Source organism: Somniosus microcephalus, unplaced genomic scaffold (assembly GCF_052327205.1).
Source record: "Somniosus microcephalus isolate GS21.2 unplaced genomic scaffold, FLI_Smic_1.0 unresolved_chr9, whole genome shotgun sequence".
NCBI classification, from domain to species: domain Eukaryota; kingdom Metazoa; phylum Chordata; class Chondrichthyes; order Squaliformes; family Somniosidae; genus Somniosus; species Somniosus microcephalus.
The window spans coordinates 5,588,973-5,661,061 of record NW_028225187.1 but is presented as its reverse complement, the minus strand read 5'-3'; the positions used below and the strand labels follow the sequence as shown (position 1 = coordinate 5,661,061).

At 45.5% G+C, this 72,089-nt stretch overlaps 1 non-coding gene across 1 annotated transcript; it reads left to right on the top strand.

The window, feature by feature from the left end:
- The first annotated feature begins 56,496 nt into the window (after positions 1 to 56,496).
- trnan-guu (transfer RNA asparagine (anticodon GUU)) lies at positions 56,497 to 56,570 on the top strand. Its single transcript has one exon. It is a non-coding gene; the product is annotated as a tRNA-Asn (tRNA).
- The last annotated feature ends 15,519 nt before the right edge of the window (positions 56,571 to 72,089 follow it).

Sequence of the window (72,089 nt, the reverse complement as noted above, 5' to 3'; positions counted from 1 at the left end):
TCTGGCACATAATCACATGGGTTCATGTGGAATAATTCAAATTGCAAACTTTTGCGTGTATGTCACTGTGGTGCAATGGGCCAGTGCGTTCGGCTGTTAACTGAAAGGTTGGTGGTTCGAGCCCACCTAGCGACGTGAGTAGCTTTTAATTTTTGCAAACTTATCTATTGTTTAAAAATGGAGTCTTTGATTCCGTGAAATGAACAGTGGTGTGCATACTGCTGCTGCCTTCCTGCTTCCAATGGGAACAATCGCTTCATCGATCAGTCTTCTGCCAGGCAGCCTGGATTTTCTGCTTCCCTTATATACCAATATACCAAGTGCAGCGTTCTTGCATTAAAATCCAGCAGGAAAATCGGCCACAGTGGATAATCCATTCTGAAAACCCTTTTCTACACTTTCCTCAGGTTTACACATACATGGATTAGAATGGAAAGCTTGCAACTATTACAATTGCCAGAGAACTTCAGCTTCCTTGCATCGCTCCGCACCCTGATCACATGACAACAACCAACCAATCACATAGAGCGGTGCGAGAACACCCCCATTGAATGTGTCCAATCAGGGCCTGAGGATTGTATTGCTCTGTCACATGCAGTTCCAGTACATTGGAGGACTCAGCTGTGAGCAGATGACTTGTTGCTGTCGCTGGCGCCGCGGCCGAGAAGCGAGCAGCCCCTGCAATCTCTTGTTTTCAGCCAAATGCTAGAGGTATGAATTTCTAATGACAAAACCTTTGACGCTAACTGAATTGGTTGCTGTATTTGAATGCCGTTTAGTGCCTCGCATGGGCCTTGTGATTTTCTTTTTGCGTACGGTTTGCAGTGTGTGATCGCTTAACATTTTGCGACTGAAATTAAATGCAATATCTGATTCAAATTGTTGCTTCATATGGCGTTCGGTCATTTTGAGGAAATTCGACACTAAGAACGGGATTCAAATCGCCTTTTCTCTCGCCATAGAGTCATAGAGTTTTACAGCACAGAAAGAGGCCCTTCGGCCCATCGTGTCTGCGCCTTCCATCAATCCCTGTCCAGTCTAATCCCATTTTCCAGCATTTGGTCCATAGCCTTGTATGCAATGGCATTTCAATTGCTCATCCAAATGCTTCTTGAATGTTGTGAGGGTTCCTGCCTCCACCGCCCTTTCAGGCAGAGAGTTCCAGATTCCAACCAACCTCTGGGTGAAAAAGTTGCTCCTCAAATCCCCTATAAATATCCTGCCCCTTACCTTGAATCGATGTCCCCTTGTTATTGACCCCCCTATTAAGGGGAAAAGTTCCTCTTTATCTACCCTATCTATGCCCCTCATCATTTTGTACACCTCAATCAGGTCCCCCCTCAGCCTTCTTTGCTCCAATGAAAACAACCCCAGCCTGTTTAGTCTTTCTTCATAGCTGAGGCGCTCCATCCCAGGTAACATCCTGGTGAATCTTCTCTGCACCCTCTCTAAAGCAATCACATCCTTCCTATAGTGAGGCGACCAGAACTGCACACAGTACTCCAGCTGTGGCCTCACCAGCGTTTTGTACAGCTCCATCATAACCTCCCTGCACTTATATTCTATGCCTCGGCTAATGAAGGCAAGCATCCCATATGCCTTTTTAACCACCTTATCTACCTGTTCCGCTGCCTTCAGGGATCTATGTACATGCACACCAAGGCCCCTCTGACCCTCTGTACTTCCTAGGGTCCTACCACTCATTGTGTCCTCCCTTGCCTTATTTGTCCGTCCAAAATGCATCAACTCGCACTTTTCAGGGTTAAATTCCATTTGCCACTTATCCGCCCATCTGACCAACTCGTTTATATCTTCCTGTAGCCTGAGGCTTTCCTCCTCACAATTTACCACCCCACCAATTTTCGTGTCATCTGCGAACTTACTGATCATACCTTTTACATTATCATCCAAATCATTTATGTCGATCACAAACATCAAGGGACCCAGCACCGATCCCTGAGGTACCCCACTAGACACAGGCTTCCAGTCAAAAAAGCAACCTTCGACCATCACCCTCTGCCTTCTGCCACTCAGCCAGTTTAGGATCCAACGCGCCAAGGCACCCTGGATCCCATGGGCTCTTACCTTCTTGACCAGTCTCCTATGCGGGACTTTGTCAAAAGCTTTACTGAAGTCCATGTAAATCACATCCACAGCATTTCCCTCATCCACACACCGAGTCAACCCCTCGCAAAATTCAATCAGATTTGTCAGACATGACTTACCCTTGACAAAGCCATGCTGACTATTCCCGATTAATCCTCGCCTCTCCATGTGCAGACTAATTTTGTCCCTCAGAATTTTTTCCAATAATTTCCCTACCACAGGTGTTAGGCTCACTGGCCTGCAATTCCCTGGTTTATCCCTGCTACCCTTCTTGAATAATGGTACTACGTTAGCTGTTATCCAGTCCTCTGGTACATCCCCTGTGGCCAGAGAGGTTCTGAAAATTTGTGTCAGAGCCCCTGCAATCTCCTCCCTTGCCTCACACAACAGCCTGGGATACATCTCGTCTGGGCCTGGGGATTTATCCACTTTTTGGCCTGCTAAAATCGTTAGCACCTCCTCCATCTCGATGCTAATATGTTCAAGTATGTCACAGTCCCCTTGCCCGATTTCTATGTCTATATCATCTTTCTCCATAGTGAACACAGATGCAAAAAATTCATTTAAAACCCCGCCTACATCATCTGGCTCTACACACAGATTGCCACTTTAGTCCCTAATGGGCCCTACCCTTTCCCTGGTTATCCTCTTGCCCTTAATATACTTATAAAACATCTTAGGATTTTCCTTTATTTTGCTCGCCAGTGTTATTTCATGGCCCCTCCTCGCCCTCCTAATTTCTTTTTTAAGTATGCCCCTGCACTTTTTATACTCCTCTAGGGCTTCCTCCGTCTTTAGTCTTTTGTAACTGCCAAACGCCCCCCTTTTTTTCCTAATGCATTTTTGTATATCCCTTGTCATCCAAGGTGCCCTTTGCTTGTTGGTCCCACCCTTGACCTTTACAGGAACATGTTGGCGTGTACTCTCTCTATTTCCCCTCTGAAAGCCTCCCACTGCTTTGATGTGGATTTTCCTATAAGTAGCTGCTCCCAGTCCACTTTGGCCAGCTCCTGCCTTATCATATTAAAATCGGCCATCCCCCAATTTAGAACCCTTATTTCCGGGCCGTCAGTGTCTTTTTCCATGACCACCTTAAATCTCACCTAATTATGGTCACTGTCGCCAAAATGCTCTCCTACTGACACTTCCACCACTTGCCCGGCTACATTCCCTAGAATTAGGTCCAGTACCGCCCCCTCTCTTGTAGGACTTTCTGCAAGTTGGCTCAAAAAGCTCACCTGGATGCACTTTAAGAATTCTGCACCCTCTAAGCCTTTCACACTCTGACTATCCCAATTAATATTGGGGAAGTTGAAATCCTCCAATATTATTACCCTATTATTTTCGCACTTGTCTGAGATTTGCCTACAGATCTGTTCCTCTATCTCCCCCTGACTGTTTGGGGGCCTATAGTACACTCCCAGCAAGGTGCTTGCCCCCTTTTTGTTTTTAAGTTCTACCCATATGGCCTCATTCGAGGAACCCGCTAATATATCATCCCTCCTTACAGCCGTAATCGAATCCTTAATTAATATTGCAACACCCCCTCCCCTTCTACACCCCCCTCTGTCTCTCCTGAAGATTCTATACCCCGGAATATTGAGCTGCCAGTCCTGACCCTCTCTCAGCCATGTCTCCGTGATAGCAACAATATCGTACTCCCATGTGTTCAACAACAACTTCAGTTCATCCACCTTATTTGCAAGACTCCTTGCATTAAAATAAATGCCTTCCAGCCTTGCCATATTCCCTTTTGCCCTCACATATTTTCTCTGCCTTCCCAGCTGACTTGTTTTTTCCTCTGTATTTGGCTGCAAATCACCCCCTACTATAGCTCCACTCTCTATCCCATCCCCCTACCAAGTTAGTTTAAACCCCCCCCAGCAGTGCTAGCAAACCTCCCCGCAAGGATTTTGGTCCCCCTCTGGATCAGGTGTAGACCGTCCGACATGTACAAGTCCCACCTTCCCCAGAAGCAGTCCCAGTGATCCAGGAAACTAAAGCCATCCCCGCTGCACCATCCCTTTAGCCACGCATTCATCTGTTCTATCTTCCTATTCCTATACTCACTAGCACGTGGCACCGGGAGCAATTCAGAGATTACAACCTTTGAGGTCCTGCTCTTTAATCTTCCACCTAGCTCCCTAAATTCTTGCTGCAGGACCTCATCCCTCTTTTTACCTATGTCGTTGGTACCAATGTGGACCACGACCACTGCCTGTTCACCCTCCCCCTCCAGAATGCCCTGCAGCCGCTCAGTGACATCCTTGACCCTGGCACCAGGGAGGCAACAAACCATCCTGGATTCACGTCTACGGCCACAGAAACGCCTATCTGTTCCCCTTACTATAGAATCCCCTACCACTATTGCTCTCCCACTCTTTTTCCTCCCTTCCCGGGCAGCAGGAGCACCCCCAGTGCCAGGAAGTTGGCTGCTGCTGCCTTCCCCTCGTGAGTCATCCCCCTCAGCAGTATCCAAATCGTATACCTGTTTGTGAGGGGAATGGTCACAGGGGTCTCCTGCACTACCTGCCTGCTTCTATTGTTCTGCCTGGAGGTCACCCATTTCCTTTCTTCCTGTGCAACCCTTCCCTGCGGTGTGACCAACTCACTAAACGTGCTATCCACGACCCTCTGAGCGTGTGCTGCTTTTGTCCCTTTGTATGGCCACGTGCGTCAGGGAATGTGGTTGGAGAATAAATCTTTGGCTGCATTGTTTTTCCTGCTGGTTGTCCATCCAGCTAAACATAGTTTTCTGTGGTGAAATGAATTCAGCAGACTGTACGAAGGAAGAACATATAAATTCTTTCATGGCTTGACTGCGCAGAGTCTGAGAGGTTGTTGACCCTGGCTGTGGAGCCCGAACTAGGGGTCAAGGTTTCAGAATAAGGGATCGGCCATTTAAGATTGAGATGAGGAGAAATTGCTTCATTGTAAAGGTTGTGTACCTTTGGAGTTTTCTAACGCAGAGGGCTGTGGCGGTTCAATCGTTGAGTACATTCCTAACTGAGATGGATATGTACATTACGGAAATCAAGGTATATGGGGCAAGGTCGGTAATTTTCAGCTGAGGTAGAGGATCAGCCATGATCTTATTGAATTGCGGAGCATGATCGAGGGCCGCATGGCCAAATCCTGCTCCTATTTCTTATGATCAAATGTTCCGATTTAGGCCGGCGGTGTTGAGAACTGTGGCTCGTCTGGCTTAGTTCATTAAAAAAGCATCACAGTAGGAAGCAGCATCAACTGGAAGATGGCTGCGTGGAAGACGTGCATTTTCTTCAATGGGTGGCAAAATAAAATATTTTCGACGGTTAAAATTGCTTTGACGATTTCAAGAGCGTTAAATAACGTAGTATTCTCTTTTGGCTTAGGCCGCTCGTAATGTTGTAAAGTGCTTGTTATACTTTCCGCTTGAGACTTTAATTGTAGCTTTGAATCTCGACAGACGAACCGAAAGGCAGCAGTTCAAATTAAGTAAAGACAGATCGTTTGGGACGACGTCCTCTGTGCCGTAGTCGGCAGGATTCTAACCTGCGCGGGGAAACCCCACTGAATTTCTAGTTCATCGCCTTAACCACTCGGCCACGACTACCCTGACGGTGGTTTGGACCCACGCAGCTTCACATTTGCTTCGAAATCGGTGCCTCTGCAGTGAACGCTCTGGCACATAATCACATGGGTTCATGTGGAATAATTCCAATTGCAAACATGTCAGTGTCTGGCTCTGTTGCGCAATGGGCCAGCGCGTTCGGCTGTTAACTGAAAGGTTAGTAGTTCGAGCCCACCCAAAAACATGAGTAAATTTTAATTTTTGCAAACTCATCTATTGTTTAAAAATGGAGTCTTTGATTCCGTGAAATGAACAGTGGTGAGCATACTGCTGCTGCCTTCCTGTTTCCAATGGGAACAATCGCTTCATCGATCAGTCTTCTGCCAGGCAGCATGGATATTCTACATCCCTTATACCAATATTCCAAGTGCAGCGCTCTTGCATTAAAATCCAGCAGGAAAATCGGCCACAGTGGATAATCCATTCTGAAAACCCTTTTCTACACTTTCCTCAGGTTTACACATACATGGATTAGAATGGAAAGCTTGAAACTATTACAATTGCCAGAGATCTTCAGCTTCCTTGCATCGCTCCGCACCCTGATCACGTGACAACAACCAAACAATCACATCGAGCGGCGCGAGAACACCCCCATTGAATGTGTCCAATCAGGGCCTGAGGATTGTACTGCTCTGTCACAAGCAGTTCCAGTGCGTTGGAGGACTCAGCTGTGAGCGGATGACATGTTGCTGTCGCTGGCGCCGCGGCCGAGAAGCGAGCAGCCCCTGCAATCTCTTGTTTTGAGCCAAATGCTAGAGGTATGAATTTCTAACGACAAAATCTTTGACGCTAACTGATTTGGTTGCTGTATTTGAATGCGGTTTAGTGCCTCGCACAGACCTTGTGATTTTCTTTTTGTGTACGGTTTGCAGTGTGTGATCGCTTAACATTTTGCGACTGAAATTAAATGCAATATCTGATTCAAATTGTTGCTTCATATGGCGTTCGGTCAAATTGAGGAAGTTCGACACTACGAACGGGATTCAAATCGCCTTTTCTCTCGCGTGCTGCTTTTGTCACTTTGTACGGCCGCGTGCCTCAAGGAATGTGGTTGGAGAATAAATCTTTGGCTGCATTGTTTTTCCTGCTGGTTGTCAATCCAGCTAAACATAGTTTTTTGTGGTGAAATGAATTCAGCAGATGCTACGAAGGAAGAACATATAAATTCTTTCATGGCTTGACTGGGCGGATTCTGAGAGGTTGTTTACCCTGGCTGTGGAGCCCGAACTAGGGGTCAACGTTTCAGAATAAGGGGCCGGCCATTTAAGATTGAGATGAGGAGAAATTGCTTCATTGTAAGGGTTGTGTATCTTTGGAGTTTTCTAACGCAGAGGGCTCTGGTGGTTCAGTCGTTGAGTATATTCCTAACTGAGATGGATATGTACATTACGGAAATCAAGGTATATGGGGCTGGGTCGGTAATTTTCAGTTGAGGTAGAGGATCAGCCATGATCTTATTGAATGGCCGAGCATGATCGAGGGCCGCATGGCCAAATCCTGCTCCTATTTCTTATGATCTAATGTATCGATTTAGGCCGGCGGTGTTGAGAACTGTGGCTCGTCTGGCTTAGTTCATTAAATAAGCATCGCAGTAGGAAGCAGCATCAACTGGAAGATGGCTGTGCAGAAGACGTGCATTTTCTTCAATGGGTTGCAAAATAAAATATTTTGTATGGTTAAAATTGCTTTCATGGTTTCAAGAGCGTTAAATAACGGAGTATTCTCGTTTGGCTTAGGCCTCTCGTAATGTCGTGAAGTGCTTGTTATACTTTCTGCTTGAAACTTTGTTTGATTGTAGCTTTGAATCTCGGCAGAGGATCCGAAAGGCAGCAGTTCAAATTAAGTAAAAACCGATCATTTCAGACGACATCCTCAGTGCCGCAGTCAGCAGGATTCGAGCCTGCGTGGGGAAAACCCCAATGGATTTCCAGCATCATCGCTTTAACCCTTCGGTCACGACGACCCTGACAGTGGCTTAGACACACGCAGCTTCTCATTTGCTTCGAAATCGGTGCCTCGGCTGTGAACGCTCTGGCACATAATCACATGGGTTCATGTGGAATAATTCCAATTGCAAGCAGTTTCTTGTGTGTTTCTGTGGCACAATGGGCCAGCGCGTTCGGCTATGAACTGAGAAGTTGGTGGTTCGAGCCCACCCAGAAATGTGGGTAACTTTTAATTTTTGCAAAATCAACTATTGTTTAAACATGGAGTCTTTGATTCCGTGAAATGAACAGTGGTGAGCATACTGCTGCTGCCTTCCTGTTTCCAATGGGAACAATCGCTTCATCGATCAGTCTTCTGCCAGGCAGCATGGATATTCTACTTCCGTTATACCAATATTCCAAGTGCAGCGTTGTTGCATTAAAATCCAGGAGGAAAATCGGCCACAGTGGATAATCCATTATGAAAACCCTTTTCTACATTTCCTCAATTTTACACGTACATGGATTAGAATGGAAAGCTTGAAACTATAACAATTGTCAGAAAACTGCAGCTTCCTTGCATCGCTCCGCACCCTGATCACGTGAAACAACCAACCAATCACATAGAGCGGCGCGAGAACGCCCCCGTTGAATTTGTCCAATCAGGGCCTGAGGATTGAACTGCTCCATCACAAGCAGCTCCAGTACATTGGAGGACTCAGCTGTGAGCGGTTGACTAGTTCCTGTCGCTGGCACCGCAGCCGAGAAGCGAGCAGCCCCTGCAATCTCTTGTTTTCAGCCAAATGCTAGAGGTATGAAATTCTAATCACAAAATCTTTGACGCTAACTTATTTGGTTGCTGTATTTGATTGCAGTTAAGTGCCTCGCACGGGCCATGTGATTTTCTTTTTGTGTACGGTTTGCAGTATGTGGTCGCTAACATTTTGAGACTGAAATTAAAAGCAATATCTGATTCAAATTGTTGCATCATATGGCGTTCGGTCAAATTGAGGAAATTCGACTCTACCAACGGGATTCAAATCGTCTTTTCTCTCGTGTGCTGCTTTTGTCCCTTTGTACGGCCACGTGCGTTAGGGAATAAGAACATAAGAACATAAGAAATAGGAGCTTGACTAGGCCAATCGGCCCCTCGAGCCTGCTCCGCCATTCAATAAGATCATGGCTGATCTGATCCTAACCGTCAATCCACTATCACAGAACCAGCTCCTGAATCTAACAGAACTAGACACACAAAATAGGAGCACGATCAGGCTACATGGCCCCTGGGCCCGCTCCGCTACCCACAGGGCCATGACCGATCCGGACCTAGGCTCATGTTCAAATTCATGCCCGCTCCCCGTCAGCCTTAATTCCCTTTACTTCTAGGAAACTTTCTATTTCTGTTTTAAATTTATGTAATGATGGAGCTTCTACAGCTTTTTGGGGCAGCATATTCCATGGACCTATCACCCTCTGAGTTAAGTAGTTCCTCCTCATCTCAGTTTTGAAAGAGCAGCCCCTTATTTTAAGACTATGCCCCCTAGTTCTAGTTTCACCCATCATCGGGAACATCTTCCTTGCATCCACCCGATCCAACCCCTTCACAATCTTATATGTTTCAATAAGATCGCCTCTCATTCTTCTGAACTCCAATGAGTAGAGACCCAATCTACTCAACCTCTCCTCATATGTCCATCCCCTCATCCCCGGGATTAACCGAGTGAACTTTCTTTGTACTGACTCGAGAGCAAGTATGTCCTTTGTTAAATATGGACGCCAAAACTCTACGCAGTATTCCAGGTGCGGTCTCACCAATACCTTGTACAACTGAAGCAATACGTCACTATTTTTATATTCTATCCCCCTAGCAATGAAAGCCAACATTCCATTGACCTTCTTAATCACTTGCTGCACCTGCATACTAACCTTTTGAGTTTCGTGCACCACGACCCCCAGATCCCTTTGTACTTCGCTACTTTCCAGTTTCTTGCCATTAAGATAATAACTTGCTCTACGATTTTTCCTGCCAAAATGCATAACCTCACACTTTCCAGTATTGTATTCCATCTGCCAAATCTCTGCCCATTACTTAGCCTGTCTATGTCCCCTTGCAAGTTTTTTATGTCCTCCTCACTCAGTACTTTCCCTCCCATCTTAGTATCATCTGCAAACTTTGATATGTTACACTCGGTCCCCTCCTCCAAATCGTTAATATAGATTGTAACGAGTTGGGGACCCAGCACTGACACCTGCAGAACACCACTAGTTACTGATTGCCAGTCTGAGAATGAACCATTTAACCCACCTCTCTGCCTTCTGTTAGATAGCCAATCCTCTAACCATGCCAGAATATTAACCCCAATCCCGTGATTTTTTATCTTAAGCAATAATCTTTTGAGTGGCACCTTGTCAAATGCCTTTTGGAAGTCTAAATACACTACATCCACTGGTTCCCCTTTATCTACCCTATAAGTTACTTCCGCAAAGAACTCCAGCAAATTTGTCAAACATGACTTCCCCTTCATAAAACCATGCTGACTTTGTCCTATTAAATTATGATTATCCAAATGTCCTGTTACTGTCTCCTTACTAATGGACTCCAAAATTTTACCTACCACAGATATTAGGCTAACTGGTCTATAGTTTCCAGCCTTCTGTCTACTGCCCTTTTTAAATAAGGGTGTTACATTAGCAGTTTTCCAGTCTGCTGGGACCTTTGCCGAGTCCAGGGAGTTTTAGAAAATTATTACCAATGCATCCACAATCCCTACCGCCACTTCCCTCAAGACCATTGGATGTAAGCCATCAGGTCCAGGTGATTTATCCGCCTTGTGTCCCATTATTTTACCGAGTACCACTTCCTTAGTCATTTTGATCGTGTTTAGCTCCTCCCCCCCTTTAGCCCCCTGTTTGTCCAGTGTTGGGATATTCTTAGTGTCCTCTACTGTAAAGACTGATATAAAATGTTCATTCAGCGTTTTTGCCATCTCCATATTTCCCACCATTAATTTCCCAGTCTCATCCTCTAAGGGACCAACATTTACTTTAGCCACCCTTTTTCTTTTTATATAACTATAAAAACTCTTACTATCTGTTTTTATATTTTATGCTAATTTACTTTCATAATCTATCTTCCCTTTCTTAATCAACCTTTTTGTTATTTTTTGCTGTCTTTTAAAGTTTACCCAATCCTCTATCCTCCCACTAGATTTGGCTACCTTATATGCCCTTGTTTTTAGTCGAATACTATCCTTAATTTCTTTACTGAGCCACGGATGGCTCTCTTTTCCTTTACACCCTTTTCTTCTCAGTGGAATATATTTTTTTTGGAAGTTTTAAAATAACTCCTTAAATGTACACCACTGATCATGTATCATCTTACCCTTTAATCTATTTTCCCAATCCACTCTACTCAATTCCGCTCTCATACCTTCATAGTCTCCTTTATTCAAGCTTAGCACGCTTGTTTGAGATCCAACCTTCTCACCCTCTAATTGAATATGGAATTCAACCATGTTATGGTCACTCATTCCAAGGGGATCCTTTACTAGGACATTTTTAATTAATCCTGTCTCGTTACACAGGACCAGATCTAAGGTTGCTTGCCCCCTGGTCGGTTCAGTTACATACTGCTCAAGAAACCCATCCCTAATACACTCAATGAATGTGGTTGGAGAATAAATCTTTGGCTGCATTGTTTTTCCTGCTGGTTGTCCATCCAGCTAAACATAGTTTTCTGTGGTGAAATGAATTCAGCAGACTCTACGAAGGGAGAACATATTAATTATTTCAGGGCTTGACTGGGCGGATGCTGAGATGCTGTTTACCCTGGCTGTGGAGCCTGAACTAGGGGTCAAAGTTTCAGAATAAGGGGCCGGCCATTTAAGATTGAGATGAGGAGAAATTGCTTCATTGTAAGGGTTGTGTATCTTTGGAGTTTTCTAACGCAGAGGGCTGTGGTGGTTCAGCCATTGAGCACATTCCTAACGGAGATGGATATGTACATTACGGAAATCAAGGTATATGGGGGTAGGTCGGTAATTTTCAGTTGAGGTAGAGGATCAGCCATGATCTTATTGAATGGCGGAGCAGGATCGAGGGCCACAAGGCCAAATCCTGCTCCTATTTCTTATTATCTAATGTACCGATCTTGGCTGGCGGTGCTGAGAACTGTGGCTCCTCTGGCTCAGTTCATTAAATAAGCATCGCAGTAGGAAGCAGCATCAACTGGAAGATGGCTGCGCAGAAGACGTGCATTTTCTTCAATGGGTTGCAAAATAAAATATTTTCGACGGTTGAAATTGCTTTCACGGTTTCAATAGCGTTAAATAATGTAGTTTTCTCCTGTGGCCTCGGCCTCTCGTAATGTCGTGATTTAATAATGGGATGAAGTGCTTGTTATACTTTCTGCTTGAATTGTTGTTTGATTGCAGCTGAATCTCGGCACAGGAACCGAAAGGCAGCAGTTCAAATTAATAAAAACGGATCCTTTGGGACGATATTCTCGTTACCGGAGATCCGCCGGATTCAAACCTGCGCGTAGAAACTACAATAGGTTTTTAGTCCATCACCTTAACCACTCAGCCACGACTACCTGGATGGTGAATTGAACCCATGCAGCTTCTCATTTGCTGCGAAATCGGTGCCTCTGCTGTGAACGCTCTGGCACATAATCACATGGGTTCATGTGGAATAATTGCAATTGCAAGCATTGTCATGTCTGTCTTCGTGGCGCAATGGGCCAGCACGTTCGGCTGTCAACTGAACTGTTGAGTGGTTCGAACCCATCCAGGAACGTGAGTAGCTTTTAATTTTTGCAAACTTATCTATTGTTTAAAAATGGAGTCTTTGAATCCGTGAAATGAACAGTGGTGAGCATACTGCTGCTGCCTTCCTGCTTCCAATGGGAACAATCGCTTCATCGATCAGTCTTCTGCCAGGCAGCCTGGACTTTCTGCTTCCCTTATATACCAATATACCAAGTGCAGCGTTCTTGCATTAAAATCTAGCAGGAAAATCGGCCACAGTGGATAATCCATTCTGAATACCTTTTCTACACTTTCCTCAGTTTTACACATACATGGATTAGAATGGAAAGCTTGAAACTATAACAATAGCCAGAGAACTTCAGCTTCCTTGCATCGCTCTGCACCCTGATCACGTGACAACAACCAACCAATCACATAGAGCGGCGCGAGAACGCCCCCATTGAATGTGTCCAATTCGGGCCTGAGGATTGAACTGCTCCGTCACAAGCAGTTCCAGTACGTTGGAGGACTCAGCTGTGAGCGGATGACTTGTTCCTGTCGCTGGCGCCACGGCCGAGAAGCGAGCAGCCCCTGCAATCTCTTGTTTTCAGCCAAATGATAGAGCTATGAATTTCTAATCACAAAATCTTTGACACTAACTGATTTGTTTGCTGTATTTGAATGCGGTTTAGTGCCTCGCACGGGCCTTGTGATTTTCTTTTTGTGTACGGTTTGCAGTGTGTGATTGCTTAACATTTTGAGACTGAAATTAAATGCAATCTCTGATTCAAATTGTTGTTACATATGGCTTTCGGTCAAATTGAGGAAATTCGACACGACGAATGGGATTCAAATCGCCTTTTCCCTCTTGTGCTGCTTTTGTCCTTTTGTACGGCCCCGTGCTTGTCACAAAATCTTGGACGCGAGCTGGTTTGGTTACTGTGTTTGAACATTAATAATTAGATACAAAAGGAAAATACTGTGGATGATGGAAATCTGAAATAAAAATAGAAAATGCTGGAAATACTCAGCAGTTCAGGCAGAATCTGTGGAGAGAGAAACAGTGTTAACGTTTCAGGTTGAAGGCACTTCGTCAGAACTGCAATAAGCTGGAGACCGATGTTTCTTGGAACACACCGATTGTAAATTTAATTAATAATTTATCCCAAAATCAACAGCACGAATAAAACAGATCCTTGACACATTGTTGCTTGTGGGACATTTTATGCGCAACTAGGCTGCAGCCTTTCCAACATTACAACAATAACTTCGCTTCAAAATGCTTCATTGGTTGTAAAGCACTCTGGGACATCTTGAGGAGCTGAAAGGCACTAAGGCAATGCAAGTCTGATCAGAGCGTGCGAGCATGAGGGGAAACATTGCAAGTTGACAACAAATAATATCATGACAACCGTCGGCAGAATGTCAGTGAGAGGAAAGATATCGTGTTTGAGGGAAGAAATAAAAAATGGTAGAAAGAAAGATAATCATTTCCATAGGGACATATTGCAGAATGTTGCCAATTGTTTTAATAAAATTCAGAGCATAGCCGGCACATTTGATCTTCCTTCTACTGTTCTCACAACTGAACTATTCCTGCCGCATTGAGATTGAAATTTACCATTCGTATAAGAGGAGAGAATATTAGGGGATATTTGCGCTCCAATCAAAAGTTCCTCAGACTAATGGAATTTAAACAACATCTGACCCTCATCCTGATCATGGAGACCAGCTCACCACCTGTTTATAGAGAATGAATATTCCCTTAACCTTGTCTTAATGTAAAGTTCACTGTCTTGCTAGGTCAGGTTGAGAATATATTCTTGTAATATTGAACCGATTGGAGTGCAGGAGCAGATGGGATCCGCTGTTCAACCGGGAAGTTTGGTAGGGCGAAAGGGGAAGCGGCTGAGAGATGGTGGGTTTGAGAGTGGCAGCAAGCATGGCGCGGTCGATAGATTGTAAATAATGGAAGAAATGTTTAACCGAGGCCTGAGACGCTGGAACTCATAAAATAACGTTTTGCTGAAAATGACGGTGTTAAAAACAATATTTGGAAATGCGGGGGATTGAACCCAAGAATTCACACATGCATGCACTCTATCACTGAGTTACAGCCTCAGCAGATGTTTTGCTGTGATGTAGGACAGAAGGACCGGCAGTATTATTTTTCTAATCTCCCTTTGTGTTCCAAGTCTGTGCTGAAGTAGGTGAAGAGAAGAATTCTGGCCTCATCACTCCAGGAACAGAGAAAGGGGAAATGAAAAGGAAGACTTGCGGCATTAATGTGCATCTTCCCTCAAGGAAAAAGTAGACTGAGAGGAGACCTCATATGGGCCTTTAACATTATGGAGGGGTTAAAGTAATAGAATATTACATCACAACAGTGGCCATTCGGCCTGTCGTGCCTGTGCCAGCTCTTTGAAAGAGCTGTCCAATTTCATCCAATAACCCAGCGTTCTTCCCACCACCCTGCGAGTTATCTTCAAGTAAATGTCCAATTGCCTTTTGAAGTTTCTGTCGAATCTGACTACACTGCCATTTTAGGTAAAGTGGTCCTGCTCTTAAAAACCGCCTGTGCGCCAATATATATTACACCCATTACCTCTGGTTACCATTCCACTTGTCAGAGTATCCCCACATGCTCTATCATACCCCCTCATGTTATTGAATATCTCTATTAAGCCTCCACTTAAACGTCTCTGCTCCAGGAGAACAATCCGAGGTTCTCCAATCTCTCCACATAACTGAAATCCCTTAACCCTGGTACCATCCGAGTAAATCTTCTCTGCGCTCCCTTCAAGGCCTTGCAATTCTGGCCAAAGTGTCTGTCCATAATTGAAAACAATACTCCAGCTGAGACTAACTAGTGTTTTAAGAAGGTTTAGCATAACTTCTTTACTTTTCTTCTCTATTGCTCTACTGAAAAAGACAAGCATCCCATATGCTTTTCAACAGTCCTCTAATCGTATCCTGCCACCAGCAAAGATTTGTGCACATGCACATCCAGGTCGCTCTGTTCATGCACCCGTTTAAAATTGTACTATTTCTTTCATATTTCCTCTCCATATTCGTCCTTCCAAAATATATCACGTCACAGTTCTTTGCATTAACTTCCATCTGCCATGTGTTTTCCCATCCTTCTTGAAGGCGATCAGAGAGTCAGCACCCACAACACCGACTGGCAAAGCATTCCTGAGGCTCAACGCTCTCTGGGAAAAGTAACACCGCCTAAAATCCAGTCTATTCCTCCCTCTGTGTCACGCTGAGAATATATTCTTGTTATATTGATTGGATTCGAGTGCAGGCGCAAGTGGGAGGTGCTGTTCCACCGGTAAGTTTGGAAGGGTGAACGGGGAAGTGGCGGTGAGATGGTGGGCGTGAGAGTGGCAGCAAGGAGGGTGTGGTCGATGGGTTTTAAGAAATGTAAGCAACAAAATTGTACAAGTGGTGGAATCTCTGATGACGTGAGACACAGCGTGTGTGGAGATGTGTGAGTGAATTGAAATGTCAGCATTGAAAGTTAAAGAGTGGCATAAACACTGTCAAAGCTGGCCAGCCTGCACAGTTTAATGCTTTTAGCGACGAAATTTACAAAAGCCACAATATCTGGCAGCTGTAGGATTAACCACATAACATAAATCCAATAACCCTGGTACCATTCTAGTAGATCTCCTCTGCACCCACGCCAGGGCCTTGCCATCGTTCCCAAGGTGTACACCCATAATTGAACAGTCATACATTTCGTCGCTTCCCCAACAGCAGCAAACCGTGCAGGGTGAGCGGTTCCGCAAATTATCAGATCACTTCTTCACCATTTGCTCGTGGATGTCCATGCTATCCTTTCCATTCAGTTGTTACTGACAGGCTGAAAAGATCTGCAGAATTTCCTCTGGTCCATAATTGGCCTGAATCCAGCACCGGACACTACAAACACCGTCATCCAACCAACTAAATTCAGACCGTTCACTCACTCGTCTCCACAGCCGCAGTGGCTCACTTATTCAGATATCCAACACTTATACATTATCGTTTCTTCCATTTCTTACAACCACGACGTGCGTGGATTCTTTAGCGCAGTCAAGACCACTTATGGCCCAAGCACACAAGGTCCTATCCCACTGCGGGCCAAGAATAGAGAGGTACTCATCAAAGGCAGGGATGCAGTCAGTGCCCGCTGGAAGGAACACTTCGAAGATCTCCTTTACCGAGACACTTTTTGACGCGAGGGTGCTCAACTCCGCCCTGCAGCATGCTACCTGCCAACATTTCCGCTCAACCCCAGACCGGCATGTGATTGAAAAGGCCATCTGACAACTGAAGAACAGCAAGGCCTCAGGAGCAGATGGAATCCCTGCCGAGGCACTAACGCATGGCAGAGAAGCACTACTGGCTCGAATGCATGAACTAAATTCTCTTATCTGGAAGTGGCCCAAAGCGCTGTACAGCCAATGCAGTTCTTTAAAGTGTAGTTCCCGTTGTGATGTTGGAAATGCCGCAGTCATTTTGTGCTCAGCAAGCTCCCATTAGCAGCAATGTGATAATGACCAGATATCTCTCTTTTCCTTCATAATGTTACTTTAGGGATAAATAATGAATTAAATTTGCAATTGGTGTGTTCAAACATTCATCTATTTATTGACGCACACATCTCCATGTGCGCTGTATCTCACTAACTCTGATTCCACCACTTTTACAATTTTGTTGCTCCTTGCTGCCACCATCTCACCGCGGCCTCCCTGTTCGCCCTTCCAAACTTACCGGTTGAACAGCACCTCCCATCTGCTCCTGTGCTCCATTCCGAGTAATATATCAAGAATATATTCTCAAGCTGACACAGCGGGAGGAATAGACTGGATTTTAGGCGGTGATACTTTTCCAGAGAGCAGTAATGCGTTGCACTCCGGTTTTGTGGGTGCTGACTCTCTGATCGCCTTCAAGAAGGATGGGAAAACACATGGCAGATGGAAGTTAATGCAGAGAAGTGTGACGTGATATATTTTGTTAGGGTGAATGAGGAGCGGCAATATGAAGGAAATAGTAGAATTTCAAAGGGTGCATGAACAGAAAGACCTGGAGGTGTATGTGCACAAACCTTTGAAGGTGGCAGGACACGGCTGTTAAAAAGCACACAGGATGCTTGGCTTTATCAATAGAGAAATAGAGAAGAAAAGTAAAGAAGTTATGCTAAATCTTCCTAAAACACTGGTTAGCCTCAGCGGGAGTATTATGCTCAATTATGGGCATACACATTGGGAAGGATGGCAAGACCTTGGCGATGGTGCAGAGGAGATTTATTAGAATGGTACCAGGGTTAAGAGATTTAGTTTTGTGGAGAGTTTGGCGAACCTGGGATTGTTCTCCTTAAAGCAGAGACGGTAAAGGGGAGGCTGAATAGATATATTCAAAAACTTGAGGTGGTTTGATAGGTCAAGTAGGAAAACTATTTCCTGACAATTAGAATGGTAACCAGAGGTCAAAGATGTAATATATATTGGCGCACAGACGGTTGTTATTTGCAGGAATGCATTACCTCAAAAGGTATTCAGATTCGAAGCAACTTCAAAAGGCAATTGGACATGTTTTTGAAGAGAACTAGTCTGCAGGCTTGTGGGGAAAACGCTGGGGTGTGGGACGAAATGGGACAGCTCTTTCAAAGAGCCGGCACAGGCACGACAGGCCAAAGGGCCCCTGTTGTAATGTAACATTCTATGACTTTCACTTCTCCAAAATGTTAAAGGCCTACGTCAGCTCTCCTCTCAGTCTACTTTTTTCCTAGAGCGAAGAGGCCAAATAGTTCCCGAAGATTTCCTTCTCATTTCTCCTTCCTCTGTTCCTGGAGTGACGAGGCCAAAAAATTCTTCTCTTCACCCACAGTTGCATCAGGTGCTCCTTCTTCAGCACAGACTTAGAAAGCAAAGGGTGATTAGAAAGAAAAGGCTGCCAGGTCTTCTGTACTACATTACAGCAAAGCATCAGTTGTGGATGTAGCTCAGTGGTAGATGACATGCATCGTCCCTCTGATCGTCTGTCCTTCCTAGGGTCCTACCATTCTTTCTGTGTTACATTGCCTTCTTAGTCCTCCAAAAATGCATCGCCTCGCAATTTTCAGGCTTAAATTCAATTTGCCACTGTTCTGCCCACCTAAACATCCCGTTTATATCGTTCTGTAGCCAACGGCTTCCCTCCTCGCTATGTACCACTCCAACAAGTTTCGTCTCATCTGCAAACTTAATGAGCATACCTCCTACCTTCATATCTAAATCATTAATGTACACTACAACAGCAAAGCAACTTACACTGTTCCCTGCGGTATACCAATGGACACAGACTTCCATTCACAAAAGCAATTTTCGGCCATCATACTCTGCCTGCTGCCACTTAGCCAATTTTGGATCCAATGTGCCAAATTGCCCTGGATCATAGGGGCTCTTACCTTCTTGACCAGTCTCCCATGTGGGACTTTGTCAAAAGCCTTACTGAAGTCCATGTAGACAATGTCAACTACACTACACTCATCCACACACCTAGTCACCCCCTCCAAAAATTATATCAAATTGGTTAGATATGATCTCCCCCTGACAAAGCCATGCTGACTACCCTTGATTAATCGTTGCCTCTTCAAGTGGAGACTAATTCTGTCCCTCAGAATGTTTTCAAATATTTTCCCTACCACTGGTGTTAGACTCACTGGCCTCTAATTCCCTGGTTTAACCCTACTACCCTTCTTGAATAATGGTACAATGTTAGCTGTCCCGCAGTCCTCTGGCACCTGCCTTGTGGCCAGAGAGTTTCTGAAAATTGGTTTCCGAACCCATGCAATCTGCTCCCTAGCCTGAAACAGCAAACTGGAATACTACTCGTCTGGGACTGGGGATTAACCACATTTAAGCCGGATAAAACTGCGAGTATCTCCTCCTTCTCAATACTAATTTGTTCAAGTATATCAAAATACCTCTGCCTGATTTCTATGCCTATATCGTCCTTCTCCATATTTAACACAGATGCCAAATATTCATTTAAATCCTCAGCTGCATCTTCAGATAATCCATTGTGAAAACCCTTTCCTACACTCTCATTAGTTTTACACTTACATGGATAAGAACGGAAACATAGAAACATAGAAGATAGGAGCAGCAGTAGGCCATTCGGCCACTCGAGCCTGCTTTGTCATTCAATGCGATCATGGCTGGTCATCCAAATTCAGTACTCGATCCCTGCTTTCTCCGCATACCCCTTGATCACTTTAGCCTTAAGAAATATATCCAACTCCTTCTTGAATATTTTTAATGTATTGGCCTCTACTGCCTTCTGTGGTAGAGAATTCCACAGGTTCACCACTCTCTGGGTGAAGAAATTCCTCCTCATTTCTGTCCTAAATGGCTTACCCCTTATCCTTAGACTGTGACACCTGGTTCTGGACTCCCCGACCAGCTTGAAGCAATAACAATTGCCAGACAGTTTTAGCTTCCTGGCATCGCCAGCACCCTGATCACGTGGCAACAACCAACCAATCACATGCAGCGGCGCCAGAATGCCCCCATTGAATGTGTCCAATCAGGGCCTGAGGATTGAGCTGCTCCGTCACAAGCAGCTCCAGTACGTTGGAGGACTCGGCTGTGAACGGATGACTTGTTCCTGTCGCTGGCGCCACGGCCGAGAAGCGAGCAGCCCCTGCAATCTCATGTTTTCAGCCAAATGCAAGAGATATGAATTTCTAATCACAAAATCTTTGTCGCGAGATGATTTGGTTGCTGTATTTGAATGCGGTTTACTGACTCGCATGGGCCGTGTGCTTTTGTTTTTCCGTGCAGTTTTCAGTGAGTGATCGCTTAAAGTTTTGAGACTGAAACGAAGTGCAATGTCTGATTCAAGTTGCTGCTTCATATGGTGTTCGGCCAAATTGAGGCAATTCAACATTACGAAAGAGAGTGAAATCGCCTCTTCTCTCGTGTGCTGCTTTTTCGCTTTATACGGCCACCTGCGTGCCAGAAAAAGTGATTGGAGAATAAATCTGCAGCTGCATTCTATTTCCTGCTGCGTGTCCATCCAGTTAAACATTGTTTTCTGTGGTGAAATGAAATTAGCAGATTGTACGAAGGAAGAACATATAAATTCTTTCAGGGCTTGACTGGGCGGATAATGAGAGCCTTTTTGCCCTGGCTCTGGAGCCCAGAGCTAGCATTCAATGTTTCAGAATAAGGGGCCGGCCAATTTGGACAGAGATAATGAGAAATTTCTTCATTCTAAGGGTTGTGTATATTTGGAATTCTCTACTGCAGAGGGCAGTGGCTGTTTTTATCATTGAGCACATTCCTAACTGAGATGGATTTGGACATTACGGGTATCAAGGTATATGGGGCTAGGTCTGGAAGCTTCATTTGAGGTAGAGGATCAGCCGTGATCTTAATGAATGGTGGAGCAGGCTCGAGGGCCGAATGGCCAAATTCTGCTCCTATTTCTTATGTTCTCTGTGGTGTATTTGCCTTTAAGAGCCCCTGTGTACTGTAATGCCGGTAGTGGCCTCTTGGGCTATATAAGCCTGTGTAGTGTCTTGTATCTGTTCGTTCACCTGCAGAGTTTGTCCAGTAAACACCTGTAAACCAACTCCTGCATTCTGTGTCTCCATTAACACACAGATACAACAGTGGCGACGAATTGGAAATGCACTTACCTGCAATTCGGCAGCACCTCAAGGAGATCGATTCCTCAGACGAAGGAAGAAGAATAAAAGAAAAAAGAAGAAAAAACTTTGGTATCACCAGCTAGCCGGGCTGGTGGCAGGTACTGCAATAATCCTTCCTGCGCGGTGGGCTGGGGCTCGATCGGCTGGCTCTACAGCGGGGCCAAGCAGTCAAGGCGCAGGCAAACAGAGACGAAGGGTGGAGCACTCGGGAGAAGGCCAGCTCTGCAAAGCAGATCGGCGTTCGGACCATGCAGAGGGAGGGGAAAGTCCCAGAGGGTCCGGCGGGAACAAGTCTCCGACTATAAAAAATATTTGTATAAATAAAAACCGCGGAGAACAGCGTTGTCAGCAGCAACAGCGGCGGGAAAGCGTGGGAGGCGCCATTTTTCTTTTCTCAGCAAGGAAGAAAGGAAAGCGCGGGAGGCGCCATTTTTTTTCAGGATGCCTAACACTGGCAATATTAATATTTTCGATAGTGATGCAGAGGATTGGACCACATATGTGGAAAGAGTGGAGATATATTGCACAGCAAATGAAATAGAGGATGATAAAAAGGCATCGATACTCCTAAATCTAATGGGCGCAAAGGAATATGGGCTGTTCCGAAACTTAATCACTCCAGCCAAACCAATGGACAATAATTTTAAGGAAATTGTTGATACCCTACAGGAACACTTAAACCCAACACCGCTGCTGTTAGTGGAATGGTTCAAATTCTTCAGGAGGAATCAGCACAAGAATGAAAGTAACGCTGATTACCTCACCGTATTAAGGAAGCTATCAAAGCACTGCCAATTCGGAGCAGGACTGGCAGATTCTCTTCGAGACAAATTCGTCTGCGGTCTCCTAAGTGAAGGAACACAGAAAAAGCTACTTTCTGAGAAAGATTTAACACTGGACAAGGCTTTCAGTATGGCTGTATCATACGAAGCAGCAGCGAGATGAGCTGCAGAGATACAGCAAAAGCCACAGGATTTCGGCACCCATGAAATGACACAGGGTTTCGAGAGATGTTATAGGTGCGGCAGATCCACCCATGACCAGAGGGACTGCTGGTTCAAGGACAGAGCATGCAGGCAATGCGGAAAGATGGGACACATTGCACGTGTATGCCAATCTGGAAACAAAAAATCCACTGACAAAATAAAAATCAATAAAGAAAAGTACAAAAAGGTACAAATGATGATGGACAGTAGCTCCGAAGACCAGAAGAGCGATAGCGACTCCGAAAACAAGAGACTAAGCTGTCTCAAATTAAATAATGCAATTACCAAAGAAGATTACCAGACCATTTGGGTTACCCTCACGATAGCAGGGTCCCCAGTTAAAATGGAGCTAGATACAGGATCAGCTCTGACCGTCTTAAGTCGACAGGATTACGAGCGACTGTTTCCGCATATACCCTTGAAAGACACATCCATTATCTTAAAAACATATGTGGGGCAGAAAGTATACCCCAGAGGGAAAATAAGGGTGCCTGTTGTATACAACGGCAAGGAAATACAGAAGTTGTATTTATATGTTTGGCAAAATGGTGGTCCACCGCTGTTGGGACGTGAATGGATCAGAAAGATACGTTTAGACTGGCACTCCATTCAGACACTGACGGTGACCAGTAAGAAAAAAAATGATGATGACATCATACCTGAACGATTGAAAGACAACTTGGCCAACGCCAAAGAAGTGTTCCAACAGGAACTAGGAACCTTGAATGGCGTCACTGCCTCAATAAAGGTGGAAGATGCGGCAATTCCCAAGTTTTTTAAAGCAAGGCCGGTGCCATACGCAATTCGCCCAGCAGTCGAGGCAGAGCTGGAGAATTTGGAAAGGACAGGCGTGTTATCCAAGATAGATTGGAGCGAGTGGGCAACACCCATCGTCCCGGTCATGAAGAAAACTTTGAATAATGATAAATCTGAAGAACAAAGAAAAATTCGCATCTGTGGGGACTTCAAGGTGACTGTAAACCCGGTCCTTCACACGGTACATTAACCTCTACCGAGGATAGAAGATATTTTCATCTCACTATCCGGAGGGAAACTTTTCACAAAAATTGACTTGGCACAGGCATATCTACAGATGGAGGTTGAGGAGGCCTCTAAAAAGTATCTCACAATAAACACACACAAAGGCCTGTACCACTACAATCGACTGGTTTTCGGAGTAGCATCAGCTTCAGCTATCTGGCAAAGAGCTATGGAACAAGTCCTGCAAGGGAATCCTGGGACTCAATGCTACCTGGACGACATCCTTGTAACAGGAGAAAACGACAACGAGAACCTTGCCAATTTGGAGCAGGTGCTCACTAGGCTGAGAGAACGGGGCCTACGAGCAAACCGCCCGAAGTGCGAATTTTTCCAGAAACAAATATCATATTGTGGCCACATAATTAACGAAGAAGGGTTGCATAAGTCACCTGAAAAAATTGACGCGGTCATAAAAGCCCCAGCACCTGAAAATGTCTCACAATTAAGGTCGTTCCTGGGATTGATAAATTACTATCATAAATTATTACCGAACTTGTCAACTGTTCTGCACCCTCTTAACGAACTGCTACAAACGGGAGTAATTTGGGAATGGAACGAGGACTGTAAACGTGCCTTCCATAAATGTAAAGGATTGATCACGTCCAAGGAAGTTTTGGCTCATTAAAGCCCATCACTGCTAATCAGACTGGCGTGCGATGCATCCCCTTACAGCGTAGGAGTGGTATTATCGCATAGATTCCCTGATGGCTCAGAGCGGCCGATAGCTTTTGCATCACGCTCATTGAACTCAGCTGAGCGTAACTATGCCCAGATCGACAGGGAAGCACTCAGCCTGGTATGGGGAGTGAAGAAATTCAACCATTACCTACACGGACAAAAAGTTACCTTGTTGACAGACCATCAACCACTCGTCTCCATATTCAAGCCTAAAAAGGGTGTTCCCATTTTGACGGCACAAAGGCAACAGAGGTGGTCCCTTTTCCTAGGGGCACACCGATATGACATAGAATACAAAGGATCAAAACTGCATTGAAATGCAGACGGTTTATCGCGTCTACCGTTGCCAATGGTCGAAGAAGCACCTACAGTGGAACCAGTGGAAATGTTCCACTCTACCATAGTAGATTGTCTACCAGTAACAAATTCTGCCATTGAAAAGGAAACGAGAACTGACCCGACTCTCTCACGAGTCTACGATTTAACGGTAAAGGGATGGCCAGCACGTGGCGAACCACTGTTGCCAGCATTCTCACAAACAAGGGAACAGCTGTCAGTGTGCTGAGGAACCTTGATGTGTGGATCCAGATTGGTGATTCCACCCAAACTCCAGGATAAAGTGCTAAAGGAGCTTCACGAGGGGCATCTGTGTGGAGTGAAAATGAAGATCCTAGCCAGAGCGTTTGTGTGGTGGCCAGGTTTCGATGGAGACAATGACCAAGGGCTGTCTAGGATGCCAGAAGGTCCAAAACGCCCCACCACAAGCCCCTCTACATCCATGGGAGTGGTCCTCAACTCCATGGCAAAGGGTACACATCGACTTTGCTGGTCCATTTATGGACTCAATGTTCTTAATCGTGGTTGACGCACACTCCAAGTGGCCGGAGGTAATAAAGATGTCCTCCCCCACCACGGAATAAACCATCACAGTATTAAGGACCTTATTTGCCAGGAAAGGGCTGCCTGAACAGATCTGTTCTGATAATGGACCACAATTTGTGTCCGAAGAATTCAGAAAGTTCTTAAAAAACAATGGGATTAAGCACTATACATCCGCCCCATACCATCCCGCCACCAATGGATTGGCTGAAATTTTGTCCAGACCTTCAAGAAGGCCATAAAGGCTATGGGTAATGAAGGCATTAATCTACAGCATAAGTTAGATAACTTCTTGTTTGCCTACAGGAATGCAACACATATGGTTACAAACCAAACTCCCGCCATGATGTTTTTCAATAGTAGACTAAGATGCCGGCTGGATTTGATCAAGCCAAACATCAGAAGGGACGTAGGGAACTGGCAATTTCAAGGCATGAATGGAAGGCCAACTAGAACCTTCCAGATAGGTCAACACGTTTTGGCCCGGGACTACCGTACTGAGAAATGGCAGCCTGGAAATATTTGCACACGACTAGGATCACTGATGTATACCGTGGACATTGGAGTAAGCATAATAAGGCGCCATGCTGACCAGATCATGGAGTCATCCGAAAAGGGACAACCTACACCACAACTCTATACACCTAATGATGAAGCAGAGATAGCCATAGTATCTCCCTCCGATCCGGTGATACTGGAACCAGATGAACCCGACACTGGCATTCAAGCCGAATCGACCTTGCCAAAAGAACCTACAACACCACCGAAAACTATTACACCACCGAGGCGTTATCCGGACTGAGTCAGGAAGCCTCCAGAGAGACTGACTTATAATTGATTAACTGCAGCAAATGTTTAGATTATTGTTCTAGTACACATGTTAATAACAATTACTTAAAATGTTATGTACTGGTTGTCTGAAATGGGAGGAATTGTGGTGTATGTGCCTTTAAGTGCCCCTGTGCACTGTAATGCCGGTACTGGCCACTCGGGCTATATAAGCCTGTATAGTGTCTTGTATCTGTTAGTTCACCTCCAGACTTTGTCCAGTAAACACCTGTTAAACCAACTCCTGCATTCCATTTCTCCATTAACACACGGATACAACATTCTCATGTACCGATCTTGGCCGGCAGGGTTGAGAACTGTGGCTCGTCTGGCTTCGTTCATTAAATAAGCATCGCAGCAGGAAGCAGCATCAACTGCAAGGTGGCTGCACAGACGACGTGCATTTTCTTCAATGGGTTGCAAAATAAATATTTCCAATGGTTAAAATTGCTTTCACTGTTTCAAGAGCATTAAATAATGTAGTATTTCTCCAGTGGCCTAGGCCTCTCGTGATGCTGTGATGTAATAATGAGGTGAAGAGCTTGTTTTATTTTCTGCTTGAATCGCCATTATTTTGGCACCCGTCCATTAACACCCCCTTAAGGTTCCATTCTTCTGGTTATTATCTTCATCCCTTTTCCAAATTGCCTTGGTCGGGACATCATGATATTTAACCAAACTCTCCCTTTGAATCTCTCCTATGTTAATCACATCGCATAGGGGCTGTCCCTCTTCTGGGAGTTGTGGGATGGCTAGTACAAAGCCAATCACCTTAGTCCATTGGGTCAGACAATTGCCTACCCTGTATGCTTGTCCCATTTTACGCCCTTTGCATCGGCTTTTATTTGTGTCAATCCAAGTTTCCAGATCCTCATTAGTAATCCAGTCAGGGATTTGTCCATTATTTATTTGCTACATGTTATGCTGAGCATTCGACCATAGCCATCAGCCATACTTTGCACATATCAATTCCTTATGGGTTTTGCGTGATGTATTGCTGATCTGATCAATAAATCTATTAATTGTTTTTTCATAGTAGGCTACTATCCCTTCCACCCGAACAATTTTGTTGTCGTTTGTTTTCCTTCCAGTGCCTTTGCTGGCTATTTCCGGTGGCTTGGTTTAGTAACTTGTCTATTTTTGCTTCTGGTTCCTCTACTCCTTCGTTTACTCCTTCTAAGTCAAAACTATTAACTGTTGCTAACCTGGCCGCATACCCTGCTCCAGCCATTTCAAATATTCCCCATTTCTTACGTCTTTGTAAGATAGATTTTCCCTGTGGACCCCCTGATTGTTTTACCCACAGGGAGTTCCATAATTCTTTTGTATGCTTGTTACACATCACGGGCATCTCAAAAGTACACATATTAATGGCAAGCTAAATAACTCTATGTGTTACACTAAAATACACCTCATCTTGTGTTTTTCTTATGATGGAACCCCCTCATGCTACTTTTTCCATTGACGGGCACGGTAGTGGGGTTGTGGATGATGGCGGGATGTTTTTCACACAGAAAGTGCCATTTAAACATGTGCCCCATTGTCCGGTGCTCATCTTAACCAAACACTCCGGTGGTAGCCTGTAGCCTCCGTCACCATATCTGGTCCTCCTACCACTCTGATTTTATGTACAGATTTCGTTACTTCATACTGTAAATCCTGCTGGACAGCGCCTCTCTCCCTCTTTATTCCCAACAGACTCAGCGCTTATAATTAGCCATAAAACCCCGATGAGCGTGCAAATGATGTTCCACTTCATCTTTCTACGAGTTTATCGTTCCTGTAATGATAGACAAAGGGGCCAGGCATCATAAGCTGGTTAGAATTATTCTATTCTTAATTGCTTTGTCAGTTCGAGATGTTGTACATCTTGTTCATTTATTGGTCTGTGGCTCTGTTTCCAGATATACTTGAAGATGCAAACCACGCTGTATAATATTAACATCACGCACAGCCCTATCATTGATATATGATGTTAATCCCCTTCCATTCTTTATACATTCTAGCATATTCCTCACTCTCCTCAAAAGGCACCATCTCTGGCTTAATCATTGTCCTTGTTATATACCTGTAACTGAGTCCAGTGCTTCCAGTAGGTCACTTGCAGTCAGAATCAGGGGAATTTATAATGGGGAACAAAGAAATGGTAGACAAATTAAAAACATATTTTGGTTCTGTCTTCAAAAAGAAGGACAAAAATAACATCCCAGAGATGTCGGGAACATAGGGTCTGATGAAAGGGAGGAACTGAAAGAAATCAGTATTTGTAGGGAAATGGCGTAAGGGAAATTGACGGGATTGAATGCCGATAAATCCCCAGGGCCTGATAATCTACTTCCTAGGGTACTTAAGGAAGTGGCCCTAGAAATAGTCGATGCATTGCTGATCATCTTCCAACATTCGATAGATTCTGGAACAGAACACATGGATTGGAGGGTAGCTAATTTTACAATTATTCAAAAAAGTGGTAGGGAGTAAACGGGGAATTACAGACTGGTAAGCCTGACATCGGTAGTGGGGAAAATGCTAGAGTCCATTATAAAAGATGTGATAGAAGAGCACTTGGAAAACAGTGACAGGATGGGACAAAGTCAACATGGATTTACAAAAGGAAAATCGAGCTTGACTAATCTATTGGAATTTTTTGAGGATGCAACTGGTAAAACAGATAAGCGAGAACCAGTGGATGTTGTGTATTTGGACATTCAGAAGGCTTTGGATAAGGTCCCGCATAAGAGATTAGCGTGTAAAGATAAGGCACATGGGATTGGGGGCAAGGTATTGACTTGGATAGAGAACTGGTTGGCAGACAGAAAGCAAAGAGTTGGAAGAAACGGGTCTTTTTCTGAGTGGCAGGCAGTGACTAGTGGGGTACTGCAGGGATCGGTCCTTGGACCCCAGCTATTCACAATATATATTAATGATCTATACAAGGGCACTAGATGTAATATCTCGAAGTTTGCAGATGACACAAAGCTGGTTGGGCGTGTGTGCTGTGAGGAGGATGCAGAGAAGGTCCAGGATGATTTGGACAGGGTCGGTGATTGGGCAGAATCATGGCAGATGCAATATAACGTGGATAAATGTGAGGTTATCCACTTTGGGTTGCAAAAACAGGAAGGCAGATTATTATCTGAATGGCAATAGATTGGGAGAAGGGGAAGTGCAACGAGACCTAGGTGTCCTTGTGCACTAATCGCTGAAGGCAAGCATGCAGGTGCAGCAGGTGGTTAAGGAGGCAAATGGTATGTTGGCCTGTGTAGCGAGAGGTTTTGAGAAGAGTAACAAGGATGTCTTGCTGCAGTTGTACAGGGACTTGGTGAGACCACATCTTGAGTATTGTGTGCAGTTTTAGTCGCCTTATCTGAGGAAGGATGTTCTTGCCATGGAAGGAGTTCAGCGAAGATTCACCAGGCTGGTACCTCGGATGGCAGGAATGACGTATGAGGAGAGATTTGGTCGATTGGGCTTATACTCGCTGGAGTTTAGAAGAATGAGAGGCGATCTCATTGAAAGTTATAAAATTCGAACAGGACTAGACAAACTAGATGCTGGAAGAATGTTCCCGATGGTCGGGGAGTTCAGAACCAGGGGTCACAGTCTAACAATAAGGAGTAAGCCATTTATGACAGTAATGAGGAGGAATTTCTTCACCCAGAGAGTGATGAACCTGTGGAATTCTCTACCACAGAAGGCAGTAGAGGCCAATTCATTAAATATATTCAAGAAGGAGTTAGATATGTTTCTTAAGGCTAAAGGGATCAAGGGTTATGGGGAAAAAGCAGGGATTTGGATGATCATCCATGATCGCATTGAATGGTGGAGCAGGCTCGAGGGGCCGAATGGCCTACTCCTGCTTCTATCTTCTATGTTTCTATGTTTCTAAGTTTCCGGGCTTAGTTGATTTTGCACCTTCCCAGCTTATCAGACTGCACCCCTTTCTCGAGTCTGTCTACCAATGTGCTTTTAATCGCAGACCTACCGATTCGCACAGGACGTTGTGAGCTTTCGAATTTATGGGTGGTAATTTAAATGTACTCATCCTTTCTAGCTCAACTTTCGTGTGGGATCGGCCAGTGTCTACAATCCTGCCGACTATGCCGATTGATGTAAGCTACAAGTGGACCAAGTGATATACAAGGTCGAAGCTTAGCTATAGTATAACTGACATAAACACAAGAATCTGCCACACAACTTTCTAATCACGTTATTCGCACCAACATAAGCTGCAAATGCTGCAAACTTGGAGCAGCCTTGGCCTTCCCCTTTCTCTCAACGCATTCCTGCAGCGCCGCCTCTCCAGCACCAGATGGTGGTCTTAGGCCTTTACACAACAAGGAATACCTTCACACAAGACGGAACACCGTTGCACAACACGGAGAACCTTTACACAACAGGAAACACATTACTCAATATCGGACATCTTTACAAAGCAGACAGCATCTCTAAACAACAGGGAAAACCTTTACACAACAGAGAACATCTTTACGCAACAGTGAACAACTTTATATAACGGGGAACATCTTTACACAACAGGGAATTTCTTTACACATCAGAAAGCACCTTCATGCAAGTCTATCTCTTCATCTCAGTCTCCGTTTCCCTGTCTGTCGACAAACCCTCTCTGTTTCTCTCGAAGTCTCGGATTTCCTTCAGTCTCTGTCTCTCCCTTGTGTTATTCGGTCTGTCTCTCTCTCTCTCTCTCTCTCTTGTTTATTCAGTGTATTTCTCTATCCCTCCCTTTCTGTGGCGAGAAAGACCCTTGCTAGTTTTCTGTATGTCATTTTGTGTCTGTCCCATTGTCGGTGGAGTAATACTGAGTGTCCTTGTGAAATTACGCAGCCATGTGAGCCTGCCAACACGGGTGCTGCGGGGTCCGGGTCTAATGGCTGTTTGACGGCCATGCTGTAGCTTTCAACACAGCCTGGAAGCTGAAATTTGTCTCGCTAACACACAGCACCGTGGGGCATCGGAAGCTAAACACCAGCCGGCATTCTGCACCAGCCGACAGCAGAGTGGCGCAGCGGAAGCGTGCTGGGCCCGTAATCGAGTGATCGATGGACCAAAACCATCCTCTGCTATTAGCATTCTTATTTACACCAACAATAAAAACCTCTTTTGCGACACACAATCAAATCGCACTGATTTTATCACACTTTACTTACAACAACTTCGTGCTTGCAATACACAACAGGGATAAATTATTAATTAAATTTACAAAGGGTGTGTTCCAACAAAGATCTATTTGTCAGTGTTGCCCTGTGAACAGGTAGCTTCTTCTGATCGACTGGGTTGCATCAGATGAGAGTTTGCCGATCACGAATTTAATTTCCTTTTGTTTCCCCCTTTACTGACAAGACCAAGCCACTTTTCAATCACCAGTCACTAGTTTCAGATTCCAGACAGCTTTGATGTGGTAGCGTGGCCGAGCGGTCTAAGGCGCTGGATCAAGATTGCAATCTCTTCGCGGGCGAGAGTTCGAATCCCACTACTGCCTGATATTGCGTCGCTTGGCCAACAGCCGTAAACCGTGCAAGCATGGCGGATTTGTTCAGTATTTTGTCACATTTTCCTTCAGTTGTTATTGGCAGATAGATCTGATTGCAGAATTTCCTCTTGTGCATAATTGGCCTGAACACCGTCCCGAACACGACAAACACCGCCACCCAACCAACTGAATTCAGCTCCTTCACTCACTCGTCTCCACACCTGCTGCCTCTCACTTATTCAGATATGCACCACTTTTACAATTTTGTTTCTTCCATTTCTTACAATCTACCGACCGCGCCCCCCATTGCTGTCAAACTCACACCCACCATCTCTCCGTCGTTTCCCCATTCGCCCTTCCAATCTTGCCGGTTCAACAGCCCCTCCCATTTGCTCCTGTGCTCCAATCCGATTAATGTAACACGAGTATCTTTTGTTCAATCTAACCTATCCAGACAGTGAAAGTTACATTAAGACATGGTTAAGAGAAGATCCATTCTGTAAAAAAAAGTGTGGGTGGGATCTGGACTCTGACATCAGGATGTGAGTCAGATGTGTTTTTCATACCATTAGTCTGAGGAAGTTGTGATTCGCTGGGCAAACGTTTCCTATTGTTCTCTCCTCTTATAATTATGATACATTTCAGGCTCAATGCGTCAGGTTTTATTTATCACATTTTACACTTTACTTCCAGCAACTTCCTTCTTGCAGTAAACACAAGAATCTGCCACACAACTTTCTAATCACGTTATTCGCACCAATATAAGCTGCAAATGCTGCAAACTTGGAGCAGCCTTGGCCTTCCCCTTTCTCTCAACGCATTCCTGCAGCGCCGCCTCTCCAGCACCAGATGGTGGTCTTAGGCCTTTACACAACAAGGAATACCTTCACACAAGACGGAACACCGTTGCACAACACGGAGAACCTTTACACAACAGGAAACACATTACTCAATATCGGACATCTTTACAAAGCAGACAGCATCTCTAAACAACAGGGAAAACCTTTACACAACAGAGAACATCTTTACGCAACAGTGAACAACTTAAAATAACGGGGAACATCTTTACACAACAGGGAATTTATTTACACATCAGAAAGCACCTTCATGCAAGTCTATCTCTTCATCTCAGTCTCCGTTTCCCTGTCTGTCTACAAACCCTCTCTGTTTCTCTCGAAGTCTCGGATTTCCTTCAGTCTCTGTCTCTCCCTTGTGTTATTCGGTCTGTCTCTCTCTCTCTCTCTCTTGTTTATTCAGTGTATTTCTCTATCCCTCCCTTTGTGTGGCGAGAAAGACCCTTGATAGTTTTCTGTGTGTCATTTTGTGTCTGTCCCATTGTCGGTGGAGTAATACTGAGTGTCCTTGTGAAATTACGCAGCCATGTGAGCCTGCCAACACGGGTGCTGCGGGGTCCGGGTCTCTGGGCTGTTTGACGGCCATGCTGTAGCTTTCAACACAGCCTGGAAGCTGAAATTTGTCTCGCTAACACACAGCACCGTGGGGCATCGGAAGCTAAACACCAGCCGGCATTCTGCACCAGCCGACAGCAGAGCGGCGCAGCGGAAGCGTGCTGGGCCCGTAACCGAGTGATCGATGGACCAAAACCATCCTCTGCTATTAGCATTCTTATTTACACCAACAATAAAAACCTCTTTTGCTACACACAATCAAATCGCACTGATTTTATCACACTTTACTTACAACAACATCCTGCTTGCAATACACAACAGGGATAAATTATTAATTAAATTTACAAAGGGTGTGTTCCAACAAATATCTATTTGTCAGTGTTGCCCAGTGAACAGATAGCTTCTTCTGATCTACTGGGTTGCATCAGAAGAGAGTTGGCCGATCACGAATTTAATTTCCTTTTGTTTCCGCCTTTACTTACAAGACCAAGCCACTTTTCGATCACCAGTCACTGGTTTCAGATTCCAGACATCTTTGATGTGGTAGCGTGGCCGAGCGGTCTAAGGCGCTGGATCAAGATTCCAATCTCTTCGGGGGCGAGGGTTCGAATCCCACTAGTGCCTGATATTGCGGCATTCGTAAATTTCGTCGCTTGGCCAACAGCCGTAAACCGTGCAGTCACGGCGGTTTTGTTCAGTATTTTCTCACATTTTCCTTCAGTTGTTATTGGCAGATAGATCTGATTGCAGAATTTCCTCTTGTGCATAATTGGCCTGAACACCGTCCCGAACACGACAAACACCGCCACCCAACCAACTGAATTCAGCTCGTTCACTCACTCGTCTCCACACCTGCTGCCTCTCACTTATTCAGATGTGCACCACTTTTACAATTTTGTTTCTTCCATTTCTTACAATCTACCGACCGCGCCCCCCATTGCTGTCAAACTCTCCGTCGTTTCCCCGTTCGCCCTTCCAATCTTGCCGGTTCAACAGCCCCTCCCATTTGCTCCTGTGCTCCAATCCGATTAATGTAACACGAGTATCTTTTGTTCAATCTAACCTATCCAGACAGTGAAAGTTACATTAAGACATGGTTAAGAGAAGATCCATTCTGTAAAAAAAAGGGTGGGTGGGATCTGGACTCTGACTTCAGGATGTGAGTCAGATGTGTTTTTCATACCATTAGTCTGAGGAAGTTGTGATTCGCTGGGCAAACTTTTCCTATTGTTCTCTCCTCTTATAATTATGATACATTTCAGGCTCAATGCGTCAGGTTTTATTTATCACACTTTACACTTTACTTACAGCAACTTCCTTCTTGCAGTAAACACAAGAATCTGCCACACAACTTTCTAATCACGTTATTCGCACCAACATAAGCTGCAAATGCTGCAAACTTGGAGCAGCCTTGGCCTTCCCCTTTCGCTCAACGCATTCCTGCAGCGCCGCCTCTCCAGCACCAGATGGTGGTCTTAGGCCTTTACACAACAAGGAATACCTTCACACAAGAGGGAACACCGTTGCACAACACGGAGAACCTTTACACAACAGGAAACACATTACTCAATATCGGACATCTTTACAAAGCAGACAGCATCTCTAAACAACAGGGAAAACCTTTACACAACAGAGAACATCGTTACGCAACAGTGAACAACTTTATATAACGGGGAACATCTTTACACAACAGGGAATGTCTTTAAACACCAGAAAGCACCTTCATGCAAGTCTATCTCTTCATCTCAGTCTCCGTTTCCCTGTCTGTCTACAAACCCTCTCTGTTTCTCTCGAAGTCTCGGATTTCCCTCAGTCTCTGTCTCTCCCTTGTGTTATTCGGTCTGTCTCTCTCTCTCTCTCTCTCTTGTTTATTCAGTGTATTTCTCTGTCCCTCCCTTTGTGTGGCGAGAAAGACCCTTGCTAGTTTTCTGTGTGTCATTTTGTGTCTGTCCCATTGTCGGTGGAGTAATACTGAGAGTCCTTGTGAAATTACGCAGCCATGTGAGCCTGCCAACACGGGTGCTGCGGGGTCCGGGTCTAATGGCTGTTTGACGGCCATGCTATAGCTTTCAACACAGCCTGGAAGCTGAAATTTGTCTCGCTAACACACAGCACCGTGGGGCATCGGAAGCTAAACACCAGCCGGCATTCTGCACCAGCCGACAGCAGAGTGGCGCAGCGGAAGCGTGCTGGGCCCGTAACCGAGTGATCGATGGACCAAAACCATCCTCTGCTATTAGCATTCTTATTTACACCAACAATAAAAACCTCTTTTGCGACACACAATCAAATCGCACTGATTTTATCACACTTTACTTACAACAACTTCCTGCTTGCAATACACAACAGGGATAAATTATTAATTAAATTTACAAAGGGTGTGTTCCAACAAATATCTATTTGTCAGTGTTGCCCTGTGAACAGGTAGCTTCTTCTGATCTACTGGGTTGCATCAGAAGAGAGTTTGCCGATTACGAATTTAATTTCCTTTTGTTTCCGCCTTTACTTACAAGACCAAGCCACTTTTCAATCACCAGTCACTGGTTTCAGATTCCAGACAGCTTTGATGTGGTAGCGTGGCCGAGCGATCTAAGGCGCTGAATCAAGATTCCAATCTCTTCGGGGGCGAGGGTTCGAATCCCACTACTGCCTGATATTGCGGCATTCGTAAATTTCGTCGCTTGGCCAGCAGCCGTAAACCGTGCAGGCACGGCGGTTTTGTTCAGTATTATGTCACATTTTCCTTCAGTTGTTATTGTCAGATAGATCTGATTGCAGAATTTCCTCTTGTGCATAATTGGCCTGAACACCGTCCCGAACACTACAAACACCGGCACCCAACCAACTGAATTCAGCTCGTTCACTCACTCGTCTCCACACCTGCTGCCTCTCACTTATTCAGATATGCACCACTTTTACAATTTTGTTTCTTCCATTTCTTCCAATCTACCGACCGCGCCCCCCATTGCTGTCAAACTCGCTCCCACCATCTCTCCGTCGTTTCCCCGTTCGCCCTTCCAATCTTGCCGGTTCAACAGCCCCTCCCATTTGCTCCTGTGCTCCAATCCGATTAATGTAACACCAGTATCTTTTGTTCAATCTAACCTATCCAGACAGTGAAAGTTACATTAAGACATGGTTAAGAGAAGATCCATTCTGTAAAAAAAAGGGTGGGTGGGATCTGGACTCTGACTTCAGGATGTGAGTCAGATGTGTTTTTCATACCATTAGTCTGAGGAAGTTGTGATTCGCTGGGCAAACTTTTCCTATTGTTCTCTCCTCTTATAATTATGATACATTTCAGGCTCAATGCGTCAGGTTTTATTTATCACACTTTACACTTCACTTACAGCAACTTCCTTCTTGCAGTAAACACAAGAATCTGCCACACAACTTTCTAATCACGTTATTCGCACCAACATAAGCTGCAAATGCTGCAAACTTGGAGCAGCCTTGGCCTTCCCCTTTCGCTCAACGCATTCCTGCAGCGCCGCCTCTCCAGCACCAGATGGTGGTCTTACGCCTTTACACAACAAGGAATACCTTCACACAAGAGGGAACACCGTTGCACAACACGGAGAACCTTTACACAACAGGAAACACATTACTCAATATCGGACATCTTTACAAAGCAGACAGCATCTCTAAACAACAGGGAAAACCTTTACACAACAGAGAACATCGTTACGCAACAGTGAACAACTTTATATAACGGGGAACATCTTTACACAACAGGGAATGTCTTTAAACACCAGAAAGCACCTTCATGCAAGTCTATCTCTTCATCTCAGTCTCCGTTTCCCTGTCTGTCTACAAACCCTCTCTGTTTCTCTCGAAGTCTCGGATTTCCCTCAGTCTCTGTCTCTCCCTTGTGTTATTCAGTCTGTCTCTCTCTCTCTCTCTCTCTTGTTTATTCAGTGTATTTCTCTGTCCCTCCCTTTGTGTGGCGAGAAAGACCCTTGCTAGTTTTCTGTGTGTCATTTTGTGTCTGTCCCATTGTCGGTGGAGTAATACTGAGTGTCCTTGTGAAATTACGCAGCCATGTGAGCCTGCCAACACGGGTGCTGCGGGGTCCGGGTCTAATGGCTGTTTGACGGCCATGCTATAGCTTTCAACACAGCCTGGAAGCTGAAATTTGTCTCGCTAACACACAGCACCGTGGGGCATCGGAAGCTAAACACCAGCCCGCATTCTGCACCAGCCGACAGCAGAGTGGCGCAGCGGAAGCGTGCTGGGCCCGTAATCGAGTGATCGATGGACCAAAACCATCCTCTGCTATGAGCATTCTTATTTACACCAGAAATAAAAACCTCTTTTGCGACACACAATCAAATCGCACTGATTTTATCACACTTTACTTACAACAACTTCCTGCTTGCAATACACAACAGGGATAAATTATTAATTAAATTTACAAAGGGTGTGTTCCAACAAATATCTATTTGTCAGTGTTGCCCTGTGAACAGGTAGCTTCTTCTGATCTACTGGGTTGCATCAGAAGAGAGTTTGCCGATCACGAATTTAATTTCCTTTTGTTTCCCCCTTTGCTGACAAGACCAAGCCACTTTTCAATCACCAGTCACTGGTTTCAGATTCCAGACAGCTTTGATGTGGTAGCGTGGCCGAGCGGTCTAAGGGGCTGGATCAAGATTCCAATCTCTTCGGGGGCGAGGGTTCGAATCCCACTACTGCCTGATATTGCGGCATTCGTAAATTTCGTCGCTTGGCCAACAGCCGTAAACCGTGCAGGCACGGCGGTTTTGTTCAGTATTATGTCACATTTTCCTTCAGTTGTTATTGTCAGATAGATCTGATTGCAGAATTTCCTCTTGTGCATAATTGGCCTGAACACCGTCCCGAACACTACAAACACCGCCACCCAACCAACTGAATTCAGCTCGTTCACTCACTCGTCTCCACACCTGCTGCCTCTCACTTATTCAGATATGCACCACTTTTACAATTTTGTTTCTTCCATTTCTTACAATCTACCGACCGCGCCCCCCATTGCTGGCAAACTCGCACCCACCATCTCTCCGTCGTTTCCCCGTTCGCCCTTCCAATCTTGCCGGTTCAACAGCCCCTCCCATTTGCTCCTGTGCTCCAATCCGATTAATGTAACACGAGTATCTTTTGTTCAATCTAACCTATCCAGACAGTGAAAGTTACATTAAGACATGGTTAAGAGAAGATCCATTCTGTAAAAAAAAGGGTGGGTGGGATCTGGACTCTGACTTCAGGATGTGAGTCAGATGTGTTTTTCATACCATTAGTCTGAGGAAGTTGTGATTCGCTGGGCAAACTTTTCCTATTGTTCTCTCCTCTTATAATTATGATACATTTCAGGCTCAATGCGTCAGGTTTTATTTATCACACTTTACACTTTACTTACAGCAACTTCCTTCTTGCAGTAAACACAAGAATCTGCCACACAACTTTCTAATCACGTTATTCGGACCAACATAAGCTGCAAATGCTGCAAACTTGGAGCAGCCTTGGCCTTCCCCTTTCGCTCAACGCATTCCTGCAGCGCCGCCTCTCCAGCACCAGATGGTGGTCTTACGCCTTTACACAACAAGGAATACCTTCACACAAGAGGGAACACCGTTGCACAACACGGAGAACCTTTACACAACAGGAAACACATTACTCAATATCGGACATCTTTACAAAGCAGACAGCATCTCTAAACAACAGGGAAAACCTTTACACAACAGAGAACATCGTTACGCAACAGGGAACAACTTTATATAACGGGGAACATCTTTACACAATAGGGAATGTCTTTAAACACCAGAAAGCACCTTCATGCAAGTCTATCTCTTCATCTGAGTCTCCGTTTCCCTGTCTGTCTACAAACTCTCTCTGTTTCTCTCGAAGTCTCGGATTTCCCTCAGTCTCTGTCTCTCCCTTGTGTTATTCGGTCTGTCTCTCTCTCTCTCTCTCTCTTGTTTATTCAGTGTATTTCTCTGTCCCTCCCTTTGTGTGGCGAGAAAGACCCTTGCTAGTTTTCTGTATGTCATTTTGTGTCTGTCCCATTGTCGGTGGAGTAATACTGAGTGTCCTTGTGAAATTACGCAGCCATGTGAGCCTGCCAACACGGGTGCTGCGGGGTCCGGGTCTAATGGCTGTTTGACGGCCATGCTGTAGCTTTCAACACAGCCTGGAAGCTGAAATTTGTCTCGCTAACACACAGCACCGTGGGGCATCGGAAGCTAAACACCAGCCGGCATTCTGCACCAGCCGACAGCAGAGTGGCGCAGCGGAAGCGTGCTGGGTCCGTAATCGAGTGATCGATGGACCAAAACCATCCTCTGCTATTAGCATTCTTATTTACACCAACAATAAAAACCTCTTTTGCGACACACAATCAAATCGCACTGATTTTATCACACTTTACTTACAACAACTTCCTGCTTGCAATACACAACAGGGATAAATTATTAATTAAATTTACAAAGGGTGTGTTCCAACAAAGATCTATTTGTCAGTGTTGCCCTGTGAACAGGTAGCTTCTTCTGATCGACTGGGTTGCATCAGATGAGAGTTTGCCGATCACGAATTTAATTTCCTTTTGTTTCCCCCTTTGCTGACAAGACCAAGCCACTTTTCAATCACCAGTCACTAGTTTCAGATTCCAGACAGCTTTGATGTGGTAGCGTGGCCGAGCGGTCTTTGGCGCTGGATCAAGATTGCAATCTCTTCGCGGGCGAGGGTTCGAATCCCACTACTGCCTGATATTGCGTCGCTTGGCCAACAGCCGTAAACCGTGCAAGCACGGCGGATTTGTTCAGTATTTTGTCACATTTTCCTTCAGTTGTTATTGGCAGATAGATCTGATTGCAGAATTTCCTCTTGTGCATAATTGGCCTGAACACCGTCCCGAACACGACAAACACCGCCACCCAACCAACTGAATTCAGCTCGTTCACTCACTCGTCTCCACACCTGCTGCCTCTCACTTATTCAGATGTGCACCACTTTTACAATTTTGTTTCTTCCATTTCTTACAATCTACCGACCGCGCCCCCCATTGCTGTGAAACTCTCCGTCGTTTCCCCGTTCGCCCTTCCAATCTTGCCGGTTCAACAGCCCCTCCCATTTGCTCCTGTGCTCCAATCCGATTAATGTAACACGAGTATCTTTTGTTCAATCTAACCTATCCAGACAGTGAAAGTTACATTAAGACATGGTTAAGAGAAGATCCATTCTGTAAAAAAAAGGGTGGGTGGGATCTGGACTCTGACTTCAGGATGTGAGTCAGATGTGTTTTTCATACCATTAGTCTGAGGAAGTTGTGATTCGCTGGGCAAACTTTTACTATTGTTCTCTCCTCTTATAATTATGATACATTTCAGGCTCAATGCGTCAGGTTTTATTTATCACACTTTACACTTTACTTAAAGCAACTTCCTTCTTGCAGTAAACACAAGAATCTGCCACACAACTTTCTAATCACGTTATTCGCACCAACATAAGCTGCAAATGCTGCAAACTTGGAGCAGCCTTGGCCTTCCCCTTTCGCTCAACGCATTCCTGCAGCGCCGCCTCTCCAGCACCAGATGGTGGTCTTAGGCCTTTACACAACAAGGAATACCTTCACACAAGAGGGAACACCGTTGCACAACACGGAGAACCTTTACACAACAGGAAACACATTACTCAATATCGGACATCTTTACAAAGCAGACAGCATCTCTAAACAACAGGGAAAACCTTTACACAACAGAGAACATCGTTACGCAACAGTGAACAACTTTATATAACGGGGAACATCTTTACACAACAGGGAATGTCTTTAAACACCAGAAAGCACCTTCATGCAAGTCTATCTCTTCATCTCAGTCTCCGTTTCCCTGTCTGTCTACAAACCCTCTCTGTTTCTCTCGAAGTCTCGGATTTCCCTCAGTCTCTGTCTCTCCCTTGTGTTATTCAGTCTGTCTCTCCCTCTCTCTCTCTCTTGTTTATTCAGTGTATTTCTCTGTCCCTCCCTTTGTGTGGCGAGAAAGACCCTTGCTAGTTTTCTGTGTGTCATTTTGTGTCTGTCCCATTGTCGGTGGAGTAATACTGAGTGTCCTTGTGAAATTACGCAGCCATGTGAGCCTGCCAACACGGGTGCTGCGGGGTCCGGGTCTAATGGCTGTTTGACGGCCATGCTATAGCTTTCAACACAGCCTGGAAGCTGAAATTTGTCTCGCTAACACACAGCACCGTGGGGCATCGGAAGCTAAACACAAGCCGGCATTCTACACCAGCCGACAGCAGAGTGGCGCAGCGGAAGCGTGCTGGGCCCGTAATCGAGTGATCGATGGACCAAAACCATCCTCTGCTATTAGCATTCTTATTTACACCAACAAAAAAACTTCTTTTGCGACACACAATCAAATCGCACTGATTTTATCACACTTTACTTACAACAACTTCCTGCTTGCAATACACAACAGGGATAAATTATTAATTAAATTTACAAAGGGTGTGTTCCAACAAAGATCTATTTGTCAGTGTTGCCCTGTGAACAGGTAGCTTCTTCTGATCTACTGGGTTGCATCAGAAGAGAGTTTGCCGATCACGAATTTAATTTCCTTTTGTTTCCCCCTTTACTTACAAGACCAAGCCACTTTTCAATCACCAGTCACTAGTTTCAGATTCCAGACAGCTTTGATGTGGTAGCGTGGCCGAGCGGTCTAAGGCGCTGGATCAAGATTGCAATCTTTTTGGGGGCGAGGTTTCGAATCCTGATATTGCGGCATTCGTAAATTTCGTCGCTTGGCCAACAGCTGTAAACCGTGCAAGCACGGCGGATTTGTTCAGTATTTTGTCACATTTTCCTTCAGTTGTTATTGGCAGATAGATCTGATTGCAGAATTTCCTCTTGTGCATAATTGGCCTGAACACCGTCCCGAACACGACAAACACCTCCACCCAACCAACTGAATTCAGCTCGTTCACTCACTCGTCTCCACACCTGCTGCCTCTCACTTATTCAGATGTGCACCACTTTTACAATTTTGTTTCTTCCATTTCTTACAATCTACCGACCGCGCCCCCCATTGCTGTCAAACTCTCCGTCGTTTCCCCGTTCGCCCTTCCAATCTTGCCGGTTCAACAGCCCCTCCCATTTGCTCCTGTGCTCCAATCCGATTAATGTAACACGAGTATCTTTTGTTCAATCTAACCTATCCAGACAGTGAAAGTTACATTAAGACATGGTTAAGAGAAGATCCATTCTGTAAAAAAAAGGGTGGGTGGGATCTGGACTCTGACTTCAGGATGTGAGTCAGATGTGTTTTTCATACCATTAGTCTGAGGAAGTTGTGATTCGCTGGGCAAACTTTTCCTATTGTTCTCTCCTCTTATAATTATGATACATTTCAGGCTCAAGGCGTCAGGTTTTATTTATCACACTTTACACTTTACTTAAAGCAACTTCCTTCTTGCAGTAAACACAAGAATCTGCCACACAACTTTCTAATCACGTTATTCGCACCAACATAAGCTGCAAATGCTGCAAACTTGGAGCAGCCTTGGCCTTCCCCTTTCGCTCAACGCATTCCTGCAGCGCCGCCTCTCCAGCACCAGATGGTGGTCTTAGGCCTTTACACAACAAGGAATACCTTCACACAAGAGGGAACACCGTTGCACAACACGGAGAACCTTTACACAACAGGAAACACATTACTCAATATCGGACATCTTTACAAAGCAGACAGCATCTCTAAACAACAGGGAAAACCTTTACACAACAGAGAACATCGTTACGCAACAGTGAACAACTTTATATAACGGGGAACATCTTTACACAACAGGGAATGTCTTTAAACACCAGAAAGCACCTTCATGCAAGTCTATCTCTTCATCTCAGTCTCCGTTTCCCTGTCTGTCTACAAACCCTCTCTGTTTCTCTCGAAGTCTCGGATTTCCCTCAGTCTCTGTCTCTCCCTTGTGTTATTCAGTCTGTCTCTCTCTCTCTCTCTCTCTTGTTTATTCAGTGTATTTCTCTGTCCCTCCCTTTGTGTGGCGAGAAAGACCCTTGCTAGTTTTCTGTGTGTCATTTTGTGTCTGTCCCATTGTCGGTGGAGTAATACTGAGTGTCCTTGTGAAATTACGCAGCCATGTGAGCCTGCCAACACGGGTGCTGCGGGGTCCGGGTCTAATGGCTGTTTGACGGCCATGCTATAGCTTTCAACACAGCCTGGAAGCTCAAATTTGTCTCGCTAACACACAGCACCGTGGGGCATCGGAAGCTAAACACCAGCCCGCATTCTGCACCAGCCGACAGCAGAGTGGCGCAGCGGAAGCGTGCTGGGCCCGTAATCGAGTGATCGATGGACCAAAACCATCCTCTGCTATTAGCATTCTTATTTACACCAACAATAAAAACCTCTTTTGCGACACACAATCAAATCGCACTGATTTTATCACACTTTACTTACAACAACTTCCTGCTTGCAACACACAACAGGGATAAATTATTAATTAAATTTACAAAGGGTGTGTTCCAACAAATATCTATTTGTCAGTGTTGCCCTGTGAACAGGTAGCTTCTTCTGATCTACTGGGTTGCATCAGAAGAGAGTTTGCCGATCACGAATTTAATTTCCTTTTGTCTCCGCCTTTACTGACAAGACCAAGCCACTTTTCAATCACCAGTCACTAGTTTCAGATTCCAGACAGCTTTGATGTGGTAGCGTGGCCGAGCGGTCTAAGGCGCTGGATCAAGATTCCAATCTCTTCGGGGGCGAGGGTTCGAATCCCACTACTGCCTGATATTGCGGCATTGGTAAATTTCGTCGCTTGGCCAACAGCCGTAAACCGTGCAGGCACGGCGGTTTTGTTCAGTATTATGTCACATTTTCCTTCAGTTGTTATTGTCAGATAGATCTGATTGCAGAATTTCCTCTTGTGCATAATTGGCCTGAACACCGTCCCGGACACTACAAACACCGCCACCCAACCAACTGAATTCAGCTCGTTCACTCACTCGTCTCCACACCTGCTGCCTCTCACTTATTCAGATATGCACCACTTTTACAATTTTGTTTCTTCCATTTCTTACAATCTACCGACCGCGCCCCCCATTGCTGTCAAACTCGCACCCACCATCTCTCCGTCGTTTCCCCGTTCGCCCTTCCAATCTTGCTGGTTCAACAGCCCCTCCCATTTGCTCCTGTGCTCCAATCCGATTAATGTAACACGAGTATCTTTTGTTCAATCTAACCTATCCAGACAGTGAAAGTTACATTAAGACATGGTTAAGAGAAGATCCATTCTGTAAAAAAAAGGGTGGGTGGGATCTGGACTCTGACTTCAGGATGTGAGTCAGATGTGTTTTTCATACCATTAGTCTGAGGAAGTTGTGATTCGCTGGGCAAACTTTTCCTATTGTTCTCTCCTCTTATAATTATGATACATTTCAGGCTCAATGCGACAGGTTTTATTTATCACACTTTACACTTTACTTACAGCAACTTCCTTCTTGCAGTAAACACAAGAATCTGCCACACAACTTTCTAATCACGTTATTCGCACCAACATAAGCTGCAAATGCTGCAAACTTGGAGCAGCCTTGGCCTTCCCCTTTCGCTCAACGCATTCCTGCAGCGCCGCCTCTCCAGCACCAGATGGTGGTCTTAGGCCTTTACACAACAAGGAATACCTTCACACAAGAGGGAACACCGTTGCACAACACGGAGAACCTTTACACAACAGGAAACACATTACTCAATATCGGACATCTTTACAAAGCAGACAGCATCTCTAAACAACAGGGAAAACCTTTACACAACAGAGAACATCGTTACGCAACAGTGAACAACTTAAAATAACGGGGAACATCTTTACACAACAGGGAATGTCTTTAAACACCAGAAAGCACCTTCATGCAAGTCTATCTCTTCATCTCAGTCTCCGTTTCCCTGTCTGTCTACAAACCCTCTCTGTTTCTCTCGAAGTCTCGGATTTCCCTCAGTCTCTGTCTCTCCCTTGTGTTATTCAGTCTGTCTCTCTCTCTCTCTCTCTCTCTTGTTTATTCAGTGTATTTCTCTGTCCCTCCCTTTGTGTGGCGAGAAAGACCCTTGCTAATTTTCTGTGTGTCATTTTGTGTCTGTCCCATTGTCGGTGGAGTAATACTGAGTGTCCTTGTGAAATTACGCAGCCATGTGAGCCTGCCAACACGGGTGCTGCGGGGTCCGGGTCTAATGGCTGTTTGACGGCCATGCTATAGCTTTCAACACAGCCTGGAAGCTGAAATTTGTCTCGCTAACACACAGCACCGTGGGGCATCGGAAGCTAAACACCAGCCCGCATTCTGCACCAGCCGACAGCAGAGTGGCGCAGCGGAAGCGTGCTGGGCCCGTAACCGAGTGATCGATGGACCAAAACCATGCTCTGCTATTAGCATTCTTATTTACACCAACAATAAAAACCTCTTTTGCGACACACAATCAAATCGCACTGATTTTATCACACTTTACTTACAACAACTTCCTGCTTGCAATACACAACAGGGATAAATTATTAATTAAATTTACAAAGGGTGTGTTCCAACAAATATCTATTTGTCAGTGTTGCCCTGTGAACAGGTAGCTTCTTCTGATCTACTGGGTTGCATCAGAAGAGAGTTTGCCGATCACGAATTTAATTTCCTTTTGTTTCCGCCTTTACTTACAAGACCAAGCCACTTTTCAATCACCAGTCACTGGTTTCAGATTCCAGACAGCTTTGATGTGGTAGCGTGGCCGAGCGGTCTAAGGCGCTGGATCAAGATTCCAATCTCTTCGGGGGCGAGGGTTCGAATCCCACTATCTGCCTGATATTGCGGCATTCGTAAATTTTGTCGCTTGGCCAACAGCCGTAAACCGTGCAGGCACGGCGATTTTGTTCAGTATTATGTCACATTTTCCTTCAGTTGTTATTGTCAGATAGATCTGATTTCAGAATTTCCTCTTGTGAATAATTGGCCTGAACACCGTCCCGAACACGACAAACACCGCCACCCAACCAACTGAATTCAGCTCGTTCACTCACTCGTCTCCACACCTGCTGCCTCTCACTTATTCAGATATGCACCACTTTTACAATTTTGTTTCTTCCATTTCTTACAATCTACCGACCGCGCCCCCCATTGCTGTCAAACTCGCACCCACCATCTCTCCGTCGTTTCCCCGTTCGCCCTTCCAATCTTGCCGGTTCAACAGCCCCTCCCATTTGCTCCTGTGCTCCAATCCGATTAATGTAACACGAGTATCTTTTGTTCAATCTAACCTATCCAGACAGTGAAAGTTACATTAAGACATGGTTAAGAGAAGATCCATTCTGTAAAAAAAAGGGTGGGTGGGATCTGGACTCTGACTTCAGGATGTGAGTCAGATGTGTTTTTCATACCATTAGTCTGAGGAAGTTGTGATTCGCTGGGCAAACTTTTCCTATTGTTCTCTCCTCTTATAATTATGATACATTTCAGGCTCAATGCGTCAGGTTTTATTTATCACACTTTACACTTTACTTACAGCAACTTCCTTCTTGCAGTAAACACAAGAATCTGCCACACAACTTTCTAATCACGTTATTCGCACCAACATAAGCTGCAAATGCTGCAAACTTGGAGCAGCCTTGGCCTTCCCCTTTCGCTCAACGCATTCCTGCAGCGCCGCCTCTCCAGCACCAGATGGTGGTATTAGGCCTTTACACAACAAGGAATACCTTCACACAAGACGGAACACCATTGCACAACACGGAGAACCTTTACACAACAGGAAACACATTACTCAATATCGGACATCTTTACAAAGCAGACAGCATCTCTAAACAACAGGGAAAACCTTTACACAACAGAGAACATCTTTACGCAACAGTAAACAACTTTATATAACGGGAACATCTTTACACAACAGGGAATTTCTTTACACAGCAGAAAGCACCTTCATGCAAGTCTATCTCCTCATCTCAGTCTCCGTTTCCCTGTCTGTTTACAAACCCTCTCTGTTTCTCTCGAAGTCTCGGATTTCCCTCAGTCTCTGTCTCTCCCTTGTGTTTTTCGGTCTGTCTGTCTCTCTCTCTCTCTCTAGTTTATTCAGTGTATTTCTCTCTCCCTCCCTTTGTGTGGCGAGAAAGACCCTTGCTAGTTTTCTGTGTGTCATTTTGTGTCTGTCCCATTGTCGGTGGAGTAATACTGAGTGTCCTTGTGAAATTACGCAGCCATGTGAGCTTGCCAACGCGGGTGCTGCGGGGTCCGGGTCTCTGGGCTGTTTGACGGCCATGCTGCAGCTTTCAACACAGCCTGGATGCTGAAATTTGTCTCGCTAACACACAGCACCGTGGGGCATCGGAAGCTAAACACCAGCCGGCATTCTGCACCAGCCGACAGCAGAGCGCCGCAGCGGAAGCGTGCTGGGCCCATAACCCAGAGATCGATGGATGAAAACCATCCTCTGCTATTAGCATTCTTATTTACACCAACAATAAAAACCTCTTTTGCGACACACAATCAAATAGCACTGATTTTATCACACTTTACTTACAACAACTTCCTGCTTGCAATACACAACAGGGATAAATTATTAATTAAATTTACAAAGGGTGTGTTCCAACAAAGATCTATTTGTCAGTGTTGCCCTGTGAACAGGTAGCTTCTTCTGATCTAGTGGGTTGCATCAGAAGAGAGTTTGCCGATCACGAATTTAATTTCCTTTTGTTTCCCCTTTTACTTCCAAGGCCAAGCCACTTTTCAATCACCAGTCACTAGTTTCAGATTCCAGTTAGCTTTGCTGTGGTAGCGTGGCCGAGCGGTCTAAAGCGCTGGATCAAGATTCCAGTCTTTGTAGGAGCGAGGTGTTCGCAACCCCTCTACTTCCTGATATTGCGGTATTCGTAAATTTCGTCGCTTGGCCAACAGCCGTAAACCGTGCAGTCACGGCCGCTTTGTTCAGTATTATGTCACATTTTCCTTCAGTTGTTATTGGCAGATAGATTTGATTGCAGAATTTCCTCTTGTGCATAATTGGCCTGAACACCGTCCCGAACACGACAAACACCGCCACCCAACCAACTGAATTCAGCTCGTTCACTCACTCGTCTCCACACCTGCTGCCTCTCACTTATTCAGATATGCACCACTTTTACAATTTTGTTTCTTCCATTTCGTACAATCTACCGACCGTGCCCCCCATTGCTGTCAAACTCGCACCCACCTTCTCTCCGTCGTTTCCCCGTTCGCCCTTCCAATCTTGCCGGTTCAACAGCCCCTCCCATTTGCTCCTGTGCTCCAATCCGATTAATGTAACACGAGTATCTTTTGTTCAATCTAACCTATCCAGACAGTGAAAGTTACATTAAGACATGGTTAAGAGAAGATCTATTCTGTAAAAAAAAGGCTGGGTGGGATCTGGACTCTGACTTCAGGATGTGAGTCAGATGGAAGTTGTGATTCGCTGGGCAAACTTTTCCTATTGTTCTCTCCTCTTATAATTATGATACATTTCAGGCTCAATGCGTCAGGTTTTATTTATCACACTTTACACTTTACTTACAGCAACTTCCTTCTTGCAGTAAACACAAGAATCTGCCACACAACTTTCTAATCACGTTATTCGCACCAACATAAGCTGCAAATGCTGCAAACTTGGAGCAGCCTTGGCCTTCCCCTTTCTCTCAACGCATTCCTGCAGCGCCGCCTCTCCAGCACCAGATGGTGGTCTTAGGCCTTTACATAACAAGGAATGCCTTCACACGAGACGGAACACCGTTGCACAACACGGAGAACCTTTACACAACAGGAAACACATTACTCAATATCGGACATCTTTACAAAGCAGACAACATCTCTAAACAACAGGGAAAACCTTTACACAACAGAGAACATCTTTACGCAACAGTAAACAACTTTATATAACGGGGAACATCTTTACACAACAGGGAATTTCTTTACACAGCAGAAAGCACCTTCATGCAAGTCTATCTCCTCATCTCAGTCTCCGTTTCCCTGTCTGTTGACAAACCCTCTCTGTTTCTGTCGAAGTCTCGGATTTCCCTCAGTCTCTGTCTCTCCCTTGTGTTTTTCGGTCTGTCTCTCTCTCTCTCTCTCCCTTTTTTATTCAGTGTATTTCTCTCTCCCTCCCTTTGTGTGGCGAGAAAGACCCTTGCTAGTTTTCTGTGTGTCATTTTGTGTCTGTCCCATTGTCGGTGGAGTAATACTGAGTGTCCTTGTGAAATTACGCAGCCATGTGAGCTTGCCAACGCGGGTGCTGCGGGGTCCGGGTCTCTGGACTGTTTGACGGCCATGCTGTAGCTTTCAACACAGCCTGGATGCTGAAATTTGTCTCGCTAACACACAGCACCGTGGGGCATCGGAAGCTAAACACCAGCCGGCATTCTGCACCAGCCGACAGCAGAGCGCCGCAGCGGAAGCGTGCTGGGCCCGTAACCCAGAGATCGATGGATGAAAACCATCCTCTGCTATTAGCATTCTTATTTACACCAACAATAAAAACCTCTTTTGCGACACACAATCAAATAGCACTGATTTTATCACACTTTACTTACAACAACTTCCTGCTTGCAATACACAACAGGGATAAATAATTAATTAAATTTACAAAGGGTGTGTTCCAACAACGATCTATTTGTCAGTGTTGCCCTGTAAACAGGTAGCTTCTTCTGATCTAGTGGGTTGCATCAGAAGAGAGTTTGCCGATCACGAATTTAATTTCCTTTTGTGTCCCCTTATACTGACAAGACCAAGCCACTTTTCAATCACCAGTCACTAGTTTCAGATTCCAGATAGCTTTGATGTGGTGGCGTGGCCGAGCGGTCTAAGGCGCTGGATCAAAATTACAGTCTCTTCGGGGGCGTGGGTTCGAATCCCACTACTGCCAGATGTTGCGGCATTCGTAAATTTCGTCGCTTGGCCAACAGCCGTAAACCGTGACAGGCATGGCGGTTTTGTTCAGTATTATGTCACATTTTCCTTCAGTTGTTATTGGCAGATAGATCTGATTGCAGAATTTCATCTGGTCCATCATTGCCCTGCTGTCAATGTCGCACCCACCATCTCTCCGTCGTTTCCCAGTTCGCTCTTCCAAACCTGCCGGTTGAACAGCAGCTCCCATTGGCTTCTGTGCTCCAATCAGATTAATATAACACGAAGATGTTTTTTCAATTTTGTACATTAAAAAATGAACATGGGGGGATCTGGACTCTGTGTTCAAGATGTTAGTCGGATGTGTTTTTCATGCCATTAGTCTGAGGAATTTGTGATTAGGAGGGCAAATATTCCCTACTATTCTCTCCTCTTATAATTATGATAAATTTCAGGCTCAATGCGTATGGTTGCTTTACTTACAGCAACTTACTTCTTGCATAAACACAAGAACCTGCAACACAACTTTCAAATCACTTTATTCACACCAACATAAGCTGCAAATGATGCAAACTTGCAGCAGCCTTGGGCTGTCCCTTTCTCTCAACGCATTCCGGCAGCGCCGCCTCTCCAGCACCAGATGGTGCTCTTGGCCTTTACACAACAGGGAATACCTTCACACAAGACGGAACACCGTTACACAACACGGAGAACCTTTACACAACAGGAAACACATTACTCAATATCGGACATCTTTACAAAGCAGACAAAATCTTTACCCAACAGGGAACATCTTTACACAACAGGGAACAACTTTATATAATAGGGAACATCTTTAAACAACAGGGAACATCTTTACCCTGCAGAAAGCTCCTTCATGCAAGCCTCTCTCTCTCTCTTCATCTCAGTCTCCGTTGTCCTGTCTGTCTACAAACCCTCTCTGTTTCTGTCGCTTGCTCGGTTTTCCCTCCGTCTCTATCTCTCCCTCGCTTTATTAGGCCTGTCTCTCTCTCTCTGGTTTCTTCAGTGTCTTTCTCTGTCCCTCCCTTTGTGTGGCCAGAAAGACCCTTGCTAGTTTTCTGTGTGGCATTCTGTGTCTGTCCCATTGTGGGTGGAGTAATACTGAATGTCCTTGTGACATTGTTCAGCCATGTGAGCTTCCCAACACGGGTGTTGCGGGGCCCGGGTCTCTGGGCTGTTTGAGGGCCATGCTGTAGCTTTCAACACAGCCTGGATGCTGAAATTGGTCTCGCTAACACACAGCACCGTGCGCCATCGGAACCGGGACACCAGCCGGGATTCGGCACCAACCGACAGCAGAGCGGCGCAGCGGAAGCGTGCTGGGCCCATAAACCAGAGGTCGATGGATCGAAGCCATCCTCTGCTATTAGCAGTCTTACTTACACCAACAATAAAAACCTCTATTGCTGCACACAATCAAATCGCACTTATTTTTATCACACTTTACTTACACCAACTTCCTGCTTGCAATACACAACACGGATAAATTATGAATTAAATTTATATTGGGTGTGTTCCAACAAAGATCTATTAATTAGTGTTGCCCTGTGAACAGGTAGCTTCTTCTGATCTGGTGGGTTGCATCAGAAGAGAGTTGCCGACCACGAATTTAATTTCCTTTTGTTTCCCCTTTTATTTAAAAGACCAAGCCTCATTTCATTCACCAGTTACTATTTTCAGATTCCTCAACCGATTGCTGTGGTAGCGTGGCCGAGCGGTCTAAGGCGCTGGATTTAAGGTTCCTGTTTCTTCGGAGACGCGGTTTAGAATCCCACCACTGCCAGTTATGGTTGAATTTATAAATTTCGTTTCACTGAAAGCGTTATACTATGCAGGCCAGACAGTTTTGCCAATATCTATATCACTTCTTAAACTTTCGATGCTATCATTTCTGTTCACGCACACGTCTCCACTTGCGCTGTATCTCACTTACTCAGATTCCACCACTTCTTACAATTTTGTTGCTCCTTGCTGCCACCATCTCACCGCCGCTTCCCTGTTCGCCCTTCCAAACATCCCGGTTGAACAGCACCTCCCCTCAGCTCCTGCGCTCCATTCCGTTTATTATATCACGAATATATTCTCAAGCTGACACAGAGGGAGGAATAGACTGGATTTTAGGCGGTTTTATTTTTCCAGAGAGCAGTAATGCGTTGCACTCCGGTGTTGTGGGAGCTGACTCTCTGATCGCCTTCAAGAAGGATGGGAAAAAACATGGCAGATGGAAGTTAACGCAGAGAAGTGTGACGTATATTATTTTGTTAGGACGAATCAGGAGGGGCAAAATCAACGAAATGGTAGAATTTCTGACGGGTGCATGAACAGAGAGACCCGGCGGTGTATGTCCACAAATCTTTGATGCTGGCAGGACACGGCTGTTAAAAAGCACATGGGAACCTTGGCTTTATCAATAGAGGAATAGAGAAGAAAACTAAAGAAGTTATGCAAAATCTTCCTAAAACACTGGTTAACCTCAGCGGGACTATTGTGTTCAATTATGGCATACACTTTGGGAAGGATGGCTAGGCCTTGGAGAGGGTGCAGAGCAGATTTCTAGAATGGTACCAAGTTATGTGGAGAGATTGGAGAACCTGGGATTGTTCTCCTTAAAGCAGAAACGGTAGAGATTTTCAAAAACTTGAAGTGATGTGATAGGTCAAGTAGGAAAAATATTTCCTCTGACAATTGGAAAGGTAACCAGAGATAATAGATGTAATATATACTGGCGCGCAGGCGCTTGTTAAGTGCAGGAACACATTACCTAAAATGGTAGTGGAGTCAGATTCAAAGCAACCTCAAAAGGCAATTGGACATGTTTTTGAACTGCAATAATCTGCAGGCTTGTGGGAAAAACGGTGGGGTGTGGGATGAAATTTGACAGTTCTTTCGAAGAGCCGGCACAGGCATGACAGTCTATGATTTTAACTCCTCCATAATGTTAAAGGACTACATGCGCTCTACTCTCAGTCTACTATTTTTCCTATAGGGACGCGGCCAAATATTTCCAGAAGACGTCCTTCTCATTCCCCCTTCCACTGTTCCTGACGATGCCAGAATTCTTCTCTTCACCCACAGTTGCTTCAGGCGCTCCTTCTTCAGCACATGCTGAGAAAACACAGGGAGATCACGTGACTGTCTGTGTAGAGTTTGCACATTCTGCCCGTGTTTGTGTGGGTTTTCTCCGGGTGCTCCGGTTTTCTCCCACAGTCCAAAAGATGTGCGGGTTAGGTTGATTGGCTATGATAAATTGACCCTTAATGTTAGGGGGATTAAATACGTGGGGTAACAGGGATAGGGTGGGATATGTGTCGGTGCGGGCTCAATGGGCCGAAATGGCCTTTATCTGCACTGTGGGGTTTCTGTGATTCTCTGAATATATTATCAACCTGTCCAATCTGCACAGGGAACGTTACTTTAAGACAAGGATAGGAGAAAATACACAGGTGGCGAGCTGGACTGTCTGTTCAGGATGAGGGTTAGCTTTGTTTTTCATTCCATTAGTCTGAGGAACTTGTGATTGTGAGAGCAAATATTTCCTATTATCTATTGTATAAAAATGGAGTTCTTGTTTCCATGAAATGGACAGTGGTGAGCATACTGCTGCTGCCTTCTTGCTTCCAATGGGAACAATCGCTTCAGCGATCAGTCTCATGCCTGGCACCCTGGATAATCTACTTCCCTTTTACCAATATTCCAAGTGCGGCTTTCTTGCATTAAAATCCACCTGGAAAATCGGCGACAGTAGATAATCCATTCTGCACATCATTTTCTACACTTTCCTCAGTTTATCAATTTCATTGATAAGAACGGAAAGATTTGAAGCAATAATAATTGCCAGAGAACGTCAGCTTACTTGCATCGCCCCGCACCCCGATCATGAGACAACAACCAACAAATCAGGGCCTGAGGATTGAGATGTTCCATCACAATCAGCTCCAGTAGGTTGGAGGACTCGGCTGTGAGCGGATGACTTGTTCCTGTCGCTGGCGCCGCGGCCGAGAAGCGAGCAGTCCCTGCAATCTCTTGTTTTTAGCCAAATGCTGGAGGTATGAATTACTAATCTTGAAACATTTGACGTGAGCTAATTTGGTTGCAAACTTATCTAATGTATAAAAATTGAGTCTTTGATTCCGTGAAATGAACAGTGGTGAGCAACTGCTGCTCCCTTCCTGCTCCCAATGGAAACAATTGCTTCAGCGATCAGCGTCCTGCCAGGCAGCCTGGATATTCCACTTCCCTTTTACCAATATTCAAAGTGCAGCGTCCTTGCCATGAAAATCGCCTACAGTAGATAGAGTCACAGAGTTATACAGCACAGAAAGAGGCCCTTCGGCCCATCGTGTCCGCGCCGGCCATCAATCCCTGTCTATTCTAATCCCATTTTCCAGCACATGGTCCGTAGCCTTGTATGCAATGCCGTTTCAAGTGCTCATTTATATGTATCCTGAATGTTGTGAGGTTTCCTGCCTCTACCACCCTTTCAGGCAGTGAGTTCCATATTCCATCCACCCTCTGGGCGAAAAGGTTTTTCCTCCAGTCCCCTCTGAACATCCTGCCCCTTATCTTGAACCTATGCCCCCTGGTTATTGACCCCCCTGCTAAGGGGAAAAGTTCCTTTCTATCTACCCTATCTATGCCCCTCATAATTTTGTGCACCGCAATCAGGACCCCCTCAGCCTTCTCTGCTCTAAGGAAGACAATGCCAGCCTGTCCAATCTCTCTTCAGAGCTGAAGTGTTCCAGTAGCATCCTGGTGAATCTCCTCTGCACCATCGCCAATGGAATCAAATCCCTCCTAGTATTCCAGCTGTGGCCTAACTAGCGGTTTGTACAGCTCCATGATAACCTCCCTGCCCTTATATTCTATGCCTCGGCTAATGAAGGCAAATATCCCATATGCCTTTTTAACCAAGTTACCTACCTGTCCTGCTGCATTCAGGGATCTATGTACATGCACACCAAGGTCCCTCCTTGACCAGTCTCCCATGTGGGACATTGTCAAAAGCCTTACTGAAGTCCATATCGACTACATCAACTGCACTTACACTCATCCACACACCTAGTCAGCCCCTCGAAAAATGCTATCAGATTGGTTGGACATGATCTCACCCTAACAATGCCAAGCTGGCTATCCTTCATTAATCCTTGCCTCTTCAAGTGGAGACTAATTCTGTCCCTCAGACTGTTTTCCAATATTTTCCCTATCACTGATGTTCGGCTCACTGGCCTGTAATTCCTTGCTTTAGCCTGAAATGGGCCAGCACGTTCGGCTGTTAACTGAAAGGTTGGTGGTTCGAAGCCACCCAGGGACGTGAGTAGATTTTAACTTTTGCAAACATATCTATTGTATAAAAATGGAGTCTTTGATTCCGTGAAATGAACATTGGTGAGCATATTGCTGCTGCCTTCCTGCTTCCAATGGGAACAATCGCTTCATCAATCAGTCTTCTGCCAGGCAGCCTGGATATTCTAATTCCTTGTACCAATACTCCAAGAGCAGCGGTCCTGCCATGAAAATCCAGCAGGAAAATCGCCCACAGTAGATAATCCATTCTGAAAACCCGTTTCTACACTGTCCTCAGTTTTACACATACATGGATTAGAATGGAAAGCTTGAAACAGTAACAATTGTCAGACAACTTCAGCTTCCTTGCATCGCCCCGCACCCTGACCACGTGTCAACAACCAACCAATCACATAGAGTGGCGCGAGAACGCCCCCATTGAATGTGTCCAATCAGCGCTTGAGGATTGAGCTGCTCCGTCACAATCAGTTCCAATAGGTTGGAGGACTCGGCTGTGAGCGGATGACTTGTTGCTGTCGCTGGTGCCGCGGCCGCGAAGCGAGCAGCCCCTGCAATCTCTTGTTTTCAGCCAAATGCTAGAGGTATGAATTTCTAATCACAAAATCTTTGATGCGAGCTGATTTGGTTGCTGCATTTTAAAGCGGTTTAGTGACTTGCACGGGCCTTGTGATTTTCTTTTTGCATGCGGATTGCAGTGTGTGATCGCATAACGTTTTGAGACTGAAATGAAGTGCAATGTCTGAGTCAATTTGCTGCTTCATATGGCGTCCGGCCAAATTGAGGCAATTCGACACTACGAACGGGATTCAAATCGCCTTTTCTCTCATGTGCTGTTTTGCCCGTTTATACGGCCGCGTGCGTGTCAGAGAATATGGTTGGAGAATAAATCTGCGGCTGCATTGTAATTCCTGCTGCGTGTCCATCCTGTTAAACATTGTTTTCCGTGGTGAAATGAAATCAGCAGACTGTACGAAGGAAGAACAGATAAATTCTTTCAGGGCTTGACTGGGCTGATTCTGAGAGGTTGTTTACCCTGGCTGTGGAGCCCGAACTAGGGGTCAAAGTTTCAGAATAAGGGGCCGGCCATTTAAGATTGAGATGAAGAGAAATTGCTTCATTGTAAGGGTTGTGTATCTTTGGAGTTTTCTAAAGCAGAGGGCTGCGGCGGTTCAGTCGTTGAGTACATTCCTAACTGAGATGGATATGTACATTACGGAAATCAAGGTATATGGGGCTTGGTCGGTAATTTTCAGTTGAGGTAGAGGGTCAGCCGTGATCTTATTGAATGGCGGAGCAGGATCGTGGGCCGCATGGCCAGATCCTGCTCCTATTTCTTATGATCTAATGTACCGATCTTGGCCAGCGGTGTTGAGAACTGTGGCTGGTCTGCCTTAGTTCATTAAATAAGCATCGCAGTAGGAAGCAGCATCAACCGGAAGATGGCTGCGCGGAAGACGTGAATTTTATTCAATGGGTTGCAAAATATAATATTTTTGACGGTGAAAATTGCTTTCATGGTTCCAAGAGAATTAAATAACGTAGTATTCTCCTCTGGCTTAGGCGTCTCGTAATGTCGTGATGTAATAATGGGGTGAAGTGCTTGTTATACTTCCTGCTTGAAACGTTGTTTGATTGTAGCTTTGAATCTCGGCAGAGGAACCGAAAGGCAGCAGTTCAAATTAAGTAAAAAGCGATCATTTGGGACGACGTCCTCGGTGTCTTAGTCGGCAGGATTCGAACCTGCGCGGGGAAACCCCAATGGATTTCTAGCCCATCGCCTTAACCACTCGGCCATGACTACCCTGACGGTGGTTGGGACCCACGCAGCTTCTCATTTGCTTCGAAATCGGTGCCTCTGCTGTGAACACTCTGGCACATAATCACATGGGTTCATGTGGAATAATTCCAATTGCAAACATTTTCGTGTCTGTCTCTGTGGCGCAATGGGCCAGCGCGTTCGGCTGTTAACTGAAAGGTTGGTGGTTCGAGCCCACCCAGAGACGTGAGTAACTTTTAATTTTTGCAAACTCATCTATTGTTTAAAAATGGAGTCTTTGATTTCGTGAAATGAACAGTGGTGAGCATACTGCTGCTGCCTTCCTGCTTCCAATGGGAACAATCGCTTCATCGATCAGTCTTCTGCCAGACAGCATGGATATTCTACATCCCTTATACCAGTACTCCAAGTGCAGCGTTCTTGCATTAAAATCCAGCAGGAAAATCGGCCACAGTGGATCATCCATTCTGAAACCCTCTTCTACACTTTCCTCAGGTTTACACATACATGGATTAGAATGGAAAGCTTGCAACTATTACAATTGCCAGAGAACTTCAGCTTCCTTGCATCGCTCTGCACCCTGATCACATGACAACAACCAACCAATCACATAGAGCGGCGCGAGAACACCCCCATTGAATGTGTCCAATCAGGGCCTGAGGATTGAACTGCTCTGTCACATGCAGTTCCAGTACGTTGGAGGACTCAGCTGTGAGCGGATGACTTGTTGCTGTCGCTAGCGCCGCGGCCGAGAAGCGAGCAGCCCCTGCAATCTCTTGTTTTCAGCCAAATGCTAGAGGTATGAATTTCTAATGACAAAATCTTTGACGCTAACTGATTTGGTTGCTGTATTTGAATGCGGTTTAGTGCCTCGCACGGGCCTTGTGATTTTCTTTTTGCGTACGGTTTGCAGTGTGTGATCGCTTAACTTTTTGCGACTGAAATTAAATGCAATATCTGATTCAAATTGTTGTTTCATATGGCGTTCGGTCAAATTGAGGAAATTCGACACTACGAACGGGATTCAAATCGCCTTTTCTCTTGTGTGCTGCTTTTGTCCCTTTGTATGGCCGCGTGCCTCAGGGAATGTGTTTGGAGAATAAATCTTTGGCTGCATTGTTTTTCCTGCTGGTTGTCCATCCAGCTACACATAGTTTTCTGTGGTGAAATGAATTCAGCAGACGCTACGAAGGAAGAACATATAAATTCTTTCATGGCTTGACTGGGCGGATTCTGAGAGGTTGTTTACCCTGGCTGTGGAGCCCGAACTAGGGGTCAAAGTTTCAGAATAAGGGTCCGGCCATTTAAGATTGAGATGAGGAGAAATTGCTTCATTGTAAGGGTTGTGTATCTTTGGAGTTTTCTAAAGCAGAGGGCTGTGGTGGTTCAGTCGTTGTGTACATTCCTAACTGAGATGGATATGTACATTACGGAAATCAAGGTATATGGGGCTAGGTCGGTAATTTTCAGTTGAGGTAGAGGATCAGCCATGATCTTATTGAATGGCGGAGCATGATCGAGGGCCGCATGGCCAAACCCTGCTCCTATTTCTTATGATCTAATGCACCGATTTAGGCCGGCGGTGTTGAGAACTGTGGCTCGGCTGGCTTAGTTCATTAAATAAGCATCGCAGTAGGAAGCAGCATCAACTGGAAGATGGCTGCGCGGAAGACGTGCATTTTCTTCAATGGGTTGCAAAATAAAATATTTTCGACGGTTAAAATTGCTTTGACGGTTTCAAGAGCGTTAAGTAACGTGGAATTCTCCTTTGGCTTAGGCCTCTCGTAATGTCATAATGGGGTGAAGTGCTTGTTATACTTTCTGCTTGAAACTTTGTTTGACTGTAGCTTTGAATCTCGGCAGAGGAACCGAAAGGCAGCAGTTCAAATTAATTTAAAACCGATCATTTCGGACGACGTCCTCGGTGCTGTATGTCGGCAGGATTCCGAACCTGCGCGGGGGTACCCCAATGGATTTCTAGTCCATCGCCTTAACCACTCGGCCACGACTACCCTGACGGTGGTTTGGACCCACGCAGCTTCTCATTTGCTTCGAAATCGGTGCCTCTGCTGTGAACACTCTGGCACATAATCACATGGGTTCATGTGGAATAATTCTAATTGCAAACATTTTTACGTCTGCCTCTGTGGCGCAATGGGCCAGCGCGTTCGGCTTTTAACTGAAAGGTTGGTGGTTCGAGCCCACCCAGAGACGTGAGTAACTTTTAATTGTTGCAAACTCATCTATTGTTTAAAAATGGAGTCTTTGATTCCGTGAAATGAACAGTGGTGAGCATACTGCTGCTGCCTTCCTGCTTCCAATGGGAACAATCGCTTCATCGATCGGTCTTCTGCCAGGCAGCATGGATATTCTACAACCCTTATACCAATACTCCAAGTGCAGCGTTCTTTCATTAAAATCCAGCAGAAAAATCGGCCACAGTGGATAATCCATTCTGAAAACCCTTTTCTACACTTTGCTCAGGTTTACACATACATGGATTAGAATGGAAAGCTTGCAACTATTGCAATTGCCAGAGAACTTCAGCTTCCTTGCATCGCTCCGCACCCTGATCACGTGACAACAACCAACCAATCACATAGAGCGGTGCGAGAACACCCCCATTGAATGTGTCCAATCAGGGCCTGAGGATTGTACTGCTCTGTCACATGCAGTTCCAGTACGTTGGAGGACTCAGCTGTGAGCGGATGACTTGTTGCTGTCGCTGGCGCCGCGGCCGAGAAGTGAGCACCCCTGCAATCTCTTGTTTTCAGCCAAATGCTAGAGGTATGAATTTCTAATGACAAAATCTTTGACGCTAACTGAATTGGTTGCTGTATTTGAATGCCGTTTAGTGCCTCGCATGGGCCTTGTGATTTTCTTTTTGCGTACGGTTTGCAGTGTGTGATCGCTTAACATTTTGCGACTGAAATTAAATGCAATATCTGATTCAAATTGTTGCTTCATATGGCGTTCGGTCAAATTGAGGAAATTCGACACTAAGAACGGGATTCAAATCGCCTTTTCTCTCTTCATAGAGTCATAGAGTTTTACAGCACAGAAAGAGGCCCTTCGGCCCATCGTGTCTGCGCCTTCCATCAATCGCTGTCCAGTCTAATCCCATTTTCCAGCATTTGGTCCACAGCCTTGTATGCAATGGCATTTCAAGTGCTCATCCAAATGCTTCTTGAATGTTGTGAGGGTTCCTGCCTCCACCGCCCTTTCAGGCAGAGAGTTCCAGATTCCACCCACCCTCTGGGTGAAAAAGTTCCTCCTCAAATCCCCTCTAAATCTCCTGCCCCTTAACTTGAATCTATGCCCCCTTGTTATTGACCCCCCTACTAAGGGGAAAAGTTCCTCTTTATCTACCCTATCTATGGCCCTCATCATTTTGTACACCTCAATCAGGTCCCCCCTCAGCCTTCTTTGCTCCAATGAAAACAACCCCAGCCTGTTTAGTCTTTCTTCATAGCTGAGGCGCTCCATCCCAGGTAACATCCTGGTGAATCTTCTCTGCACCCGCTCTAAAGCAATCACATCCTTCCTATAGTGAGGCGACCAGAACTGCACACAGTACTCCAGCTGTGGCCTCACCAGCGTTTTGTACAGCTCCATCATAACCTCCCTGCTCTTATATTCTATGCCTCAGCTAATGAAGGCAATATCCCATATGCCTTTTTAACCACCTTATCTACCTGTTCTGCTGCCTTCAGGGATCTATGTACATGCACACCAAGGCCCCTCTGACCCTCTGTACTTCCTAAGGTCCTACCACTCATTGTGTACTCCCTTGCCTTATTTGTCCGTCCAAAATGCATCACCTCGCACTTTTTAGGGTTAAATTCCATTTGCCACTTTTCCGCCCATCTGGCCAACTCGTTTATATCTTCCTGTAGCCTGAGGCTTTCCTCCTCACAATTTACCACCCCACCAATTTTCGTGTCATCTGCGAACTTACTGATCATACCTTTTACATTCTCATCCAAATCATTTATGTAGATCAAAAGCATCAAGGGACCCAGCACCGATCCCTGAGGTACCCCACTAGACACAGGCTTCCAGTCACAAAAGCAACCTTCGACCATCACCCTCTGCCTCCTGCCACTCAGCCAGTTTAGGATCCAACGCGCCAAGGCACCCTGGATTCCATGGGCTCTTACCTTCTTGACCAGTCTCCTATGCGGGACTTTGTCAAAAGCTTTACTGAAGTCCATGTAAATCACATCCACAGCATTTCCCTCATCCACACACCTCGTCAACCCCTCGAAAAATTCAATCAGATTGGTCAGACATGATTTACCCTTGACAAAGCCATGCTGACTATCCCCGATTAATCCTTGCCTCTCCAAGTGGAGACTAATTTTGTCCCTCAGAATTTTTTCCAATAATTTCCCCACCACAGATGTTAGGCTCACTGGCCTGTAATTCCCTGGTTTATCCCTGCTACCCTTCTTGAATAATGGTACTACGTTAGCTGTTCTCCAGTCCTCTGGTACATCCCCTGTGGCCAGAGAGGTTCTGAAAATTTGTGTCAGAGCCCCTGCAATCTCCTCCCTTGCCTCACACAACAGCCTGGGATACATCTCGTCTGGGCCTGGGGATTTATCCACTTTTTGGCCTGCTAAAACCGTTAGTACCTCCTCCCTCTCGATGCTAATATGTTCAAGTATGTCACAGTCCCCTTGCCCGATTTCTATGTCTACATCATCTTTCTCCATAGTGAACACAGATGCAAAAAATTCATTTAAAACCCCGCCTACATCATCTGGCTCTACACACAGATTGCCACTTTAGTCCCTAATGGGCCCTACCCTTTCCCTGGTTATCCTCTTGCCCTTAATATACTTATAAAACATCTTAGGATTTTCCTTTATTTTGCTCGCCAGTGTTATTTCATGGTCCCTCCTCGCCCTTCTAATTTCTTTTTTAAGTATGCCCCTGCACTTTTTATACTCCTCCAGGGCTTCCTCCGTCTTTAGTCTTTTGTAACTGCCAAAAGCCCCCCTTTTTTTCCTAATGCATTTTTGTATATCCCTTGTCATCCAAGGTGCCCTTTGCTTGTTGGTCCCACCCTTGACCTTTACAGGAACATGTTGGCATGTACTCTCTCTATTTCCCCTCTGAAAGCCTCCCACTGCTTTGATGTGCATTTTCCTATAAGTAGCTGCTCCCAGTCCACTTTGGCCAGATCCTGCCTTATCATATTAAAATCGGCCATCCCCAATTTAGAACCCTTATTTCCGGGCCGTCAGTGTCTTTTTCCATGACCACCTTAAATCTCACCTAATTATGGTCACTGTCGCCAACATGCTCTCCTACTGACACTTCCACCACTTGCCCGGCTACATTCCCTAGAATTAGGTCCAGTACCGCCTCCTCTCTTGTAGGACTTTCTACAAGTTGGCTGAAAAAGCTCACCTGGATGCACTTTAAGAATTCTGCACCCTCTAAGCCTTTCACACTCTGACTATCCCAATTAATATTGGGGAAGTTGAAATCCCCCAATATTATTTCCCTATTATTTTCGCACTTCTCTGAGAATTGCCTACATATCTGTTCCTCTATCTCCCCCTGACTGTTTGGGGTCCTATAGTACACCCCCAGCAAGGTGCTTGCCCCCTTTTTGTTTTTAAGTTCTACCCATATGGCCTCATTAGAGGAACCCGCTAATATATCATCCCTCCTTACAGCCGTAAACGACTCCTTAATTAATATTGCAACACCCCCTCCCCTTCTACACCCCCCTCTGTCTCTCCTGAAGATTCTATACCCCGGAATATTGAGCTGCCAGTCCTGACCCTCCCTCAACCATGTCTCCGTGATAGCAACAATATCGTACTCCCATGTGTTCAACAACAACTTCAGTTCATCCACCTTATTTGCAAGACTCCTTGCATTAAAATAAATGCCTTCCAGCCTTGCCATATTCCCTTTTGCCCTCACATATTCTCTCTGCCTTCCCAGCTGACTTGTTTTTTCCTCTGTATTTGGCTGCAAATCACCCCCTACTATAGCTCCACTCTGTATCCCATCCCCCTGCCAAGTTAGTTTAAACCCCCCCCAGCAGTGCTAGCAAACCTCACCTCTGGTTCAGGTGTAGACCGTCCGACATGTACAAGTCCCACCTTCCCCAGAAGCAGGTCCAGTGATCCAGGAAACTAAAGCCCTCCCCGCTGCACCATCCCTTTAGCCACGCATTCATCTGTTCTATCTTCCTATTCCTATACTCACTACCACGTGGCACCGGGAGTAACTCAGAGATTACAACCTTTGAGGTCCTGCTCTTTAATCTTCCACCTAGCTCCCTAAATTCTTGCTGCAGGACCTCATCCCTCTTTTTACCTACTTCGTTGGTACCAATGTGGACCAAGACCACTGCCTGTTCACCCTCCCCCTCCAGAATGCCCTGCAGCCGCTCAGTGACATCCTTGACCCTGGCACCAGTGAGGCAACAAACCATCCTGGATTCACGTCTACGGCCACAGAAACGCCTATCTGTTCCCCTTACTATAGAATCCCCTACCACTATTGCTCTCCCACTCTTTTTCCTCCCTTCCTGGGCAGCAGGAGCACCCCCAGTGCCAGGAAGTTGGCTGCTGCTGCCTTCCCCTCGTGAGTCATCCCCCTCAACAGTATCCAAATCGGATACCTGTTTGAGAGGGGAATGGTCACAGGGGTCTCCTGCACTACCTGCCTGCTTCTATTGTTCCGCCTGGTGGTCACCCATTTCCTTTCTTCCTGTGCAACCCTTCCCTGCGGTGTGACCAACTCACTAAACGTGCTATCCACGACCCTCTCAGCGTGTGCTGCTTTTGTCCCTTTGTATGGCCACGTGCGTCAGGGAATGTGGTTGGAGAATAAATCTTTGGCTGCATTGTTTTTCCTGCTGGTTGTCCATCCAGCTAAACATAGTTTTCTGTGGTGAAATGAATTCAGCAGACTCTACGAAGGAAGAACATATAAATTATTTCATGGCTTGACTGGGCGGATTCTGAGAGGTTGTTTACCCTGGCTGTGGACCCCGAACTAGGGGTCAAAGTTTCAGAATAAGGGGCCGGCCATTTAAGATTGAGATGAGGAGAAATTGCTTCATTGTAAGGGTTGTGTATCTTTGGAGTTTTCTAACGCAGAGGGCTGTCGCGGTTCAGTCGTTGAGTACATTCCTAACGGAGATGGATATGTACATTACGGAAATCAAGGTATATGGGGCTTGGTCGGTAATTTTCAGTTGAGGTAGAGGATCAGCCTTGATCTTATTGAATGGCGGAGCATGATCGAGGGCCGCATGGCCAAATCCTGCTCCTATTTCTTATGATCTAATGTACCGATTTAGGCCGGCGGTGTTGAGAACTGTGGCTCGTCTGGCTTAGTTCATTAAATAAGCATCGCAGTAGGAAGCAGCATCAACTGGAAGATGGCTGCGCGGAAGACGTGCATTTTCTTCAATGGGTTGCAAAATAAAATATTTTCGACGGTTAAAATTGCTTTCACGGTTTCAAGAGCGTTAAATAACGTAGTATTCTCCTTTGGCTTCGGCCTCTCGTAATGTCGTGATGTAATAATGGGGTGAAGTGTTTGTTATACTTTCTGCTTGAAACGTTGTTTGATTGTTGCTTTGAATCCCGGCAGAGGAACTGAAAGGCAGCTAGTTCAAATTAAGTAAAAATGGACCATTTGGGACTACGTCATCGGTAGGATTCGAACCTGAATTTCCAGTCGATCGCCTTAAACCACTCGGCCACGCTACCACGTGAATCTTCCTCGCTTCTATAACTTGTAACTGATGATTGAAATGTGTCTTTGTCTTGTTAAAAATAAGGTGGAAGGAAATGAATTTAAATTAGTAGACGGCAAACTCCCTTCTGATGCAACTCACTAGTTCTGAAGAAGCAACCTTATCACAGGGCAACACTAATATATGGATGTGTGTTCGAACACAACGTTTGTAAGTTTTATTCTTAATTTATCCATAAATCAACTGCACGAATAAAACAGTTGAGCTGATCATTATCACATTGCTGCTTGTGGGAGGTGTTGTGGGCAAATTGGCTGCGGCGTTTCCATCATTGCATCGGTAACTACACTTGAAAATACTTCATTGGCTCTAAAGCGTTATGGGTCGCCCTGAGGTGGTGAAAGGCGCTAAGGCAATTCAAGTCTGAGAAAAGCGTGCGAGCCTGAGGGGAAACAGTGCAAGAGGACAACAAATATAATCTGGAGAACCGGCGGTAGAGAGTCAGTGAGAGCGGAGAGTGCGAGCCTGAGGGGAAACAGTGCAAGAGGACAACAAAAAAAATCTGGAGAAACGGCGGTAGAGAGTTAGTGAGAGCGGAGAAAGAGAGCCTGAGAGAAGAAAGAAACAACGGTAGAAAAAAAGAATGAAAGGTAATCATTTCCATCACGAAATATTAGAGAAATTAGCCAATAGTGGTAATACAATTCTGAGCGTAGGTGGCATATTTTGATCTTCCTGCTAACGTTCTCTCAATTGAACTATTCCTGCCGCATATAGCCTGAAATTTATCATGAAGTTAAGAGAAGAGCATAATAGGGAATATTTGCCCTCCTAATCGCATACTCTGAGACTTATGGAATGAAAAACACATCTGACCGTCGTCCTGAACACAGCCCCACTCACCACCTGTGCATACAAAAGGGATCTTCTCTTATCCTTGCTTAATGTAACTTTCAATGTCTGGATAGGGTAGATTGAAAAAACGTATTAGTGTAATATTAATCGGATTGGAGTACAGTGGCAGATGGGTGCTGCTGTTTAACCGGCAGGTTTGGTCGTGGGAACAGTGAAACGGCGGAGAGATGGTGGGTCCCGAATGGCAGCACAGGGGGTTTGCAGTCGACACACTGTAAATAAATGCAAGAAACAGAAATGTAAAACTGGTGGATATCTGAAACGCAGCAAGTGTGGAGATGAGTGAGTGGCCTGAATTCATTTTGTTGGGTGACGGTGATTACAGTGCACCACACTGGGTTCAGGACCATAGCTGACCAGAGGAAAAACTTCAAATCGCATCTGCCTCTCAATAACAACTGAAAGGGAAAGGTTAGCATGGAGCTCCATGAAAAAAGTGACATAATACGGAGCAAACCGCCCTGCCTGCACGGTTTATTACTGTTGCCGAAATGGCAGAATTGATGAAAGCCACAATATCTTTGGCAGCGGTGGGACTTGAACCCATGCTTCTGCAAAGACCGGAATCTGAATCCAACGCCTTAGACCGCTCGGCCACGCGACCACATGAAAATGCCTCGCTTCTGTAACTTGTAACTGACGATTGAAATGTGTCTTTGTCTTGTTAAAAATAAGGGGGAAGGAAAGGAATTCCAAGTGCAGCGTTCTTGCCATGAAAATCCAGCAGGACAATCGGCCACAGTAGATAATCCATTCTGAAAACCCTTTTCTACACTTTCCTCAGATTTACACTTACAATGGATTAGAACAGAAAGCTTGAAACAATAACAATTGCCAGATAACTTCAGCTTCCTTGCATCGCCCCGCACCCTGATCACGTGTCAACAACCAACCAATCACCTAGAGCGGCGCGAGAACGCCCCCATTGAATGTGTCCAATCAGGGCCTGAGGATTGAGCTACTCCGTCACAAGCAGCTCCAGTACGTTGCAGGATTCGGTTTCACTATGTTTCCATTTTCCCTCTCTCTTTGATACCTCTGTTTTTCCTCTCTATTTAGGGCTCTCACTATCTCTACATGTCCCTCCGCCTCTGTATCACAGAATCACAGAAACCCCACAGTGCAGGGAGAGGCCATTTCGGCCCAGCGAGCCTGCACCGACACATATCCCACCCGATCCCCGTAACCCCTACACATATCCCACCCTATCCCCGTAACCCCACGTATTTAATTCCCCTAACACTAAGGGTCAATTTATCATAGCCAATCAACCTAACTCACACATCTTTGGACTGTGGGAGGAAACCGGAGCACCCGGAAGAAACCCACGCAAACACGGGGAGAAGGTGCAAACTCCACACAAACTGTCGCCCGAGGCCGGATTCCAACCCGGGTCCCTGGCGCTGTGAGGCAACAGTGCTAACCACTATATGTATGTTTATCACTATATGTATGTTTATCTCTCTATGTAACTCTCTCTTCCTGCCTTTGCCTCTCTCTAACTATCGAGTGTCTCTCTCTCTCTCTATCTGTCTCTCCATTTATGTGCAGTGCTCCTATTCTGATCGGCCCAGAGCAGCGACTGTGATTGGCGGGTTTGCCCTTTGTGCTGTCGGTGCAGGGCGGCCATTTACCGGAAGTCCAACTTTAGTGCCGCCTTTCTGAGAAACAATTCATGTGTCATGTGCAGAGTGAGTCCAGCCTCAATAGGTAAGATCATCAATAAAATATCATATCAGAATCAGATTTAAGATAATTTCAGGGCTCTGTGCTGCATAATAAAAATGTAGTTTCTGCCCAGTGGGGTGTGTAGGGAATGGAGTATGTACTGGGATTTAGTTCCAGTGCTTCTTCTGATTCTTTCCATTGCTGCGGCCCCGGAGTCCACTGCGGACTCTACTGGCCGGTAAAATACATCAACCGTCAGAACATTGAGCAACTAAATCAGAAAGAACGGGACACAAGGTGTATAAATTAGGTGAAACAACTCAAATACTCCCCGTGCGGGGGAAGTAAAGAAACTCGATTTAACGATACACCGCCAGGGAACATTTTCAATTATATAGTCAGGTTCAAAGATAAAGTACCAGGGGACAGATTCTAAACAACCCAGCACACTCACACCACAGCCGCCGTTTTCTCGCTGCAATACCTTGTTTTCAGCTTCTCACAACCAATGGCCACAAACCGATCAAAGGTGAAAGCGACTGTGAGCCAGGCAGAAACCAACGTGGTGGCATTAACCAGGTAGTAAATGAAGTACTACACACTGGAGCAATACTCGGGAATGTATATGGGAAATAAATCCCACCAGTCCACTTCAATATTGGAGCTGAGATAACGACCAGGAGATCAGCCGCTGCCATTCCCATCAGGTAGAGAGCGATACATTTGGAGAGACCGCACTTTCCTCGGGCCAGGATCACAGTCGCCACCAAGTTAACTGTAAGAGAGAGAAAAGGAAGCAGAGAAATTACGGATCAGACCTGGAGCCAAAGCAGCAGCTTGACAGAATCTAGACTGAAATTTCCAGCTTTGTTGCTGCATCGAACAGTAGATATTGAATCAATGATCTTGCAGCGCATCCGGGCAGAGAAATCTTTGACAAGACAATGATTGATAATTATAAAGAAAATCGATATGGAGAGTGAATACATTGAGCAGCGGATCCACTGGAAGGGCCGAGTAAGGGCGCAGTGCCGGTGGGGAAGGGAGATTAGGCTTTCCGGTGCCGGGTTCCAACGGGTTAAATCCGGATTGGAGCTCCAGACAGAGGGGAGGAGAGTTCAGACATGGAAGCTTTGGGCACCGGGGAGGTGCAGCTGGTTTGTTGCTCCGGGTTAAGATCGCCGACAGAAAGGGGCATTAAACGGGAAAGGCCGAGAGCCGCGGCAGTGAGTTTGAGGCTTTGGGGACCGGGGAGGTGCCGCTGGTTTGTTGCTCCGGGTTAAGGTCGCCGACAGAAAGGGGCACTAAACGGGCAAGGCCGAGAGCCGCGGCACTGAGTTTGAGGCTTTGGGGACCGGGGAGGTGCCGCTGGTTTGTTGCTCCGGGTTAAGATCACCGACAGAAAGGGGCACTAAACGGGCAAGGCCGAGAGCCGCGGCACTGAGTTTGAGGGTTTGGGGACAGGGGAGGTGCCGCTGGTTTCTTGCTCCGGGTTAAGATCGCCGACAGAAAGGGGCATTAAACGGGAAAGGCCGAGAGCCGCGGCACTGAGTTTGAGGCTTTGGGGACCGGGGAGGTGCCGCTGGTTTGTTGCTCCGGGTTAAGGTCACCGACAGAAAGGGGCACTAAACGGGCAAGGCCGAGAGCCGCGGCAGTCAGTTTGAGGCTTTGGATCGGATTGGAAGGGACAGCTGGATGCTGAGCTAGTGAGTGAGATTTGGAGAGAGACAAGGGGAAGAACATGCCGAAGCTGCATAGGAGTCAGGAGCTGTACGTTTAGAAAGCGGACAAACTGAGGCAACGTTTGAGGAGACAGAGGATTCAATGTATGGGGAGGAGAGGCTGGGATTCACAGGGAGATTCTGCAGCAGAGTGTTAGAGGAAGTTAATGTATAGATCACAGTAACAACATTCAAATAATACATTCAAACATTACTGGTTTTGCTGCTGTCTTTATTTAATTTGAACTGCTGCCTTTCGGTTCGTCTGCCGAGATTCAAAACTACAATCAAACAAAGTCTCAAGCGGAAAGTATAACAAGCACTTTACAACATTACGAGCGGCCTAACCAAAGGAGAATACTACCTTACTTAACGCTCTTGAAATCGTCAAAGCAATTTTAACCGTCGAAAATATTTTATTTTGCAACCCATTGAAGATAATGCACGTCTTCTGCGCAGCCATCTTCCAGTTGATGCTGCTTCCTACTGCGATGCTTATTTAATGAACTAAGCCAGACGAGCCACAGTTCTCAACACCGCCGGCCTAAATCGGTACATTAGATCATAAGAAATAGGAGCAGAATTTGGCCATGAGGCCCTCGATCATGCTCCGCCATTCAATAAGATCATGGCTGATCCTCTACCTCAAATGAAAATTACCGACCTAGCCCTATATACCTTGATTTCCATAACGTACATATCCATCTCAGTTGGAATGTACTCAATGACTGAACCACCACAGCCCTCTGCGTTAGAAAACTCCAAAGATACACCACCCTTACAATGAAGCAATTTCTCCTCATCTCAATCTTAAATGGCCGGCCCCTTATTCTGAAACTTTGACCCCTAGTTCGGGCTCCACAGCCAGGGTAAACAACCTCTCAGAATCCGCCCAGTCAAGCGATGAAAGAATTTATATGTTCTTCCTTCGTAGCGTCTGCTGAATTCATTTCACCACAGAAAACTATGTTTAGCTGGATGGACAACCAGCAGGATAAACAATGCAGCCAAAGATTTATTCTCCAACCACATTCCCTGAGGCACGCGGCCATACAAAGGGACAAAAGCAGCACACAAGAGAAAAGGCGATTTGAATCCCGTTCGTAGTGTCGAATTTCCTCAATTTGACCGAACGCCATATGAAGCAACAATTTGAATCAGATATTGCATTTAATTTCAGTCGCAAAATGTTAAGCGATCACACGCTGCAAACCGTACGCAAAAAGAAAATCACAAGGCCCGTGCGAGGCCCTAAACCGCATTCAAATACAGCAACCAAATCAGTTAGCGTCAAAGATTTTGTCATTAGAAATTCATACCTCTAGCATTTGGCTGAAAACAAGAGATTGCAGGGGCTGCTCGCTTCTCGGCCGCGGCGCTAGCGACAGCAACAAGTCATCCGCTCACAGCTGAGTCCTCCAACGTACTGGAACTGCATGTGACAGAGCAGTTCAATCCTCAGGCCCTGATTGGACAGATGTAATGGGGGCGTTCTCGAACCGCTGTATGTGATTTGTTGGTTGTTGTCTCATGATCGGGGTGCGGGGTGATGCAAGTCAGCTGATGTTCTCTGGCAATTGTTATTGCTTCAAATCCTTCCGTTCTTATCAATGAAATTGATAAACTGAGGAAAGTGTGGAAAATGATGTTCAGAATGGATTATCTACTGTCGCCGATTTTCCAGGTGGATTTTAATGGCAAGAAAGCCGCACTTGGAATATTGGTAAAAGGGAAGTAGATTATCCAGGGTGCCAGGCATGAGACTGATCGCTGAAGCGATTGTTCCCATTGGAAGCAAGAAGGCAGCAGCAGTATGCTCACCACTGTCCATTTCACGGAAACAAGAACTCCATTTTTATACAATAGATAATAGGAAATATTTGCTCTCACAATCACAAGTTCTTCAGACTAATGGAATGGAAAACAAAGCTAACCCTCATCCTGAACAGACAGTCCAGCTCGCCACCTGTGTATTTTCTCCTATCGTTGTCTTAAAGTAACGTTCCCTGTGTAGATTGGACAGGTTGATAGTATATTCAGGGAATCACAGAAACCCCACAGTGCAGATAAAGGCCATTTCGGCCCATTGAGCCCGCACCGACACATATCCCACCCTATCCCTGTAACCCCACGTATTTAATCCCCTTAACATTAAGGGTCAATTTATCATAGCCAATCAACCTTACCCGCACATCTTTTGGACTGTGGGAGAAAATCGGAGCACCTGGAGAAAACCCACACAAACACGGGCAGAATGTGCAAACTCTACACAGACAGTCACGTGAGGCCGGATTCGAATCTGGTTTACTTGACGCTGTGAAGTAACAGGTGCTAACCACTATGCCACCGTGCTGCCCTGGCTCTTGTTATTCTTGTTATATTAAACGGATTGGAGCACAGGAGCAGATGAGATGCGCTTTTCAACAGGGAAGTCTGTCAGGGCAAACGGGGAAGTGGCTGTGAGATGGTGGTTCCGAGAGTGGCAGCATGAGTGGCGCGGTCGATAGATTTTAAGGACTGCAAAAAATGTTTAACCGAGGCCTCAGATTCTGGAACGCCTAAAACAACATTTTGCAGAAAACAACATTTGGAGATAGTGGGAAGTGAACCCAGAATTTCATACATGTGAAGCATACACTCTACCACTGAGCTATATCCCCTACTGGTACCACATTGTAATGCAGTACAGAAGACCTGGCAGCCTCTTCTTTCTGATCTCCCTGTGTTATCTCAGTATGTGCTGAAGAAGGAGCGCCTGAAGCAACTGTGGGTGAAGAGAAGAATTCTGGCATCGTCAGGAACAGTGGAAGGGGAAATGAGAAGGACGTCTTCTGGAAATATTTGGCCTCGTCCCTATAGGAAAAATAGTAGACTGAGAGTAGAGCGCATGTAGTCCTTTAACATTATGGAGGAGTTAAAGTCATAGACTGTCATGCCTGTGCCGGCTCTTCGAAAGAACTGTCAAATTTCATCCCACACCCCAGCGTTTTTCCCACAAGCCTGCAGATTATTGCAGTTCAAAAACATGTCCAATTGCCTTTTGAGGTTGCTTTGAATCTGACTCCACTACCATTTTAGGTAATGTGTTCCTGCACTTAACAAGCGCCTGCGCGCCAGTATATATTACATCTATTATCTCTGGTTACCTTGCCAATTGTCAGAGGAAATAGTTTTCCTACTTGACCTATCACACCACTTCAAGTTTCTGAAAATCTCTACCGTTTCTGCTTTAAGGAGAACAATCCCAGGTTCTCCAATCTCTCCACATAACTTGGTACCATTCTAGAAATCTGCTCTGCACCCTCTCCAAGGCCTAGCCATCCTTCCCAAAGTGTATGCCATAATTGAACACAATAGTCCCGCTGAGGGTAACCAGTGTTTTTGGAAGATTTAGCATAACTTCTTTAGTTTTCTTCTCTATTCCTCTATTGATAAAGCCAAGGTACCCATGTGCTTTTTAACAGCCGTGTCCAGCCAGCATCAAAGATTTGTGCACATACACCGCCAGGTCTCTCTGTTGATGCACCCGTCTGAAGTTCTACCATTTCGTTGATTTTGCCTCTCCTCATTCGTCCTAACAAAATATATTATGTCACACTTCTCTGCGTTAACTTCCATCTGCCATGTTTTTTCCCATCCTTCTTGAACGCGATCAGAGAGTCAGCTCCCACAACACCGGAGTGCAACGCATTACTGCTCTCTGGAA